General features: G+C 37.5%; 4 protein-coding genes across 13 annotated transcripts in view; 1 reads left to right on the plus strand and 3 right to left on the minus strand.

Moving 5' to 3' along the window:
* The window catches only part of pcnx1 (pecanex 1), an 83185-nt gene extending 73490 nt beyond the window's left edge, over window positions 1–9695 (minus strand). For all 8 annotated transcript variants that reach the window (XM_087279605.1, XM_087279604.1, XM_087279601.1 and 5 more), the window contains exons 1-2: window positions 9456–9695; window positions 4984–5198 (exon numbers count right to left, since the gene is read on the minus strand). In XM_087279605.1, the coding sequence (XP_087135731.1) occupies window positions 4984–5198; window positions 9456–9608 (368 nt within the window). In that variant the 5' untranslated portion in view covers window positions 9609–9695. The remainder of the gene's footprint in view (window positions 1–4983; window positions 5199–9455) is intronic.
* A 441-nt stretch (window positions 9696–10136) lies between these two features.
* Window positions 10137–16773, minus strand: med6 (mediator complex subunit 6). Of its 2 annotated transcripts, none has more exon segments than NM_001002084.1 (8): window positions 10137–10909; window positions 11730–11757; window positions 11858–11973; window positions 13584–13692; window positions 13778–13860; window positions 15030–15121; window positions 16221–16380; window positions 16709–16773. In NM_001002084.1, coding segments are annotated over 8 exon segments (765 nt in total). In that variant the 5' UTR covers window positions 16731–16773; the 3' UTR covers window positions 10137–10754.
* A 4354-nt stretch (window positions 16774–21127) lies between these two features.
* On the plus strand, window positions 21128–29283 carry ttc9 (tetratricopeptide repeat domain 9). Its single transcript, XM_087279658.1, has 3 exons — window positions 21128–21968; window positions 22315–22497; window positions 26391–29283. Exons 1-3 carry the CDS (start codon window positions 21554–21556, stop codon window positions 26471–26473), a joined length of 681 nt encoding a protein of 226 aa, XP_087135784.1. The 5' UTR covers window positions 21128–21553; the 3' UTR covers window positions 26474–29283.
* Window positions 29284–31405: 2122 nt separating this feature from the next.
* Window positions 31406–60668, minus strand: map3k9 (mitogen-activated protein kinase kinase kinase 9). 2 transcript variants are annotated; one of them, XR_015506234.1, is made up of 12 exons: window positions 60010–60668; window positions 55478–55891; window positions 51783–51963; window positions 46543–46691; window positions 44705–44880; window positions 41909–42149; window positions 39927–40049; window positions 39705–39825; window positions 39501–39613; window positions 37183–37911; window positions 33888–35724; window positions 31406–32889 (listed from the first exon to the last, which is right to left on the minus strand). XR_015506234.1 is itself a non-coding variant. In XM_087279638.1 (11 exons), the coding sequence occupies exons 1-11, from the start codon at window positions 60389–60391 to the stop codon at window positions 35324–35326; spliced, it is 3030 nt and encodes a 1009-aa protein (XP_087135764.1). In that variant the 5' UTR covers window positions 60392–60668; the 3' UTR covers window positions 31406–35323. The 2 variants fall into 2 exon arrangements, 1 of the variants encoding a protein (XP_087135764.1); XM_087279638.1 differs by having other exon boundaries at window positions 31406–35724.
* Between the last annotated feature and the right edge of the window lie 280 nt (window positions 60669–60948).

Consider the following 60948-nt stretch of genomic DNA (forward strand, 5'->3'; position numbering starts at 1 on the left):
GTTTAATAGGATAACAGTAGTCTGGCTTGCTACACAAGCCAGCCTAATTAGCATTTTATTAGCATGATTCTAGTATAAATTAGCATGTTATTAGCATGCTTCTAGCATGAATTAGCATGTTACTAGCATGATTCTAGAATAAATTAGCATGTCACTAGCATGATTCTAGTATGAATTAGCATACTGCTAGCATGATTCTAGTATGAATTAGCAGGTTATTAGCATGATTTTAGCATGATTCTAGTATGAATTAGCATGTTACTAGAATGATTCTAGCATGAATTAGCATGTTACTCGCATGATTCTAGCATGAATTAGCATGTTATTAGCATGATTATAGTATGAATTAGCATGTTACTAGCATGATTCTAGCGTGAATTAGCATGTTATTAGCATGATTCTGGCATGCATTAGCATGTTACTAGCATGATTCTAGTATGAATTAGCATGTTATTAGCATGATTCTAGTATGAATTAGCATGTTACTAGCATGATTCTAGTATGAATTAGCATGTCACATAGCATGCTTAGGTGGTTGCTAGGGTATTCTGAGTGGTTGCTAAGTCGTTGCTAGGCAGTTGCTAGGGTGTCCTGAGTGGTTGCTAGGTGGTTGCTAAGATGTTGCTAGGCGGTTGCTAGGCTGTTGCTAGGTGGTTGCTATGGTGTTCTGAGTGGTTGCTAGGTGGTTGCTAAGGCGTTGCTAGGCGGTTGCTAGGGTGTTCTGAGTGGTTGCTAAGATGTTGCTAGGTGGTTGCTAGGGTGTTCTGAGTGGTTGCTAAGGTGTTGCTAGGCGGTTGCTAGGGTGTTCTAAGTGGTTGCTAGGTTGTTGCTAAGGTGTTGCTAGGTGGTTGCTAGGGTGTTCTGAGTGGTTGCTAGGTGGTTGCTAAGGTGTTGCTAGGTGGTTGCTAAGGAGTCCTAAGTGGTTGCTAAGCGGTTGCTAAGGTGTTGCTAGGTGGTTGCTAGGGTATTCTGAGTGGTTGCTAAGGCGTTGCTAGGCGGTTGCTAGGGTGTCCTGAGTGGTTGCTAGGTGGTTGCTAAGGTGTTGCTAGGTGGTTGCTAGGGTGTCCTGAGTGGTTGCTTGGTGGTTGCTAAGGCGTTGCTAGGCGGTTGCTAGGGTGTTCTGACTGGTTGCTAGGTGGTTGCTAAGGTGTTGCTAGGCGGTTGCTAAGGTGTCCCAAGTGGTTGCTTGGTGGTTGCTAAGGTGTTGCTAGGTGGTTGCTAAGGTATTCTGAGTGGTTGCTAAGGCGTTGCTAGGCGGTTGCTAGGGTGTCCTGAGTGGTCACTAGGCCCTTATTAAGGCATTACTAGGCCATTGCTAGGTGGTTGCTAGGCGATTGCTAGGGTAATTTGGATGGTTGCTAGGCAGTTGCTAGGGTACCCTGGTTGGTTACTAGGCAAGCCTCACATACATGCCTGATAAAACATTTATACTTAGTAAGCATTTCTAGCAAGTTACAGTACTTGGCTAGTCAATATTAGCATGTAGCTAATCACTGCTAGCATGTGTAGCATTTAGGAAGTTCCGTTTGCTAGCATGAGTCAAACGAGCCAATCTCCAAGTCTCTACGATGTTCAGATGCTGAGATATAGCTGTTGATGAATGGTTGATAGGGTACTCTGTTTTGTTGCTATGGGCGAGGTTACAGAGTGCACTTGATTGTGGTTTGCTGTCTAAGTCAAATGAACCAACCCCCATGTCTCTATGACACTGCTATGCAAAGATATGCATCTTGGCCTATTTTAATGGAAGTCTATGGAATCAATTTGGGGGCGTGGCTTGTGAGCTTCATTATCATATTGAGATGCTCATTGGTTGTCTGAGTCAGATGAGCCATCCCCCAAGTCAATAGGACACTGCTAAGGAAAGGTATGCATGTAGGCCAGTTATTAACATGAGTTAGTATGAATGAGTTGAATGAATGAGTTAGTATTATTAGTATGAATTAGCATGTTACTAGCATGATTCTTGTACAAATTAGCATGTCATTAGCATGTTTCCAGTATGAGTTAGCATGTCATTAGCATGATTAGCATATGAGTAGCATGTTGCTAGCATGATTGGCATGTCATTAGCATGTTAGAATTATAAGCATTTGAAAGCACAGCTAATTACAGTCTATAGGACAGTTGCTAGGGTGCAGTATGTGGTAGTTAGGGGTGTGGCTAGAAAGTTAAAAGGCCATCAGTGATTGGCTGCTGGCTAGACTGAGTTAAATGAGCTCAGCCATTAGTCTCTATGACAGTCTGATGCAGAGTTATGAGCTCACAAAGTTTGATCCCATGGAAAGTCAATGAGAGTCTTTTGTAATGGAAGTCTACGGGACAGTTGCTAGGGTGCAGTATGTGGTAGTTAGGGGTGTGGCTAGAAAGTTAAAAGCTCATCAGTTATTGGCAGTTTGGTAGTCTGAGTTAAATGAGCTCAGCCATTAGTCTGTATGACAGTCTGATGCAGAGTTATGAGCTCACAAAGTTTGATCCCATGTAAAGTCAATGAGAGTCTTTTGTAATGGAAGTCTACGGGACAGTTGCTAGGGTGCAGTATGTGGTAGTTAGGGGTGTGGCTAGAAAGTTAAAAGCTCACCAGTTATTGGCAGTTTGGTAGTCGTAGTTAAATGAGCTCAGCCATTAGTCTGTAGGACAGTCTGATCCAGAGTTATGAGCTCACAAAGTTTGATCCCATGTTAAGTCAATGAGAGTCTTTTGAATGTAAGTCTATGGGACAGTTTCTAGGGTCCAAAAGTGGTTGCTAGGGCGTGGCTAGAAAGTTTAAAGGTGATCAGTCATTGGCAGTTTGATAGTCTGAGTTATATGAGCCCAGTTAGAGTTCTGTGCGACAGTCTGACGCAGAGTTACGAGGTCACAAAGTTTGGTCCAATGTTAAGTCTATGGGATTTTTCCGACAGTCCCGGGACGTTTTTCGGAAAACCGAAAGTTGGATCAGTCTGAGGAGATATGGCATACCGAGTCAGACCAGTTTGGAGGTCTGGTGTGAGTTTGGTGGTAATAGCTTGAAAGTTCAAGGAGTAGATAGAGTTTGAATTTTAGTCTCAGAAGAAGAATAATAATAAAATTAATAATAATAATAAGTTTAAATAGTAGAACAGTAGTCTGGCTTTGACAAGCCAGCCTAATAATATATAAAAAAAATAATAAGTTTAAATAGGATTTCAGTAGTCTGGCTTGTTTCTCAAGCCAGCCTAAAAATATCTAATATAAAACAAACAGCACCTCAACTTAAAACATCCAGCAGGCAATCCCAAGTTTACATATCTCCCAGTTTGCTATGGCAATGTTGTCGTCATCAACTTTATAATACCTCCAGAGCGCAGACATACTCGCACATTTCTTTTCAAGCTACTTCCGTATTCTACTTTACCGGCATTTAACCAATCGCATCTCTGCAATAAAGTGATGTCATGCCACACGCGTTGCTGTTTCTGTGTGAAGTCATGTAGGGGTGTCAAAATTAATTGTTTCTTCAGTGCACCGCGATGCAGACAATTTTGGTAACGGTTCAGAAACAGATCATAACCGGTTATTACATAGTGACGTAGCTTACTATAGTGAGGAAGGCCAGTGCGAGTAATTAAAACAATGTAACTTCTTAAAAGTTGTGTGTGTGTTTGCTGGACAGACTTTCACTGACACTTATAGCAGAAGCTGGTTCACTGCAATTGGGAAAATGAAAGTAAACTCCATCTCTCTCTCTCTCTCTCTCATGTACTTGATTATTTAAAGGTACAGTTCTGACTTTTTGTATTAAAGGACAAAAGTGTATTACAACTAATAGATAAATATATTAACACATTTTTCTTATGCTGTGAAGTAAAATTTGATTGTGTATGGAAAGTATCGTCAATGTACCGTGATGCACTGAGATATCGAACTGACCCAAATCAATGGCATGTTAATCATAACCAAACCGTGAGTCCAGTGTAGGTTCACACCTCTTGTGCCACCAGATAACTACAGATGTGTTTAAAATAATGAGAATATATATAATATACATATATGTTCGAGTCCTGATCAGGAGGTAACGTCCGATTCCGAGTCTGAAACCGCATGATCGGATCTGGACATCCCTAGCGAGAACTCAATAATAAAAATATATAGTTTTTTAAAAACCTGCTAAACTAACTTGTGAACTTGCCCTGGCATCTATGTATTGATGCTCTCTGATGATTTCATATGCTCTTTCATCCTCATTTGTAAGTCGACTTAAATAAAAAGAGTCTGTTAAATAAAAAACCATAAATGTGACTCAAACTGTGAACTGATTCAAAGCTATCATTTTTGAGACAAATCAAACATTTTTTAAATCAGATCAGTTAATATAAAATCAGCAACTGAGCATATTAGCTTTTAGAAACATTCCTCAGCTGTTCACTATCCTTTAAGAATTATAATGAAATACAATATATCTGTTCAGAATCTAAATCTTTTCAAAGAGAATTACAACCCCAATGATTCAAAAACATTACTAAAACGGATCATTAATTTCCTGAGAAGATGATTCACAACCTTTAAAATGAACATTTACACACCTTTTACTCAGCTTCAAGTGGTTACAAACCTTTATAAGTTTATATCTTCTGTTGAACACTGAAGATGAATGTTGGTAAACGGTAGCCATTGACTTTCATAGTAAAAAAAAATACAACCAAAGACTGGTAACCAATCAGTAACAATCTTCAAAATATCTTTTTTTGCGTTTAAGAGTAGAAAGAAAACAGTTTTGAACATGTGGAGGGTGAGTAGATGATGACAGAATTGTCATTTTTGGCTGAACTCTCTCTATAATGGCCTGATTCAGAATCTGAAATTATTCAATTGTTCTTATATGATCTAAATTTGTTTCTGAGGCAAATCAGAGCCTCAATAAGCTAAATCAAACCCATTCAAACATGCTAACAATCATTAACTCTGCAGCCCTCACTCTCCTTTAGATTAAGACTTGTGAAGTAAACCATTAACTTGTCTTACCCAGGCCCGTTTGAGTCCTCCTGCCGGGTGCTGGTGCCCTCACGCTGGCGCTCCGCCCCCTGGCCCCGGCCCTCGCTGCCTTTGGCCCGCAGCTCCACCACCTCCCCCTCATCCAGCGCGGTGTGCAGGCGATAATTCACTGCCTTCAGCAGCACAAACATACCTGCAATCACCCCGCAGTAGATTCCCACAATCACCATGGTCGGAGGCAAGGCCTACAGCGACAAAGAAAGAAACTTTAAATGAGCTGAAAACAAGAACTTTTGTAGTTCTGAAACACAACCTTGAAGTGAGACAGATTTTTTAAAAGTAATGTATATTTTATTTAGCAAGATTGTATTTATTCAGAGAAGACAGGAAATACAAAATATTTGCTTTACTAAGAAAACCAGATCTATTAAACTTTGCATTCATTGAAGTATCTTTAAAATTGAAAATGCATCACAATTTCCCCAAAACCATTCATGATAATACAGGGTTTCTGCAGGTTTCACCTAGTTAAATTTAAAGACTTTTTAAGAACATCATGAGATTTAACTTTCATCTTAAGATGAAACTTTAGACACGTACAAGTCTAATTCTAAGGATTTGTTTTTCGAATATCCCAGTTAGTAAAGATTTTTACTTGCCCTATCAAAAAACAATTACAATTCAACACATTATGCAATAATAATAATTTAGTTTTTTTCAATAAAATTTTTACTTTTTTTTTGTAATTTCAAATATATCCATTCACAAACCTTATAACCCTTACCAATAGAACAAAACATAGCTGTACATTACTTTAGTCTACAATAATAATAAAATTAAGAAAATTAAAATACAGATTTGAGACCTACAACACAAGACAACAACAAGACTTTTTAAGGCTTAAATTTTAGTTTTAGAGATTTAAGACATTTTAAAACTTTTTAGGCCCCCGCAGATACCCTGTAATAGAAAAAAAAAATCTTAAGCAGCATTTTAAAATATTTTTACTGAAATATGACACTAAAGATTGGAGTAATGACTGTTAAAAAAAATTCCATCTAGCCATTACAGAAATAATCTACATTAAAATAGAACAACACACTATGGAAAGACTTAAAGAGCTCACTTGAAAGTTCTTAATTTCACTGGATTTATTAGGAATGGAGATGTAAAAAAAAGGTCTGTATTTCAACACTGATCGACACCAAAACAGCATGATTTCTAAAAGACTGTATGAAACTAACACTAAGGCAATAAATATTATAATGATTTGTATGTAATCAAATGTTTCCCAGTACTGGGTTGCAGCTAGAAGGGCATCCGCTGTGTAAAACATATGCTGGATAAGTTCCCGGTTCATTCCACTGTGGTGACCCCTGATGAATAAAGGGACTAAGCTAAATGAAATTGAATGAATGAATGAATGTAATCAAATGTCAACTGTAGTCAAAACTAATTCTTTACATTGTTCATGGTTATTTAGAATATTAAAATGTATTGTTTTTTTAACCATTTAGTGTTTTCTCTTAAAAACCATAAATGTTTGTTGTTTTCTATGACATTGCTGCGCATTTTAGTGAATAGTATGTTGAGAAATGTCTCAGAGGAATTTTTTTATGAAATCCAAATCAAACTGTTTATTATGTTTGGATTGGAGTAAAATAATAAAAGAAATCTATTGAGTTCAGATAACATTTCTTCCAAACTACAGATCAAAATATTGTCTTTAACACCATGTCCTAACTACACACGACGCGGTGACAAGAATTTTTGTTCTCACCATCTGTGAGAGTAGCATTTTTTGACAAATAAGAAAAATGTCAACAAATGTCTATTTTAGAAAACTTTTGTATTCCCATGACATTGTGCCAGAACAATTACAATATATTACCATGACAATGATAACCTCGGGTATAGATTTTATGCTATATTCAAGTTAAACAAATTCAATGTCATCATTTAAGGTGACAATTATTGCCATAGTACTGAAAGCTGCAGGAGATCATGAAAATAAAATAACTAGCAGACTGTTTGAAAATGAAAGTCAGACTTACAACTGTGATTCAGTGCACACCAACACCATCAGTCACTCAGTAGCCCATTAATAATTTTAATATGTTTAATATGTATTAATTAGATTAAAGCCTTTACCTTTTTGTTGAGTGTGTATTTAAATTGTATTTAAATGTTTCTGTCATGTCACATAGCTTTTGTTGCAAACGGCCAAATAGCTTGTTGCTGGAATCTTGTCGCGGCGCATGTTGTAAGGGCACAATGTTAGACCATTAAAACAAATTCCCAAATCTCATCAGTATTTTACAGAATAAAACAAAATGCATTAACTATAAATAATAAATGCAGAGAAACCAAGAACTTCAAGTGGTTTCTTTTTTTTTGCATACAGCTGTATATTTAAATGTATAACAACAATAATTTACAATAACAGTGTTTTGTTATATAGAATGCAGCCTTGGTGAGCATAAAAAATACTTCTGAACAGCTGTGTACAACAATCTTTACATCTATTATTGATTCATTGTTTTCCTTCCTATCAATGCATAAAAATCTCACCAGCCACAACTGAACTGAACAGTGGCGTACAATCATTAGATCTATTATTGATTGTTTTTAACCATCTGGGATTCAATAAAATTGCCAAAGCATTTCAAATCCTGACATAAAAGCAAACCGAGGCACAGGGGGGTATGATACGCTTGCAAATCCCAGCCAATTAGCATCCTTCTGTTTTATAAATATCTTATTTAAATATAGTATCGTGTTATACAAAGTTACAGGGATACGAAAATAAAGGCAACAATATTTCAGTTACAACCGGAGGGTAGAAGCTAAAAACAGCCTGGAAATAAGCGGACATCTGTGTCTGTAATACAGCACCCCAAACCCACACTGTCCTGAGCATCACACAAATACATATTAAAAAGCACATAGATTAGGTTCTTATTGATAAACTGTGCTACTGACGGACTTGATATTGTTTATCAGTGGTTAAAAGGCAATAAAGTGTTCAAGCAGAACACTGATGGATGGATCTGTGCAAGTTAAATATGGATTGAGTGGCATCAGGATCTATCGTGGCCACATAACGGCTGCATGGCTTTAAAAATAATACGCATGACGACTATTACAAGTCTCTTTTTATAAATAGATTGCAAACAGGAGTATAATGTTTCACATTGAGGAGGGATTTTGTTGTGCCGGAGCTGGTATGGTAAAGATGCAATGCTTTTGGAATGAAACGATGGTGGGGTTTTGTGAAACTGGTTTAAAGATGTGAAAAACAGCTGAGAGCATTTCACTGGTGGTGGAAAGCATTATATATTAGCTGAGATGTTGAATAAACAAACGCCCAATGTGTGCGTGGGAATGACTGATTTAATTGCATGTTTGGTTTATTCTGATGAGTCTAAAATCACTGATTAGAACTCACAGTTGCTGTTTTGAGAGTTGCTGATTAATTCTGATTAGATCAAAACAATAAAAACACAAAATGCATTGCTAAAAAAATATGGAAGGCTCAAAAATGTATCAGGATTTCAACACTGATCAACACCAAAACAACAACATGATTTCTAAAGCATCATATGACGCTGACAATTCAGCTTAAATTACGTAATCATTTGTATCAAAGGTTATCTGTTGTGAAAATGGATTCTATAGACTGTAAATGAGTGTTTACGTGATTAAAATGTTTGATTTTTATACCATTTTAATATTTTAACCTCTCTTTTGTTTTGTTTTTCAATGACATTGTTGTGCATTTTAGTGTATGGTGAGAACTGTCTCAGTGTATTTATGCAAATTTTTATCTGTGTTCCACAGAAGCAAGTCAGTCATATTAATCTGGTCAGGCATGAGGGTCAGTAAATAATGACATGATTTGCATATCTGGCTGAACTAGAAAGACCAAAGTGAGAACACACAACAAACCTCATGACAGCAGGTTTAAAATACTACAAAAATTATGTCAAACACCAAAACAATGCAGACCCTGATCGATTCCTGGGTAATAAAGTTGTTTCCAAAAACAGACTAAAGAGCTTTTTCACTGTAAGAGCTCTCCCAGATTTACAATTCATCAACACTTTTACATTAGTGTGTAAATAATGTTTGTTTAAAATGAGAAAGTTACAGAAATGACATTAACGTAACGCAATTTATAAGCAGTGAAATGTCATTGTGTTGACCACAAGCAGAACAACAATGCAGAAATTAGCTTGACCTCTTGGGGTCTGGGAATTATAATTCCATGATATTTCTAGAATTTCTGTGATCTTGAAAACCCTTCAGGAGAGATGAATAAATAAATATTATAGGAAATGCAGTCTGTGTGTACTGGAAACGGAGAGATGAGCTAGAGGAGCAGGGATGATAGACACAGAGAGAGAGATGCATGAAGAATGAGGAAAAGATAAAGAGATGTAGGTGTCAGATATGGCAGGATAAAGGCTGAAGGATGGACAGAAGAGGTGAACATCTCTCACCATGTAAAGCGTGAACGGGAGGCAGAGCAGCAGCAGCCACAGGTAAAGGTGAAGAGCGTTCACGAAGGTGTTCTGGTGGGGGTCGTAGTACCATCCGCCCGTCACCGACGCCCACACGCCCTGTCGCAGGATCTGCAGGGTCTGCGACCCCATTTTTACCGCCTATCCCCTCTCTAGCCGTCTCGGAGCAGGAGATACAGCGTTGGCCCGTCGAGCCCCGTCGCAGCCATCTTCTTCTCTGTGGTCCTCCAGCGCTGCGCTTCCCTTCCCATCGTGCTCTGCGCGGCCCCGGCAGCTCGCGTACAGCTCGCGCAGAGAGTGGCGCTGCGCGTGCCAGATATTCAGGTTATTCTGCAGCGCCGCCGAGCGGCCAACACGAGTATCGACGAAAAAAAACATCTGGGGCGATACTAGTAAAAGCGCTGTGATTTTTTTGGCAACCTGTTTACCTAAATACATTATTAAATAAATAGACAAGTCCTCTGGATATTCGTAGTTTGGTATGATAAAAAATACACAACACTGAAATATTCAACGAAAAACATGAATGTGTCGTACCGTTATGTGTTCGTACTGTAAGCGCGGTTACTGTGCGCATTCAGGTGGAATAAATTAGGTCAGGGGTGGCAGTATTTGGGTCGAGCTAATTGTCACTGTTATATGAATAAAACTCAATTCTCATTAGAACATATCTGCTGGCTATGAGTCTGTTTTTAGTGTACTGAATGGAGAACGCAGTTCACGTCCACGCAGAAGCGCAAGAGGTGCGCGTCCACGTCTGTACACAAGAGCGCGCTGCGCACTATATAATCTCCATAGCATAATTACATTATACAGGGCCGAGTTTACGCATATGCTCATAAATTTCCGTTGCCTACGTAACAAAAAAAAAAAAAGATAAATCTGGCCCTGATTATGTAGTCAATTACATAGTTATCAAATCACTTACAAAGGACATACAAATACTCTTTTAATCATCAGAAAAGTCTGTAGACTATATGCATTATGACAAACACTGCAAACAAGATGTGAAAAATGACTTTTCACTCCGATTAATACAATGGCATAATACTACAACCCAGAAACACTGAAATACAGAAAAGGCCATACAGATATGAAACATATTTCAGTTTCCTAACTACAAAAACAATTGAAGTAAAGAAGAAAAGTCTTGAAGAAAGTCCTGTATGTACAATAACCGTAACAGTCCACCCTCAGTGAGCTGCTGCAGAGAACGGTCCACAGGTCTGAACATCAGTCAGTCCCTTAGCATTGATGTTTTGTGGCTGCAGGTGTTTGTTACTGTACACGAGCACGCTTCTCAGGTGGAGGTTTGTTGGGTGTAGTTTGTGGTGGAGGCCGTGGAGGTGCAGGAGGAGCTGGAGGTTTCGTCTCTCGCTCTTCTTGAGGCTTCACCGTCTCAACAGGCACTTCTGGCTCTTTTTTAACCTCCACTATGAACAGATAGAGAAAGAGATATTTCCTTTCTTCAATACAAACAGACATTTTCAAATATACTGCAACACATTGTATGATTAAATTACTTAAAAATGCAAGACAATACAACATCAACTTGCATAAAAAAATTGGTAAGTTATGTACAGTATTCTTCTTTTAATGTTCTATCCGGGAACATTTTTTAACCTTTAAAGCAGAATACAGTTAGCATTAAATATCTTACTGGGGAGGTATATGCAAGTATTTCAACAAATGATTAATTGAAAGATTAGTACACAGCATTTAGAACACTTAAAGGGGCCACATGTAAAAATCTAAACTATATCATCACTTTTTATTGCCAATATGTAAACAGTTTGTGACAAAACTTAATTTTTCTTGAAAACCTGGATTTTTATTTGAAGAGACCAACATCTTTAGTGAGAAAATGTTTTTTCCATTCTATGATCGATGAATCGATGCTTTTAATGTTCAGGATAATGCCACAATTAGGAGCCAACTTGATTTTATTTCTAATCAATGACAGAAAAAACAATAACTTTGATGTGATATATTGTTGCATTAAATCATGTTCATATGGTGAAGTTAACACCAATGGTTGTAGCTAAATTCTACATATGCCCATTTATTATGAGAAATCATCTGCAAATGCAGACTATATAAAAAAACAATAATTAAAAAACACTTCATACATATATATGTAGCAGATGTTACACATTTTTCATTGTTTTCCCCACAAGACTGAGCAATAAATACACATAATCAGAGCATTTACAAAACATCTGTAGTGTGTAATAAGGTGAAGTATTTCCATACCTGGAACAGGCTTCTCTCCTGGCTTGGTCTGAAACAGACATAATATCAGTGAGAATACAATCAGAATTTGATGTTCTAGTTTCATCCAGAAAGCAGTTTAGGATGTGTCATGTAAATATTAGTAATACCTGATAGAAGGTTGGGGGAAATTTATTGCGCAGGTCCAGTAACAGCGTGTCGACTCTCTGCCTCTGGAACAAAGAGCTCGGCTCCTCTTTCCGCTTCGATTTCGGCTTTACTCTTTCTATAAATCACACACACACACACGAAAGTCAGCAGTTTTTAACAGGGACATTGATGATGGATACTTCCTGCTGCATTTGTCTGTGTGCATGTGTGCATGTGCACTCTTTCTATAAATCACACACACACACACGAAAGTCAGCAGTTTTTAACAGGGACATGGATGATGGATACTTCCTGCTGCATTTGTCTGTGTGCATGTGTAAGTCTGTCACAATAATCAATATATCAATTTAACTCACAATACATGGATATAGCATTAATACATTTTAATAATGTAATATACATCGCCTATCACGTTTGCAGTAAAATTAAAGTTACCAACATTTTAGCTCATTATGCAGCCTCTTTTATCTCATCTATACTCTGTTAGAGGTTTCAGCACAATTCTTATTGACACCTGAAGACTGCAATTTTCCTGAAAAAAAAACTGACGGGTTGGAGGAATCTCCATTTTAAAACTGAAATCCACTTCCTCATAAGCAAAATGGCACACATTCACAAATAACACAAAAAAGTGTGAATTTTATATGGACATTTACACACTATATGACTAATGTCAAAGTTTATTGTTTTTTATTTCTTACATTTACAGCGGGGGAAATAAAAATGCAACACATCATGTTTTTTTCTGGTAATAATGTTTTTAAAAGAGCTGTTGACATGGAATTGAACAGATTTTGGTAAAAACCCAAACAATACAAACATAAAAATAAAACAAAACAATAAAATCTGAAAAATTAGTTGTTTAATAATGAAATGACAAGGGGAAAGTACTGAACTATTTAAATGTAATTAATACTTTACATAAAAGGCTTTTTTGGTGATGGCGACTTAAAGATGCCCCTAATATGCACAATGCATTGTTTAGGTGCGAGTTTTTTCACAGACCTCAACAGTGTAAAAATCTTGATGGTTCTGTGGGTCTCGTATATCAAATCTGATCTTTATTTTGTATTTCCTTCAAGTCAGGTGTTTGACTAGGCCATTCTACAGCTTGATTTTCTTTCTCTGAAAGCATTTGAGAGTTTCCTTGGCTGTGTTTTGGATAATTGCCTTGCTGAAATGTCCATCCTGGTTTCATCTTCATCCTCCTGCTAATGTAGATGTTGAACTGAAGCAGCTCATATTCATTTACACTGACGAAGGGCAGAGGGTTGCTAAATAACTACTGAGAGATTTCATCTGCTGTCTGGGCTTTCGCTGTCTTTCTACACCTCCCTTTCTTCATGTGTTCAATACGTTTCCCAACATCATTCAATTTCATTACGCATAACTTAATTTGTAAACTTATTAGATTTCAACAACAAAATTTCAAGTCAACAGCACCTTCAGAAATATATTTTCTGAGAAAAATTATAATGTGTTCAGTACTTACTTTCCCTGCTATAAAAGCTTTAGGAATAACCATTTTTCTACTGAAATTGTTTAAGCTTATTTGTACACTAATTGTTTGTTTATTATTTTGCTGTTGTATAATCATTATACGAGTGGCATAAAATGGTCTCAAAAGACAATAATATCATATATCTTTTCACCATTAGTTCTGTAACAATCAATTGCACCCTAAAAAGGATTGATCATCACAGGCTCAACTGTATGCAATTTCACCTTTCTCTTCCTGGTCTTTAAAATGCCACCAGTACCCTTTGGACGGGTGGTATCTGCAGAAGGACATGGCTTCATCAAACGCAGACTGAATCCCGTGAACCGCTGAAAGCTGACACACACATCAACATAGACATATATTAATGTTCAAACTGATAAAAAAAAAGAGAGAGAAGGTTTTAAGGATATGAACGCACCGCTCTGGAACTGATTACAGATCCCAGGTCAGGAGCCTGATACACCACGCCAGCTATGATATAGTAGTCAGCAAGAGGGATCACTGCAAAAAGGGAACAAAACATAAAAAAATATTTGCATGTGTGAAATGTAAATTCAGTTATACGACTTTTATTATTTTAATCCACCATGAAAAAACAGCAATTCATGACTTGTTTTCTATAGTTTTTAAAAATAAAATACGATAAAATAAAAATGTATTAATTTACAAAGTACATAAGCTCGTACCTGAAATTTAAATTGGATTCAAAGAATTCTTCAAATGATTAATTTAAATATTATTAGCATTACACAGCAGCTCAACACAATTAGAGGGGCTATATGTAGGAAATATATTACATTAATCGTTTTTTATTGCCAATAGGTGAGCAGTTTGTGAGAAAACATTCATGACTTCCTACAATGTACATATTTTATTTGAACATTTTGTTTGAATTAAATTTACTGGTTTAAAAAAACTAAACTATTTTATTCAGCAATAAATAAATTGCTATGTTTTAATGATTTTTTGTAAGATGCAAAAGTATTGCATTTGCAAATAACATTTACATTGATGCATTTATAAAATAATTATGATTGCTAATTCTATGCTTTTAAATGTATTCCAATAAAGGTCCTTTTTAAGCACCAGGTCAAAATCTTCTTGACTTTGTTTGCAAGTCAGTCAACATCACAATTATTATGTACACAACTACAATGCAGGCCCCTTAAATAAAGCATAACTGACGGTGAGCTGTTGAATTATCAGAAAAATGTGGTGATGCAGCCACAAAGTAAAGCGAATTGGCCTTTAAACCACAGGTGTGCAGTATTTTCTAATAATTCAATGGACCAATTAAACAAAGTCAATCATACTGCTTAGACTAGTTACCACACCTAAAACACTGTTTAAGTTTTTTGTCCTCAAACAGCTCCTATGTGTAGAACTAGTTTCTTACGCATCTCATTAAAAGCCTTCTGATAAGATTTTTGCCAGTTGTGGGCTGTGAAATATCTAAAATCATTAAGCAAAGTGACATGGACCTGTAATGTGTTCAAAAACTGCCTGGAACTACTTTAGCTATGCTTGTTCATCTGAAAATTGTTTTAATAACACCTTAGAATGTTCGTCAGCCAATCAAAATAAAGCATTCAACAGCCATGTCGTCTAATAATAATAATTATAAAAGTAAAAATAACCACAAAGATACTGAGGAGCAGTGCAAATCTCACCTTGTGTTGGTGATTGTCTCTGCTGCTTTCGGATGATGTACAGAATAGGCTCCTGAGTGTGAAGCAAAATATATTCCACACCCACCAGCTGACTACAGACACACAAATCAAACAAGCAGACAAATGACACAAGTTTTTGATTTAATCAGTTAGGAAACAAAACAATTGACAGTGACTGTAATATCCACCTTTTGAATCTACTATACGCTTAACTGGGTTTTTAACATAGAGGTTTTATATTTAACATTGAGGTTTTATATTTGCACTTTCGATCATTTTGGAACAGTGACAATTTGTGCTAGGACTACTTTAATATTGGGTCTGGATTGCATGCAAGTATGTCTTCAAAACAACATTAGTTCTACTTAATTGACTGTGAACAATGTTGTACTTTGATTTTCATTGGATGCTAATATGATGTCCTTATTTAGAATTTGAGAGGAAACTTTTCTGAAATTATATGAAAAAGGTAAAAGTCTGAATGCGCAAATACTAAATCAACTCAATATACCTCAATATTTTTAACTGCATAACAGTGGTGTAAAGTAACATTACAAATGCTCAAATTACTGTAACTGAGTGGTTTTTCTCAGGAATTATACTTTACTTTGGTTTGGAAATGTCTACTTTTACTTTAACTTGACTAAATTTTAGTGCTGTATTTGTACTTTTACTCCACTATTTTCCTTAAACCTGCAGTCACTATTTTTTACTGATATTTATTTATATTTTATTGGCGAAGTAAACTAATCAGTCTTGTTATTCCCATCCAATAAAATCATGCGTAAAAAAATTGAATCATACATAACAACCTCAAGACACAGGCACTTTATAAATGCAGCAAACATGTACTATGTGGAGGAATTAAATCGGTCCAAGAAGACACAAAATCTTTACACATAATGACAGAGAGATGACAATGAATATGTCTACTGTATGAGGACTAAAATCACCAAATGGCCTTTAATAACTACTAAAATCTCTACAAAATGTTATGTTTTCATAAATAATCGACAAAATCACTACTTGTAAATATATTTTTGTATGGCTACTTTTTACTCATACTTTGAAGAATATTTACAAGTAATTTTACTCTACCTGCACTACATTTTTGACAAAAGTAATTGTACTTTTACTTAAGCATGCTTTTTCATTTCTCTTTCCATCACTGCTGCATAGTCCGACACTTACGTGAGGTGATCCAGGGTTGATCTCTGCATTTTGACCACCTCGTTGTTGCAGGTGCGATCATAGAAGGGATTGCTCCTCTCGGAGAAATACTCCAAGACATTGCTGGGGTTCAGGATAGGCACCCAGCCGCTGTCCACCCATGAGATGCCCAGCAGATTATCTGACAAACACATATCCAATATTAGAATAAGAATACGTCAGTCAACAAAAAAAAAATAATTATATATATATATATATATATATAATGAAAAAAAACGTTGTACAAAACACATATATAGTATAATAGATATATCCGCTTCCTTCAACAAACAACAGCGGCAAGTCAACAGCGGCAATTGCATTATCAAAGCTAACCTTTTTATATCCTTTTATATATTTATTACATATAAAGCTATGCGATTTGATGCGGAAAGAGATCTGTCAAGAATTGAGCCGTCAAAAAATAAAACACGGTAGTAAAATAGTTTGTGACATTTGTGATGAACTACCTCTTAAATCCACCGTCGCCATCTTGGCAGAAAGGCGCAGAATGATGACGCCTATTCAACGTCGACAGTCTATGACGCGGTATTTTCAGTTATTTAATCTACTACATCGACGGAAACATCCTTAAAATAGTAAATATACTATTCTAATTTTTTTATAGATCAAGTTCGGCTATACAGGATATACAAAACAGGATATACTGATACAGTGTGCGAAATATAACTACTTTGACGATTGCGGGGGTGTAGTTTGCTAATACATGCTTCAGTTAATCAAACTTATGAATGTATTTAAATTACTTCTAACGTTGATTTCATTATAAAATATCATGTTTTCAGTGTTTTGAGAGATATTTAGTGACTAATTTAGAGGTTACTGTCGGTCGAACTATACAAATTATGTCTAATTATAATTTTATAGGCTACACGCAGATATGAACACCTATTTTACAAGAAACGTGTTATGTGAATACCTAAGATACTAGAACTGCCCGTTTCAGACTGTTGAATGATATTTTTCCTACCATTGTTGGCGTGATTTAATGCATCACAGTGGAACCATTATGGGGCGGGGTTGGTCAAATGTATATTTATATTATACATTTCTAATTATTAATATTTCAGAAAGCTAATTTTGAAACTTTTAAAGGGATGACCCCAAACATACATCTTGTTTTGATGTCCTAAAGAGGGATAAAGCGTTAATTTGAGGGGTTGAAAGCAACCCCCCCTGTAATTAGCACCCTGCACTGATACTTTCGCATCATCATATTAATTATATAATCATTACATCTTTTCAGTTATGAAATTATCTATGGAATATATTTCATTTCAGTTTGACTTTAAAGTCACCACCATTGTGAAATTTAGAAACCAATAATATGAATATTGGAGCATTTGTTATTATTACGGCCACTAAGCCATTATGTACAACTATTTGTTTCATTGATCATAATATATATTTGAAAACAAATCCTTAAAACATAATGATTTTCATTGAAATATTTTCATTTAATTAATGCTGTTTTATAAGTGTATTGTGCAGTAGCCACATGCCATAATAGGAAACTTCATTTAATAATGTTTGTATAATTATTCTATTGTTTTTTATTACAGGATTGTATGCTATTTTACATTTTATAACAACAACATTATGTATTTTTATTCGCCAATAATGGTATAGGCTACAATATTAGGGAATGTCTAATAAAGTCATTATGCTTTCATTCATTCATTCATTTTCTTTTTGGCTTAGTTCGTTTATTAATTGGGGGTCGCCACAGCGGAATGAAACACCAACTTATCCAACATATGTTTTACGCATGCAGCGGGTATTCTTCCAGCTGCAACCCATCACTGGGAAACACCCATACACTCCCATTCACACACATACACTACAAACAATTTAGCTTACCCAATTCACCTATAGCGCATGTCTTTGGGCTGTGGGGGAAACCAGAGCATCCAGAAGAAACTCACACCAACTCAAGGAGAACATGCAAACACCACACAAAAAATGCCAACTGACCCAACCGGGGCTCAAACCAGCGACATTCATGCTGTGAGATGATCGTGCTACCCACGGCACCACCGTGACACCTCTAAAACAATGATATCATGTATTTTTAGTTGCCAATAATAATATCGGCTAAATTATTAGGGAAAGTCTAATAAAGTCATCATGCTTTACTAGCAAATATTTTGGCTCTCATTATTGTCAGTTTACAAGTTTTCAGTCAAATACACACACACACACTGCAAACAACATTTGGATTTTAAAGGACTCAGTTTGGACAAAACTAATTACATTCTTAAAAAGACCCAGTAAACAAAAGCATTAAAGCCATTTTTAGAATAGGAAAATATGCCTTTGGATCTAATTAAAACTACATTTGCTGAAACATTATCACGAGAAGAAATCATCAGATGGCACAAATACCCATCAGAGTCCCTGCAGGCAAAAGTCTGCAAAAATATCCAATGAGTGAAGTGCAGTGCAGTGCAGCATGAACGACACAAATAAACGCCTGCAAATAAAAATAGAACTATAAAAATCCAGAAAAAGACTATTAAATTCTAAATCCACTTGCTTCACATTCAAAATCTACAACTTCAATGCAAATCAGGCTCAAATGCCACAAATCTTTCACCAAGAGATGGCAATAACATTCCTTCAGCAAGCTGGATTTAGTCAAATCAAGGGTAATGCTCACTTTACAACATGCAAGAGAATAAATTAAGTCCTCAATGTAAAAACATCATTAATGGCAAATGACCTGATTTTCATTCCCTTTGTTGAATCTCAGAGATTTTTCAGAGCTATATCTCTTCTTAAACATACTGCAACTTTTAAAGAATATGGTACAACTCTGAACCTTTAAAGAAAATTTGTGAAAAAAAAATTAGAAAAAGAAAATTCAGTTATGTCCTGGAGACGACTAGAAAAAAATGGTTGGCTGAGCTGGTGAATGCTTACCATTTTAATAAAGTGGGTAGCACGAATGCCTCACAGCAAGAAAGTCGCTGGCTCGAGTCTGGGCTGGGTCAGTTGGCATTTCTATGTGGAGTTTGCATGTTCTCCCCATGTTTGCGTGGGTTTCCTCCATGTGCTCCCATTTCCCCCACAAAAACAAAGACGTGTGCTATAGGTGAATTGGGTATGTAAATTGTCCATATATGTGTGAATGAGTGTGTGTGGATGCTTCCCAGTGATGGGTTGCAGCTGGAAGGGCATCCACTGCATGTGCTGGATAAGCTGGCGGTTCATTCCGCTGTGGTGACCCCAGATTAATAAAGGGACTAAGCCGAAAAGAAAATTAATAAATTATTAAGTAATTTCAGATTATTTTTATGTATCAATAATCATACTATTAATTTTGTTTATTTTTGTATGTTTTTTTTCTGGTGGAAAGATGTAGCATGTAGCATGCATGTAGCATGTATGTTTGGTGCTGTTACTAATGGGTACTCAAGATGAGCTACATTGAGACTATACAGGCCCATAGCCAGGGGGGTTTGGAAGACCCACCCCTCACTGACAAAGGTCCAGAATATGTCCCATACATGAGCTCATTTGTCCTATTTTGACTGCTATACCATCATAAATATTGAAAATAACCCATCGAAGAAGCCTCTGTCTTCTGGGATTTCATCTAATCCATTTTGGCCAGTGCTAACAAATATTTTCTTTTTACTATCTGACTTTTGCTCCTGTGTTGTTTTTAAATCAAGAAAATATTTTATTTTATTGATTTTTATTAATAATTTTGGAACTAAATCTTAAAACAAAAATGACCATGAAGCACCAAAAGCAGCCCATATTAAAATTTATTTGAATACTGTTTTGGCTATTTTTGTTATGCACAAATTTTCAAATGTACTTTTATTTTTACAAGAGAGGCAAGACATATCGTGAAGATCTACATTAGTTTTATTATGTGTTTATTAATTTTTCATTCAATTTTTCATTCAAATAGCCTAATTGTGACTGAGGTAAGTCGAATGTGCAGGCCATTTTGTTATTTGCCTATAATAAATGACAATGGGCTACAGTTTTTGATTTTAAATTTTTCTCAGATATGATGTAGAACATTTGTATTTTAAAAATAAGTATTTATTCATTTTTTATATTATAAATCTTTAGGATTTTTTTTGATACATAAAAAACTGTTATTATGACCATCCGACAAGCTAATCCAGCTAAAATAGTGTTTAAAATGACACTAAAATGCAGTTTTTAAGTCTCATGATTAAATAGAAAATGAGGCTAATACCTGCAGAAAGGTCCAGTTTTTGAGACAAAAAAGTACCACCCCTTTCACTGACACAAAAAAGTCACTTAACTATTGGATATCATTAATAATAACCATCTAGCAATCTAAAAGCTGAAATTGATAGAATGTGGTTTATATAATTCAATAAACAGAATCTATTCATCAGATGGAACCAGTAAAGAAAGAAAGAAAGAAAGAAAGAAAGAAAGAAAGAAAGAAAGAAAGAAAGAAAGAAAGAAAGAAAGCACAAAACTCCATGTTCATGCATATGTACATGTAAATGATGTAAAATGCACGTGTTTGTGTGTAAGAAAATGACAGACTGACTGAGCAAAGCAGAATTCCCCACCCAGCACGATTTACCGCAATCACGACACACCCAGACACAACAGCTGTACAAGCCGCCACACACACACACACGCACACACCTGTGGGACTGTTCCCAAAAGGATGCATCTAATTACGGAGATGGTCACAATTACTTTTTAGATAAAGCAATGTGTGTTAACAATAACTTTGCTGGAGGTATAATGAAAGAGAGTAGAACAGGCCCTCTGAATTAAGGGAGGATCAAAAGCACGGACAGTGTTTAAACAGCTCTTTCAGTGTCCTCCAGCAGCTGTTTTTCTGTGGCCAGTACAGTTACGTCACATGAAATCGTGGTCTGAGCCAGTGAAACGCGTTTGTTAACGGCTGAGTTGCGCTCAGCTGGATTTCAATGGAAACGGGAGCTCGCGCAGGGGGGCTGACAGACCGGTTACCGCGCTCCATTCGTGATGACCGCATTTCTTCAGGGCACCGCGGGCGCTGGAGCTTATTGATGCGCGCGCTCGTCGCTCGCTCCCTTTTGAGTCATTCTGTGAGAGCAAGACGTGTCTGTCCGTTCCTTCCGTCAGACTGCTGAAAAAAAGAGGAGGAGAGGGAAAGAGGGAAAATTGAGAGTACTGTGTGTGTGAATCATCCGGGAATCCATCTTTAAATAAAGGAACCGTAAAGGCATGTAAACGCGCAAAGAGGAGGAAGCACGCGAGGCTCGTTTTTAGGGAATTATTGAATTCACAATTGATTTGAAGCTATGATACAACGTAAGGGAAGCGGTACTATGAGCGTCATGAGCGGCAACGCGAACTCCACCGTCGTGCATCCTCCCGGTGGCCGGAGTCGCGGAGACGCGCGTTACCCGCAGCACCAGCCCCACCAGAGCGGCTCGATGGTAAAGCCCCAAAACGAGCCCGCGGAGCTGGTCAAACGAGCCCTGGATTTTAAAACGCAGGGCACACAGTGCTACAAGGACAAAAAATACCGCGAGGCCATCGGCAAGTACCACCGCGCGCTGCTGGAAATGAAGGGTCTGTGTCGCGTGCTCGGGGACCCGGACACCAGCAAGTCTCCGTCCACCGTCCTGACTGCCATCAGTAAATCCAGTCTGACGGACGAGCAGAAAGGCGCGGTGGAGAACGCGGAGCTGGAGTGCTACAACAGTCTGGCAGGTGGGAACATCGTGTTTCACCACATGAAAAGCAGTATTTCAATCAAGTCACCGCTTTCTATGTATTCCACGTGCTTAAGGCTGAAGATGAGCACCTCACTGTAATATAATATTCATATTAGCACTTAAACAGAGTCTTGAATGGCAAACACTGCGATTTGGCCCTTTAACTCCTTAATAAAAGTAATTTGTGAGTAAATTCTGCATTTAGAATGACGTCATGGTTTGTCTAGATTACCTGCCATATATAATATTTATATTTCATATAAGCACTGAGAAATGTTTCTTAAAAAGCTGAAATGGTAAGTTTTACATGGGTGCAGTTGATTTTGTCTGTTTGCATGCAGCTTGTTTGTTGCAGATGGAGCTGGTGAATTATGAACGAGTGAAAGAGTACTGTCTGAAGGTTTTGAGAAAGGAGGGCGAGAATTTTAAAGCTCTGTATCGCTCTGGTGTGGCGTATTATCATCTGGGAGACTTCAACAAAGCCCTGCACTACCTGAAGGAGTCACACAAGCAACAGCCCACAGGTCAGTCACATCAAACTCTGAAACGCTACACCAGTATTTGTCGAATTGAGGACTGCAGAAGCCTAAAAATCTGTCAAATCTAACTAAAACAAAACAACAAAAACAGAATATAGTAGAGGGTAACACAAAAGTATCCAGTTGCCTGTGGATTGCATAAAAAAGAATATGAAAAATTGAGATATTTGGAGAATATTTAGCTAAATACACAGTGATAAAAAGTAATTTACTGACAAGTAATTATTTGCTTGTTAAGCAATGTAATTGTTAACAGTGTTTGATGAGCAACACGCATATGCAATAACAATGATGCTAATGTTAAAAGGTCATAGTCAGCTCAGCCAGTCAATATCCATTTTACAATTAAAGTGATCCTGTTGTGCTTATTTACAAGATAAATGCCTCAGGTGCCTCCAGAATGAGTCTGTGCCGTTTTAAAATACACATTTATCATGCAATATACTGTACACCTCTTTAAATGCAAATGAGTTCCGGGTACCCACCACTTTCCAGAAGAGAGTTGTGGCTTTACAGCCTGTGACTTCATTACTCTGGCAACAAAAGAAATACATCTGTATAGCTTTAACTTCTTCTAAAGAAAAAGTAAAGTAGAATTTCATATGAAACAAAAATAAGATAAAAACTTTCTCGTTTTTTATCATGCTTATGTTTTCAGAGTGGAGCTCAAAACCTTCTGTTTTGGGCTTTAATTCAGTTTCAGCATGTATATTATAGCTGTTTATAAGGTAATAAACTCTCAAACTTTGAAATTAAATCTTGATGTTCAATGCCTCTGAATCGACTCTTTTTGGATTTGATTCCTGGCACTACCATTAGGTGCGGTAGGTGATTGTCATTCATTCATTCATTCATTTTCTTGTCGGCTTAGTCCCTTTATTATTCCGGGGTCGCCACAGCGGAATGAACCGCCAACTTATCCAGCAGGTTTTTACGCAGCGAATGCCCTTCCAGCCGCAACCCATCTCTGGGAAACATCCACACACACACACTTATTCACTATGGACAATTTAGCCTACCCAATTCACCTGTACCGCATGTCTTTGGACTGTGGGGGAAACCGGAGCACCCGGAGGAAACCCACGCGAACGCAGGGAGAACATGCAAACTCCTCACAGAAACGCCATCTGAGCCGAGGTTGGAACCAGCGACCCAGCGACCTTCTTGCTGTGAGGCAACAGCACTACCTACTGCGCCACTACGCCGCCAGTAGGTGATTGTCTTCAGACACATGTTTTGATGTGCTGGTTAAAAGCCTTTTCACAGTCCAACAGTAATAATTACAGTAAATGATCTAAATGTGTTTATATGTATTTTTATATTCTGGGTAAGTTATAAAACAAAAAAATGTTCATCCAATTTAATATTGTTGTCAGGCTGACATCTCCCATAATTCAGGTCAGTAGCTCAAACTGGCTGTCAACAAATGCAGATTTGGTCTTTTGCAGATTTGGTCTTTTCACGGATATCTGCCATTAGCATGTGCCCGCCTGCATGAGTGCCATGCGTGTACGCTTAGATGAGCAACTTTTTAATTAATTAGAAACTTTTCTGAATTAATACTGGAGTTACTTTTGGACGCTGAAGGGAGGACGACACCATGGCTGAAGTATTCCTGTTTTAAACACTTTGAGTCACGAAGAGCTGATTCAGATGTTGTTGTTACAAATGGGTTAACGTTACATGCATGACGTGTTGTTCAGCCACTGAAATCCTCCGGCGAACGATTGATGAGACTGTTTTCAATTTCATAAGGGCCTTTTACAGCATCGATAATGTAGATTTATATTTAATTTGACAACAAAACATCAGTAAATAGTGCTATTCCGCCTAGCCTGCTTTACTGAGCTGAAATTGCTTTTTTATTCACATTGGGTAACTTCTAAACAGTGACAGCCTGTGACACGCTCCCGGTATTGTTCACTGCTACTCTGAATATTCACTCTGAAATAGCATGCAAGTATGGCTTAGTAATGAGTGTAATTCCTGCCACCGCCGGGCCAACCACTACATACACTTCTAACTGGCGAATGACATGAACTAGTGGGTTGTCTGCTGTCATGTCGCTGTGCGCGCATTTGCGATTTCAGGAGGCGTGGCTTTAAAACACAGTCTCTCCCCTGCCGCCCAAAGCTAATATGCTAACCGATTAGCATTTTGTCAGATCACCTACTGCACCTTTAACTGTCACCTTTGAGTTCACGCTTCAAAATTATAAATGATATATGTATGTTTTATATAGTCTGTCAAGATAAATTCAGGTTTAGTAAAACATTTAGACAAAAAAGTTAAAAATATATACAAAAACATTTATATTTTGTGTATGACCCCTGGTGACAGTTAAGCGGTTAATCTCCTGATATTTAAAAATACACAAGTTCACATAATGTTAGATAAGTGACTATAAAATAATGCAGAAGAAATCACATGTGTATCAGTATATTAGATCAGGAGTCCAGAAACAGTGCTTACATTAGCGTAACTCTATTTGGATTTGAACTTTGTAGATCTTTTTCATGCTCAAACAACAACATTAAACACTGAGTGAAGTTTAATTCTAAAATAATTTTGAGAGGAGGCGTCACGGTGGCGCAGTGGGTAGAATGGTCACCTTACAGCAAGAAGGTCGCTGGTTTAAGCCTCGGCTGGGTCAGTTGCCATTTCAGATTACGTGCTTATGATTGAACACGGCTGGACCTAAATTAGCTAATACAAGACTCTCCAATCAGACGATTCCTAAATCACTAGAAATAACCATAGTCTTCATACCACAGTCATCTTCTTGAAGCATTCCCCTTTCCTCCCCCATTCCACCCCCTTTTTTGGGCGGCACGACAGCCTCACAGCAAGCACTGTTAGCACTGTTGCCTCACAGCAAGAATGTCGCTCGCAGGGCCGGTTGTCGTTTCAATGTGGGGTTTGCATGTTTTCCTCGTGTTGGCATGTATTTCCCCTGGGTTCCCCGGTTTCCTCCCACTATCCAAATACATCCGTCATAAGTAAATTGACTTAACCAAATTGGCACCATAGCCAAGTTTCTAGCCAACAGTATTTTTCCTTATAAGCAATTCGTCATTAGTTATCCCACACAGAATCTGCGCATGCAGAAATCCGCAAATTTCGCCAGGTATTTAGTCCATCGAGTCTATATATTTACTTGTGTAAATGTGTAAATATTTATTCAGGTTTTAAATTCATTTCAGTTATTTTATTGTGATATAATAGTAATATGAAAATGTTCCTATGGTTTAATTATTGTTTGTTAAGTAACACTTTCTGTCTTTTAGTAGATTTATTATATGACTTGCTTTGTTTACCAAATAAGTGGATCTAATTGGATTTGCATTATAAACATTAAATAAAAGTACAAACAAAAATGTATATATATTTTATATATTAAGTTATTAGTTATGATGATACTGCTAAAATCATTCCACATAAAACTGCAGATTATTTAAAAAATTCTCAGCAGAAATAACAAAAAGTGTCCGCAGATTCTGTCTGGTCTTAATCATTAGCCACAAAAAAGTGGGGGAGTTTTTGAAATCTACCTAAGCTCAAACTCCCGACTCACCCTGCAAACGGGAGGGAGCCCAGGGCTCGAGGATCCTTTGAGTTTAGGGCTCTCTCCCAGGACAGCATGCCAAACAAGCTTATAATCAATCATCAGCTAAGTGTGAACTCTTGAAAGGAAGTTGTTTGTGTAAAAAAAGCATAACAGGACCTCTTTACACCAAGTTGCTTCTGAACCCAAAACAGCATCTCTCTAGAAAAAGTTATTGTGCTGATAAATTAATGTCCAAAATGTCATGACACTTCCTGCTTGCATTTTGTGTGTTCAAACAGCTGTTTCCGCTTTGTCTATGTATTTGTAACAGACACAAACGTCATCCGTTACATCCAGCTCACGGAAATGAAAATCCGACGAAATGCCCAGAGAGAGAAAACAGAAGTTCCATAAAAACAAACAAACATGAAAAAGGCAACTCCCGCTCGACTAGCTTTGCACTGCGGACACCCCACACTTCCCTCATCGCACTCTCAGTGGACGAGGTTTGGCATTTTCACAGAAGACTTTATTCCAGCGCGGGTCAACACACCTGTCTCAGTCCTGTCAGAAACAGACTGAAGAGCTGAATCAGGTGTGCGGTGCCCTGAGTAGATTCTGTGTGGAGACCAGGAATGGAGGATTTCAGCAGCATTTATCATAGCTTTTCAAGTACACTAGTGCTGTCAAAATGTTTGCTTTTAGTACTTGGTTGTATTTTAGTACCGAAAACTGAACAGATGTCACTAGTCTCTCATGATGGTTGCGATCTGACGTTGTGCTCTACTTAACACCCTCAGATCATCTTGTGGCTAATAGTTTACACATTCCTGCAGCTTTTTTTTCTGTGTTTTTTCATATTGCTTTCAGATTCTGGCAATGATGTTTTCATTAGAGGTGATTTCTAAATCAGTTTTGCTGTGAACACATGAAGCTCCAAGTGCAATTAAGTGTCACTACTAGTGTCATATGCCACCAACTCTTCACTAAAAACCCACATTTAAATCGCAGTGGGTAAGATCTTACATGATTACATGAGTGTAATCATGTAATTCAAATACACACACACATTCTTGTATGGTATATGTGGTTTATGAGGACTCTTCACAGGTGTAATGTATTTTAGACTGAAAACATGTATTATATTACCTTACCCTACTCCTACCACTAAACCGATATATCAAATGCAACCCAGGCTCATTATTGATAAGTACCCCTGTATACATTTCTGTAGATCACAAAATACGTCTCAGGAGATACTCTTTTTTGCAGTTTTTCTTTCTGCAAATCCACCAGAGGCAACTGTGTATGCTTTCAAAACTCAAATTTCTCTTGTGTGTCATTTGCGCCTACTATTCTCGCGTAAATTCACCAGAGGCCGCTGTCGAATGACTGACTGACGACCGATAAACCCACCCACCCCTTTTTCCTAATCCAACCGATAGTGTTTTCAAAAGCACTGAATAACCCGCCCACTGCCATCCTTAAACCCAACCAAAGTGTTTCCAAAAGCGCTGATTAACCCGGCCACTGCCTTCCTTAAACCCAACCGATAGTGTTTTCAAAAGCGCTCTGATGAATCAGCTGAGTAGTTATGCAACTAGGAATCACTGGTGACAACAATACCACGTGACCACACAGCTGTAAAAGGTAAACACAGAACTGTCAGTCTTGCAACAACGCAACCACACACACACACACACACAGACCCATAAACCGTGACACCTTCGCGGCTACCTGATTTGACTGCGTTTTCAGATCTTACCATGTTCTCACCCTGTTATTTACTATTTATTTTTTGCCTTTGGTTTTTGTTTTACCTGCTTTCTGGAATCGTTTTTTGCTAGACTCGAACACGGTCAACAACGGTGACGTACATGGCGAGCTTCTGGGCAAACTGGTAACAGTGGAAAAGCCATCCACACTGAGTTTCCAGTGGTCAGTTGGTAGCGCAAAAAGAATCAAAAGCCGTCGGTGACGTCATACCACCCCGTAGGGTTCTCTTTAAAATCAAAATGCAGCCATAAGTAGCTCTGGCTATATAATTTGGGCTTTCCAGAAATGTTTACAGGGTATTTTTTCACAATGAGCCTGTGTTGACCAAACAAACAAAAAAAGTTTATAGTTTCATATTATGCTTTGTCATTTATATTGTAGTTTCGCAAAATACATTGTTTATGGTACAACCTTTTATAATCGATACAGACAGAAACATGAAAAACAGCATCATGCGAAAGTTGCAATCTTGAAATTACGATGTTTATATTTGGCTTTTTTAGTCATTTTTTATTGTTTATTTTCACGTTGGACCTGTAATAATTTAGTTTTAGAAGTAATATATTTGATTTATGTTTATTTAATATTTCTACAGTTTTTAACCAAACATCCGCTCTGAAGATCACATTTGAATGAGTAATTTTCCTAAGCATATACCTTAAAATGTCAAAAAGAATTAGTCTTTTATATGTGGTCAATATATGTACAGTAAACTACTAATTAATTGAATTTGCATAAATGGTACTATACTGTGATATATATCTTCATTAGGATATGATATGACATGAGATTTTTATCACATCTCCCAGTCCTGTTGTTAAATATGATTTTTAAGCACTTTTGAATTACGAGGACACAATGTCCTCATAAACCACCTTAACATTGTCATACCCATAACATTATACAAACGAGTCCTCATAAAAACACACACATGGTGGACATGAGTGTAAGCATGTGAATCAAGCACAGTCTGACACGCATACAAAAGCATGTAGGAGTACAAATAAACTGTGGTCATTGTTTTGTGTAAGAGTGCGTGCTTTTTTATTCACACTCGGATTCTGATTAAATATGTTTGACGTACATTTTTTTCATGCTGACTGAAACGGGACTCTGTTTTTCAACTCTTTATTATGGGTTTTTACTAAAAGTGTAAGGTACACAAAACATTCCAGTTCAGCGCTCTATTCTGGTTGCTATGGTGAGGCTGCATGGAAATCATCCTTGGAGACAGATGGGGATGATGGTGTTTCAGCCATGCTTGCTCGCACAGATCTGTCAAATGTTAAACAAAATATTCACTGTTCATGTTGAAACGTCTATATCAATTAACTGTTGTTTATGTATTTAGTTATTGTCAAATCTGCAGTAATTTAGACCAGAGAGGTTTTTATTACTGAATATAATAATAATGCACACTAAATAAATGATACTTAAAGGGTCGGAAATGTCGTGTATTAATGGCTTTTTACTGTATTTTAAATATGCATTGCTTGCATAACATTGCAGAATAGAAATTTGAACATTTGACAATTTAAAGGTATTTAAGGATGCAAAGATAATGCAATAAAACAAACGTAAATGTGTATTTAGTAAGTTTTTGTTTTACTAGTTTAAAAGAAGTTTTTTAATTAAACCGAGAAAGACGTGATAAACCTGATACATTATTATTATTATGTTAAATGAAATATTTTTTTATTTACATCTTAATTTAAATGTTTTAGTAATTTTTGCTATTTTTTATTTGAAATATACACTCACCGGCCACTTTATTAGGTACACCTGTCCAACTGCTCATTAACACAAATTTCTAATCAGCCAATCACATGGAAGCAACTCAATGCATTTAGGCATGTAGACATGGTTAAGAATGGGGAAGAAAGGTGATTTAAATGACTGAACATGGCATGGTTGTTGGAGCCAGATGGGCTGGTCTGAGTATTTCAGATACTGCTGAACTACTGGGATATTCACGCACAACCATCTCAAGGGTTTACAGAGAATGGTCCAAAAAAGAGAAAATATCCAGTGAGCGGCTGTTCTGTGGGCGCAAATCCCTTGTTGATGCCAGAGGAGAACAGACAGACTGGTTTGAGCCGATAGAAAGGCAACTGTAACTCAAATAACCACTCGTTACAACCGAGGTATGCATAAGAGCATCTCTGAATGCACAACACGTCCAACCTTGAGGCGGATGGGCTACAGCATCAGAAGACCACACCGGGTGCCACTCCTGTCAGCTAAGAACAGGAAACTGAGGCTACGAATCACACACACTTACTAAAATCGAACAATAGAAGATTGAAAAACATTGCCTGGTCTGGTGAGTCTCAATTTCTGCTGCTTCATTCTTATGGTAGGGTCAGAATTTGGGGTCAACAACATGAAAGCATGGATTCATCCTGCCTTGTATCAAAGGTTCAGGCTGGTGGTGGTGGTGGTGGTGGTGTAATGGTGAGGGGGATATTTGCTTTGGGCCCATTAGTAGTAAATTGAGAACTTGAAGGATTAAGGCAGTTCTGAAGGCAAAAAGGGGTCCAATCCGGTACTAGTAAGGTGTACCTAATAAAGTGGCCGGTGAGTGTGTAGATCTAGTTTATATCAAGAAGAAATCTTTTTTTTTTTTTTTGGTTATTTTTGTCCATCATTAAACTACTGTAAATTTGAAATCTTTTTTGGCAACTAACTGAAATCTAAAAAAGTTTTATTTCTTTTAAGGTTTTTGGGTTTTTCAAATATATAAGTAATTTTAATTTAATTTTAAGGTATAATTTTCACCATTAACAAACCATTAACTAAGACTTTTAGCTCAATAAAGTAAAGTAGGGTAAAGATATTAAGAAGGATTATGAATGTATAATAAGATCATACTTTATAAGTAACAATAAATAGGCAATATTGTAATTATAAACAGGTATTAAGCTATTAGTGTGAATAGGTACTTTACAGTTTTACCAAAATGAGCTTTATTTCTAATCAAATTACATTTGTTTGCTGTGCTTTTAATAACAATAATAATATTTGTAAATAGTCCATTAGAGCAGTGGTTCTCAAAGTGGGGTCGGGCCCCCCGAGGGGTCGCGGAACAATGAAGGGGGGTCGCCTGGTGATTTCCAAAAGTCTATTTATTTTTATTAAACCATAAGAATTACCATATTTTATCCATAACCTACTGAAGAGAAAAAATTGTTGTTTATGGATACTATATACTATATAGCTACTATAGTAGCTAATAGTTAAACATTTTTTTGGATTGTGACATTATAATAAAGGCACAGCAATAGCGTGAGATGCAGCAGATATTTCATAACACCTGGTTAAACCTTCTGGCTCATTTACAGCACTCACATACATTAAAAAAATTAAACGAAAAATAGACTTGGGTCTATTGGTGTGTGAGTGTGCGCCATTGCATGCAAGGTTTCTATATTTATAACCACCTTAGAGGATTTTGGGGGTTGCGAGTCACTGGTATTGTCATTTTCAGGGTTACGAGCTGAAAAGTTTGGGAACCCCTGCTTTAGAGTGAGTATTTAATATTAAAGCAGCCAGTCACAAAAACACCACATATCAGCATTTCAGGGCTTTAATTGAGCTCTTACACAAGTCTAATGTGCTCGGGTGCAAGTACAAGTTTCATAGCAGCAGCTTCTGAACCCAAAACACCTGCTCTCCAGGACAACAGTGATTGTGCTGATAAATGACAGCAGATGCGCTCGATGATGGCTACACATTCCTTTCAGCCAGAATTAAAACACACACTTTTCCACATCCACGAGTGGAACCTCAGGCAAATTTAAGGTCTCTTTCATTTAGTCAGATGCATGACCGTTTCTGTTCAAAAAGGTCTCAAGTGACAGAAAGGGGTAATACAGACACAATCTCTTCTGTGTTTTGGCTCTAAATGTTGTTTTGTGTCTGGAGGAATTTCTCGTCGGTATAGAGATGAAAGATTAGATTGAGAGACAAAGGGAAAACACTGCTGTAAACGTGCAAAAGTATGCTCTGCCTGTCTGGACATGTTCAGAAATGTTGTTTTCATCAATTTCATCACAAAATAAGAAAAATATGAAAAATAGAAAAATAATTTAGACAAATAAATATGTGTAAACGTATAACAAATATTGCACAAAATGCTACTAAAAATGCAAAACAAGTTCAATATGCATTCACAATATTCAACACACACACATCTTAAAATCCATCATTTACACACAGACACAACCACACAAATTCCGGAAGACAGCAATGTACCTGACTGTTGTATATAGCTGCAAATTTAGAGCCAATATATTCTTACTGACCTTAAGTTTAATTCTGGTGGTTCTGATAGTGATGAGGTCACTAAATCAAGCTTATCATTTGTGAAAGACTATGTGCTTCATGCTACAGTGAAATCCACAGAACAATCGGTGATTTCAAATGGTGTACAGTAAATATGACAGAACAATACATTCATGAGACCGGATCAAAAGCACTTCTAAAGGTGTACAATCTCATTCATGTATGGCAAATGAAACCTGAAAACTCCAAAAGAGTAGCAGAAATAAACCAGCTGATGTTCCCCACTAAACCAGTGCTATGTTCAGAGCTAAATCTACCATTAACATGCAGACAAGTGTACATACAGAGAGAAAGTCAATACAGCGCAGCGGAACAGCTGAGATAATACACTTAATATGAATTAAAAAAAAAAAAAAAACTTTTTTTTGCAAATCAAAAAGTGTCCTGATAAATGTCTCTCAAGATTACAGCTGCAGACCCAGTACTTTTCCAAAGCACTCAGAAATCAGTCTGGCCATTGATGAAGCTTCTGGATTGTATTTTTATTCAATAGCTTATTACGTCTGGTGAGGAACAGAGAACTACACTTTTAGAGCCCACACTGCAGTTTTCTTTCTCAATATTTTTGTCTTGTTTTCTGATACAAATATTTTCGCTTTCTTAAGTCAAGATACAATCATTTAAACCCAAAGGTCTAGTAGTCTAAAAATTTTTTTTTAATTTTTTAAAATAATTTAAGATAAAAAAAAAACAACAAAACAAAATTTAAACTGTTTGAGATTTTTTAAAATTAATTTTAAAGCACATACTTAAAATGAAAAACAAAAAACATGTACAGATGGAAGCACTGTCTAAAATTCCATTCACACAAGTAGGGTCTGTTAGCAGGGTTCAAGATAGGGACATAACATGAAGGGGCCCTGAGAGTGTAACATGTACGTTCGAGGTGTAACTTAAAGTTATGGAGACACGTCAAAACCAAGTAGTCAGCAAGATGGCGCTGTACAATAGTTATTAATGTCTATACCTACCCCAAACCTAAACCCAACCATCATCGTTATTAACTCCTACACCTTCCTCAAACCTAAACTCAACCATTATAGTTATTAATGTATACACCTACCCCAACCCTTTAACTCATCTGTCATCGTTATTAAAGTCTATATCAACCCCAAACCTAAACCCAACCATCATCGTTATTAACATCTACACCTTACCAAACCTAAACTCAACCAATATTGTTATTAATGTCTACACCTACCCCAACAGGGGCGGACTGGGACAAAAAAATCAGCCCTTGCACTGTAGCCACACCACCCCACATTACCACACCGACACAGCCCCACCCACAGACACGCACATTCACTATTTATTTGGTGTACAGATAGTGAAATAATATGACATTCTTGCCAGATTTTGATTACGTCCAGGTAACCTCGGATTGGGTCGCCTATCTTGAAACCAGGCCCACATTTAAAAACTGGTCTGGCCCTTCTGGCATTTGTCAGAATTGCCAGATGGCCAGTCCGCCCCTGTACCCCAACCTTTAACCCAACCATAATAGTTATTAACGTCTTTGCCTACCCCAAACCTAAACCCAACCATCATAGTTATTAACGTCTTTGCCTACCCCAAACCTAAACCCAACCATCATAGTTATTAACCTCTTTGCCTACCCCAACCCTTAACCCAACCATCATAGTTATTAACGTCTTTGCCTACCCCAAACCTAAACCCAACCATCATAGTTATTAACGTCTTTGCCTACCCCAACCCTTAACCCAACCATCATAGTTATTAACGTCTTTGCCTACCCCAAACCTAAACCCAACCATCATAGTTATTAACGTCTTTGCCTACCCCAACCCTTAACCCAACCATCATAGTTATTAACGTCTTTGCCTACCCCAAACCTAAACCCAACCATCATAGTTTTTAATGTCTACACCTTCACCAACCCTTAACCCAACCGTAGTCATCAGTTGCATGGTAAAGTTGCTAAATTAATAAATATAAAAATATATCAAATGAATTGTTTGCAAATAAATTTGGAGAAAATGCATGAAAGCATGGTGAAGATGTTCTCTGGTAAGTATTTCGGCAATCTTGCCAACAACATCTCGTTGTGACATCTTTCATGGTTTAATGGGCTCTCTATAACTGCAAGTTACACCTCTAACTTACAAGTTATGCCCCTTCATCTTACGCCCCTGCAGACACACTTGGTTCAAACAGATTTATGAAAACAACTGCTGTACAAATGCTGTGCAATGCATGCCAGGCCGGTATATGGCAATGTCACTACATAAAGAAACACAAATGTTTGCATTTTAAGGCCACCAAAATTTTATGTAAATAAGAGGCCAAAAGGCAAACAAGGTTTTCAAATTTGAATAGAAAACGGTGACATGTAATGCCCCTTAGGTTTATTTGTCTTACCCTGTTTTTTTATTAATTTGATTTAGTTTGACTTATTATCTTAATTCTCAATGCAATTTAGCTTCTTACATAAATGTATCTTGATTTAAGAATGTTTAGATGTTCATACTGAAAACAACTAAAAAAAACACAATTAAAAAAGTTGTTTGTTTTTGCAGTGCAGGAATATATACGAGTGTGTTGAAAACTGAACGTTGTTTAGACCAGAACAGCATCTGGATTTTGCAAAAACCAAGCACCTTTGGTTTATATTGGGTAATCATTTCCTTATCACTGACGCATCAGCTCCTTATAAAGATATACCCCAATGAAAAACAAATCTCATACCAGCCTAAAATGGTCTTAGCATGCCTTCTAGTCCAGTAAATCTGGTCTTTTGGCTGGCTTAAGAGAGGATTTGAGCAATTAGGTAACCAAGTCACCACTTAGCCTTCTTGACCAGGATTAAACCAGCTAGGACCAGCTTAAGACCACTTCAAGTAAACCATCTTGGGCTGGTATCAGTAGTTTTTTTTTACTTGAGTGTCCAGTACTTCTGCCATTATCCTGAAGGTCTTAGTCAGGGGTGCCCAATCCTCGAGATCTTCCGACAGAGTTCAGACGCAACCTTGATTCACCCTCATTAAGTGCTCGTGAAGATCTTCTTCACATTTGTTTGATCAGGGTTGAAGGTGAACTTTCCAGGAATAGGACACCAGGCAACCCAGTCTGAAACCAAGTGGGTTTAAATTTGTGAGTGACATTAAGATGTTCAGAGGGGTAAAATCAGGAGCAAAACCCCGGTCGCACTCTGTATGGTGAGTCTCTGGGGTCTGATGAGAGTGGTCGTGTCCCATCCTTGTATTGGCCTTCATCCTGTTGGTCCAAAAGACTGTCATTCACCCAAGGGGAACAGGGGGTTGGCTGCTCCATTGGAGTGGGCAGGACGGCCACACCTCCGCCAAACTCCACAGTGGATGGGGTTTCAGTGCTGGATGTGTGAGCAGGAGATTCGCCCCACTGCGACCCACAACGAGCGCGTGGACATGGTCGAGGCCTAGCCAGAAAGTCCAGAGTCTTGGGACGCTCCGGCTGGAAGCGCCGACGTGGTGTAGGTGGGAAGATGAGGTTTGGATCAGGAAGACGGGGCACCTCTGAAGGGTCCTCACTTAAAGTCCACTGAGTAACTGCACATAGGGCAGAAAAGACTTTACAAAATAGCATATGAAGAATATTTAAGGCAGGTGTCAAAGCCAGTTCCTGAAGGGCCGCAGCCCTCCAGTTTAGTTTCAACCCCGCTTCAACACACTTACCTGTAGGTTTCAAACAATCCTGAAGGACTCAATTAGTTTAATCAGGTTTGTTTTATTAGGGTTGAAACTAAACTGTGCAGAGCTCCGGGCCTCCAGGAACTGGCTTTGACATCTGTGATTTAAGGTTTTTACGCTTGTTTTCATGGATTATACCAGGAGGAGACACTCCTTACCTCAACTCCAAAATTATAAGTAAAGTCCACGACACCAGCATTGTTGGTGCCCTGAACAATTTTTGGATAACAGGTTAGAGTGGAAAAATCTCAAAACTCTGCCTCTCGCATTGCTGTTTGAATTGATATAACACCACTTTGAGAAATAATGATGTCACAGTACCATATGTCCAGAAAAAAAAGAAAACCCCTCACATAACAACCTACGTAAGCCATGTTTGTGCTGCAGGCACTGCTGTATCAGCTAGGCTAGGGATGGGCAACTTTGGTTCTGGAGGGCCACTGTCCTGCAGAGTTTTGCTTCAACACTAATAAAACACACCTGAACAAGCCAATCAGTGTCCTCAGGATCACTAGAAAGCTGTAAGCATGTGTGTTTGACTAGGTTTAAAGCTAAATATACAGGACAGTGGCCCTCTAGGACCAAAGTTGTGCATCCCTGAGCAAGACGACCAGCAGAGATGCATTAACATTTACACACATGAGGTATTTTTCAATCCACCACTGTTATTTTTAATGTCTGTACTCAGTGTGCTGAAGGACTTCATGTACATGCTCACTGCACGCCAACCTGATTTCACCAAGTAGGACATGTTCCCATATTCCAATCAGCCAATCAGAATTAAAGGATACATTTATAGTTTAAGTTTAGGCTTACGGTTAGGTTTATGCACTTCTCCATGATTGCTTTCAAACTAATATTCTCTTCTGATTTTGGGAATAATGTACAGTTATGGTTGGGGTTAGGGGTATTGATTACATTTTCGAACAAAAATGATGTTCCAGGATCAACCAGGTGTTAATCCAGAATTGCATTGTTCTTGGAAAACTCATGATGTGCCTTATTGCATTATTCTGTGATTTTAGTGTATCCTGCTGCTTTGTTTTTGTTTGCTCTAACTTTTCTTGGCCAAAAATATTAACGATCTAACTTTCTAAAAGACTACCTGACCTTGACGTTGAATTTGAAACTGAATTCAGCAAACTATCATATATTTACCGTATCATTCTATGGAATAGAGGTATTCAGGAATAGAGTAGTATGCAGTTTACAATTCATAATTTGTTGTTTGTTATTCTTTTGTCAAGGTAAGTTCAGGGCAGTACTGATCTATTTTATAATAAATGAACAATGCAGAGGTTTGGAAGAATTTCTCACCTGTATTTTTGGAGGGGGTAGTTGGGGTGGGGTTGTGGTTGTTATGTGCAGGCGAGCACTTCATCTTTATTGCACCATCTGAAGGCGTGCGATGAAGCCTGCAGGCAGCACTGGGCGCTGAGGGCACGTGTGTGGGCGTCAGAGACTGTCGAGGGTGCCGCTTAAAGCTCTCCAGGTGGGTGTTGACCAGTGGGTTCAGAGGAGGTGGGGTTTGTCCAGGGGGCAGGGCTGGGGGAGTCGGGGGCCGCAGCACGAGCAGCTCTTCGCTGTCGGAGCGCAGGAGAGAACGAGTTGAGTTACAATCAGACACCGATGAGAGAGACAGAAGTGTGAGGGAGGTGGGCAGTGGCGGTGGCCGACGAGGGCTTTCCCTTTTAAAGAGTTTGCGTGTGGGTGGGCTGGCACCACGACTTTGACCCCCAGTACGGTGAAACAGCCCTTCCCATCGTGGACGCACACACTCTTCTACACGCATCAGGTCCAGCAGGTTATGACCCAAACCGACAGCAGCCAGAACTGCCCCGCAGCCCAGCAACACCAGCTCTGATCGACGATTTCCACTGGGACTTCTCCGCGTATAACTGGGGGAAACGTCAGAAGCTGTTCCAGTCGTGCCGCTCTCCACGCCATAACTGTCTGAAGCAGATCCATCCCTGTGGAATGGGATACAGAGGTATGATTGGCCAGGGGAGTCAGCTGACTCTGATGGGAAGCAGCAGTCCTCATTTTCTACAGAGAGAGAGCAAGAGAGGGGCGGGGGAGAAAGATTTCACAATGTTGCACCATATTCAGCCGTCACAGCTTGTCAGTTAAAGGGTGACGTTTTTTTGATTTCTAGTTGTAAAACCTCCCTTGTTGCTGATATTATGATGTAAATAAAAACACTGACATTTATATGGCATTTTACCCAAGTTAGATGAATCTATTTTCAGTCAGATGACAGAAATGTCAAAGTTATCCAAATATTACATCAGCATGATGCAACGATGCCAACATAATGTCAGTGTGACACATTAGTTTGAATTTGGCTCTGTTCCACAGGATGAATCATTTGAATATGAAATACAGGTTGAGATATGCAACAGAAGAAACTCATTTGTCCAACCTAATAATTAGTAATTATTATTCTCTATTGGATAGAATTTATTTTGTAAATGAATGTGTCTTAGTTCAGTACCATCATCACAAACAGGTTTAACCATATTGTAATAAAAATGTTGACCACTATAAGACTATTAAAAATCTGATTAATTAAATACATGGCAGGGAGGGGACCGGAAATAGGTTGGTTGTTGGAGTTTGCATGTTCTCGCAGTGCTTGTGTGGGTTTCCTTAGGGTGCTCCGGTTTCACCAAAAAGTTCAAAGATAAGCACTATGAACTGAATAAATTATATTGGCCATCGTGTATGTGTGTGGATGTGTGCATGGGTGTTTCCCAGTACTGGGTTGCAGCTGGAGCAGCATCTGCTTTGTAAAACATATGCTGGAAAAGTTGGCAGTTCATTCCACTGCGGCGACCCCTCATGAATAAAGAGACTAAGCCGAAGGAAAATGAATGAATAAATACACAAATCAAAGAGAAACCATGGGGTATTCATTTTCTTTTGCCTTTATACGTTTTTTGGACTCTTAAAGTGCCGGCAGCTTGCATTCTAGATATCGCCAAGAGGCATGCTTTGAAACCTTTTATAATGTTCTACTGAAGAAAAAACATCCTGTGGATAAATAAATGAGCATAAAATTTACCAGCATGGACCACGCCACACTTTGAGCTAGACTTTATTCTAGGGATGTAGGGATGATATGAGAACAGTGTGATGAAGGGGAAGGGAAGTAAGAGGATAAACAGTGAACAGGTAGGTAGGTTGATCGGGCGTCCTACGAGGATGCCCAGAGTCTCAGAGTGGGGGTACCGTCTCTGTAATATTTTGGTAGAGTGGTTGGACACCCCCTATCCAACCTAGGAGTGAAGAGAGGGTTATAGGATTGTTAATGGGAAGCAAGGAAATAGAGGGAGAGAGGGTGTGTTCAAGAAAACGAGAAGAACAGTGCTAGAAGGCTGGTCTGCCTTAAATAAGTTTTAAGGAGTGGGTGATTGGTTAAGAAGACAAAGTGAAGCGTTGTTCCGTCACCGCAGAACCTTTGTTAACAAGTTAACTCCATTTTTCATTTTTGAATGAACTGTTGCTTTAAGTTCAGTCTACCACTCTTTTACCATTCCTTGGCATCATAATATGGTGAATGCAACAAGGATATAGCTAAATATTCAGGACTGGATAATAGAGATGGCAAACATCAGGTGTAATGTGAGGGTTACCAGTCTCTGCCAGGCTGCACACTCCGGGAACAGCAGGACTGTGTCTGGGGGAACGGCGCAGGTTTGGAGCACTGCAGGAGCGCTGTCGGCTGCCCTCTTTAGGAGTCCTCAAACTGAGTCATAAACACATGCACATGCAGATTCATGACTGTTTAAACAATTGCTGAAGCTTTATGGTTTGTCTAGAAACACACATACACACACCTCTCATCTGCGCTGTGTTCTCTTTGCGTTCTCCCTTTTTTGCGTGTTTTCCTATCCTCCTCTTCATCAAACTGGAATGCAGCATTACGACCCCATGCCTGACCTCCGACCCCTGGGGTCACTGTCAGCGTAATGGATATTGCGTATTAAAAACAAAACCTTATATAGAAGCATGGAAAAACATACAGAAAAAAAATCAATCAGATACATAAATACACTTACACTGGATCGCTCGAAGACGTGGTAAAACAGGGGGGCTGTTTGGAGGGGTGGAGTTGCTTCCTAATAGGCTCCGCCTCCTGTCCAAAGAAGGAGATGCTTGGACTGTGATTTTATGCTGGAAATCTGAAACACAAACATACTGTTAGAAACACAAACATTTACAAGTCATTGCATATACTTCCGCACAAGTGATCCCACAATGCATTGCAGACAAAAATATATAATCCTTAACTTAAAAATGATTGGGGAGAAATGATTTACAGAAATATATTAAATTCTATAAATTAAAATTTCTATATATTTAAATAAATGCTCTTATATATATATATATATATATATATATATATATATATATATATATATATATATATATATGTATATATATATATATATATATATATATATATATATATATATATATATATATGTATATATATATATATATGTATATATATATATATATATATATATATATATATATATATATATAAGAGCATTTATGAGCATATATGCATATATGTATATATATATATATATATATATATATATATATATATATATGTATATATATATATATATATATATATATATATATATATATATATATATATGTATATATATATATATGTATATATATATGTATATATATATATATATATATACATATATATATATATATATATATATATATATATATATATATACATATATATATACATATATATATATATATATATGTACATATATATATATATATATGTATATATATATATATATATATATATATATATATATATATATATATATATATATATGTATATATATATATATATATATATGTATATATGTATATATATATGTATATATGTATATATATATATATATATATATATATATATATATATATATATATATATATATATATATGTATATATATATATATATATATATATATATATATATATGTATATATATATATATATATATATATATATATATATATATATATATATATATATATATATATATATATATATATATATATATACTTAATCTTTTTCATCAAATTAATTTTCCCTTCCAATGACATCTCTTTTCTGATGACTTGTTTACTGATGCAAGGGCAGGACAAACTGTCAGTCATATGACATTGACCAATAGAAAACCACAACAACGTCCAGTCAATACTTAACAGATAAAAGTAAGTCCTGCCGTACACTTGGATATACACTCACATTATTTGGTACACCTGTCCAACTGCTCGTTAATGCAAGGTTCTAATCAGCCAATCACATGGCAGCAACTCAATGAATTTAGGCATATAGACATGGTCAAGACGATCTGCTGCAGTTTAAACCGAGCATCAGAATGGGGAAGAAAGGTGATTTAGGTGTCTTGGGCATGGTTGTCGGTGCCAGATGGGCAGGTCAAAGCATTTTAGAAACTGCTGATCTACTGAGATGTTCATGCACAACCATCTCTAGGGTTTACAGAGAATGGTCCGAAAAAAAAAAAAATCTAGTGAGCGGCAGCTCTGTGGGTGCAAATGCCTTGTTGATGCCAGAGGTCAGAGGAGAATGGCCAGACTGGTCATAAAGCACGGATCATCTCAGACTGGTTTTTTAAACATGACAATGATTTCACTGTACTCAAATGGCCTCCTAAGTTACCGGTCTCAATCCAATAGAGCCCCTTTGGGATGTAGTGGAACGAGAGATTCACATCATGGATGTGCAGCCGACAAATCTGCAGCAACCCCTTGATGCTATCATGTCAATATGGACCAAAATCTCTGAGGAATATTTCCAGTAGCTTCTTGAATCTATGCCACGGAAGGGTTAAGGCAGTACTGAAGGCAAAAGGGGGTCCAACCCGGTACTAGTATTGTGTACGTAATAAAGTGGCCGTTAAATGTACACCACAATGGAGAAAAAAATACACTCACAACTTCCATTTCCTGCTAACTTTAACAAAATACTAACCAGAAGGCAGGCTGATGCGGTTCCCATCCCGCAGTTTAAGTCGACTGCGCCGGAACTTTCCGTGTCGGTGCTGCACTCGTGGTTTCTCCTGGTACAGCTGGTGAATGATGACGTTGAGCTCTCGCTCCAGGATGTGAATTTCTCTCTCTGCCAGCTCTTGCTCTCGTCGCCGTAAAGCCTCCTCCTGGTACTTCTGCTGTAGAGCTGCACGACTCAGTTCCTCCTCCCAGGATCTCAACTCCTACAGCAAGAAAGACAACTTGAGAGATCTAGCTTACTCATCATTCTGCTCTGTGTCATGTGGATAATCTGGTAAATTCATCTGGGACACGTTCATTAAGGAGCATTACTGTGGAGCATCCATGAAAGAGCATATTGAGTTTAACTCCACCACAACAAAGAGAAAAGTTTAGATTTATTAAATAACAATTTTATTGTAGCCCGGTGGCTTAGTGGTTAGCACTGTCACCTCACAGCAAGAAGGTCACTGGTTCGAGTCCTGGCTGGGTCAATTGGCATTTCTGTGTGGAGTTTGCATGTTTTCCCTGGGTTGGTGTGGGTTTCCTCCGGGTGCTCCGGTTTTCCCCAGAGTCCAAAGACAAGCGCTATAGGTGAATTGAATAAGCTAAATTGTCTGTAGTGTATGTGTGTAAATGAGAGTGTATGGATGTTTCCCAGTACTGGTTTGTAGCTGGAAAGGCATCTGCTGTGTAAAATATAAGCTGAAATGTTATTTCAAGAAAATTTTGGGTTATGTAGTATTATCAGGGTTCCCAATCTTAGCCAAAGGTCAAAGACTTATAACGCACAGAGACTATAGACAAAGACTATAATGAACAGAATAATTGGATGCAGTTGTGTTTTGCATATTATTACAATTGTTTGGACTTAAATATAATTTTTCATTAATTTAACAGCCATTAAGGGAGCAGCAATGGATAATTTACCTTAGATTTTAACAAATAAACTGCAACACGCGAGTTTTATACGTAGCATTTGAAATGGTCATTTTATTGACAAAGCTCTTGAAATTTCCTGGCATGTTCACTTTAGGTACCAGGTACAGTCTGGGGATTGCATTTGACTTAAAACGACTGCCCGTTGACAAGTGGGAAAGAAATAAAATAGTATGGACAAATAACCTAATCATAACAATATAGGCAAAACTACAATAGAATGAACTGCCAAATACCTGTTTTTTTTGCATATTGTGAAACACAAAAAACTTATAATCAATATAAACTAATCCTAAATTTAACCCTTGTGCACTATTTAAATTTACTATCCCTTTGTTATGTTCAGGATGAAAAGATCCACTGAGTTAAACTGCTGTAAAAATGCATCAGATAAATGTTTTTTTACATTTCTTTACATAAATCTGTAAGTCAAGTCAAGATCAAAACTACCAAACTGCTTAGAAAATTACAGGATTTTAACTCTTTAATTGTTAAGTTCATAAATGATGTCACTGATTTGGTGAATAAAACACACAAAATGACATTTTCAATATAAAAAGTAGTTGTGGACTGGATCTTTTTTTTTAACCTTTTATCACAGTCTTGGACATTTGAATGATTAGTAACAACATTAGCTTTGATGCATTGTTAGATTTTCTTCTTTTTTTCTTCCTAATTTACTATTGGTGGCTGTTTTTGCCCCATTGACTTACATTAGAACCAAATTTGATGGTGCATAAATACACAGTCTTTGTTTTTGTTTACTCCAAGTAGTTCTGAAAGCTGAGATGCATATTTTTATTATCTCAGACACATCTCAGAGACTCAGACACATCAAGGTATGTGCGCAAAGGTCATTCTCACACTCTCAGACATATAAACACACTTTAATTTGTTGTTACACTCCATATAAAATCCAGAAACTAAGCATTTTTTGCACATGCCTATCTAAAGAGTTAATTGTGTCAACTGAGGATCAACAGTAAAAATTACAAATTTTGCCTCTTCCCAAAACGGAAAACCACCACCAATCAAAAATGCATGATTATATGGAGACATGCGTTTTGCTAAAAACAAACTAAAAAAAAGTGGTTATAATGGAAGTCAATGGGGCAAAAACCACCACCAACAGTAAATTAGGGAGAAAATAAATAAAAATTCATCAAAAACATTGCATCAAAGACTTTGATAAAATGCAACAAAAATAAACAGTCCATAATTACGTTTTATATTGAAAATACACCTCTTTTCCCACCAAATCTGTAATATCATTTATGAACTTAGCAAATTAAAAGTTAAAATCCTGTAATTTTCTAAGCAATTTAGTAGTTTTGATCAGTACTGAGGTTGATTAACAGATTTATGCAAAAAATATTTATCTGATGCATTTTTACAGCAGTTTAATTCAGTGGATGTTTTCATCCCCAACATAAAAAAAGGATAGTAAATTTGTCCAGAGTGTATCGTTGAGGTTTTTTTTTTTTTTTAATCAAAGCATTTTCTCAAAATAAGATTTGTTACCAAAAATGATTCTGCTAGCTGAAATACAGAAAAAGTTATGGCCAAATTAAGACACAAAATCACCCCAGAGTGGATAAAAACATCCCCAACAGCACATAAGGGTTAAATAACTAAAACAAAAGTGACTAACAAAGGTTCCTGTTATTGTATGACATGAAAAAAAAAGTCCTTGAGTCCTTGACTGGAATGCAAGTTAAAAAAATTCCAAGATATTGCAGAAATTTCATGACCTGTTAGAACTCTGCAGTATTAATAGATTTCTATACCTCACAATGCCTATAATATGTTCTGATGAGAGTGTTTTTGAGAGCATGTAAACCTTCTCTTTGGCTCTGAGCTGGTCGAACATCTCCTGAACCTCCAGCTTCCAGTCATCCTGCAGCGACTGGAATGATTCTGCAGGCATTTCAAAGAAGCCGGACTCCTCGATGGCTGTAAGCTGGTCAAGGATACTAGTGAAGGGGGGTCGTGAGTGAGGGTCCACATTCCAGCAGTCTACAGCAGGTGGCACAAAAAAACACCACACACACACAGCTGAAATGAGTGACTGAAGCCTGCTGTATAATACACTGTCATCATGTAACAAAAACACAGTCAGAGTATCATACTATGAATTTATGCAAGCACAGCTGGGAGTTTGTTTTTTTACATTGTTTTGTTATGATGATATGACTTGTTATGTTATGATTTGTCATGTTTGGAGGCAGAGTAAATCATCATTGAAATTTTATTTAGTTCTGCAGGAAAATAATTCCTAAAGTGCCTCAATTATGCTGTTTTTAAGGTTCTGAGTTTTATTTTGTAAGTCTCCTGCAATTTAAATTTATATGGACATTTTGAAAGCAACTCATCTATGAACCCCCCCCTCCCAGTCTAGATCAACAGGCAATGTAGAAAACAAATTGAACATTGTAAACAGTATTTTAGTAAGGCAACCACTTACTCGGCTATGTTTAAACATGCTTTTTTATGCAAAAATACATGCAAACATGACATGACAAAATTGTATGAAATACTTCCCAATTAAAAGAACAGTTCACCCAAAAATTTAAATGTTCTCACTATTTACACAACACAAATAGTTCCACGCATCTGTGAGCTTCCTTTTTCTGAAGATATTTTGATATTAGTAAAAAAAATTTGACATCCACAGAAGGAAAAAACAATGGTTTTTAAAATATAATTTTTTTGTTCAACAGAAAAAAAAGAAACTCAAACAGGTCTGTGACAAGTTAAAGGTGAGTAAATAATGACAGAATTTTGAGTTTTGGGTGAAATATCCCGTTAATGTTATTATGTTCTTTCGGATATTGATATAGCTCTGTTGTTGTCAAATATTCGTTTACACTGAGTGAGTAGAACGGGTATACATTTTTTATTATCGCCCTTCATAGCCAGTACTGTCAATCCTACAATCAAATCATAATTATTGTAAGCCAGTTTGAAACAACCTACACAAAACTCCAGTCAAAATACACCATCACCTTCTCATTTTTCAAGCAAAAATGTTTGTGTGACCAGGAGAAAATGAGGTAAGAGTTAGGGTTATCTCTTTTCTAAACCCACCCTATCCTAGAGCCTACTCTGCTCTGATTGGTCAGATGGTTCTGTCTATTGTGATTGGTCTATTGCTTATGTGTGTGTCAGAAACCAATGCACTTTAGTGCCCTCAATGATTGCTACTAAACTCAATTTTAAATAAGTTTGAATTTAAGATTTTTAAAAACCTTTTGCATTCACACAAACAAGTAACAATAGACAAAGCATGGATGGTTACCATTTAAAGAAAGCATAAAAGAAGCACTGAGTTAAAGAAATAGTTCAATCGAAAAAATAAACAAATAAATAAATCTGCCATCATTTACTCACTCTTTACTTGTTTCAAACCTGTTTGACTTTCTTTCTTTGTTGAACACAAAAAAGATATTTTGAAGAAATCTAGAAACCTGTATCCATTGACTTGCGTAGTATTAGCTTTTTATACAATGAAAGTCAATGGTTACAGGTTTTCAGCTTTCTTCAAAATATCTTCTTTTGTGTTTAACAGTATAGAGAAACTCATTAAGGTTTATAACACCTTGAGTGAGTAAAAAAATTGTCATTTTTCATACTGGCGTGAACTATTTCTTCAACAAAGAGTGCAGCAGTATTTCTTGCCTTCCATCAGCCGGGCGAACGGCTCAGGACAGGTGGAGGGAATGGGCAGGGACAGTTTATTCATGGCCACACCATAAGCCACTGCCAGACCGTCAATACCACGAAACGGCACCTCTCCTGTCAGCAGCTCCCACAACAAAACCCCGTAACTGAGAGAAAAAGACAGACAGACAGACAGAGACTCTGCAGTTAAAACAAGACTACCCACAACGACAAGCTGTCACCAACAGTATCTGTGCAGGAACAAGCAGAATCCTACACAGAAACACCACAAATGGATGACAGCTATTGTGAAAACAGAAAATCTCTCTATTATCATTTCAAAGTGAGCCTTTGCAGTGTCATGTACTTTAAAACATAAAATAAGCGCTTCAGTGGATAAATGGGCAAGAGATGTTGACAATATTGACAGAAATACATTGGCCACGGTTTGGGAAGATTGAAATCTGCTGCATGTGATAAATATGCAGATTTCCAGATCTAATTAGGGCTGTGCAATATGATGATATACGGTATATTGTAGGGAAAAAATAAAAAGTCTGTCACTTTGTATTATGCTCTATCGTTTATTTTAATAACTTGGTTTATTAATACTTAAATACATATTATACATCTTTTTTATAATTATATGAGCTCAATAATACACACCATTATTGGGATTCAAACAGAAACATGAATAACAGAATCATGAAAAAGTTGTAATCTTGAAACAACAATGCTTACATTTTGCATTTTATTTAGTTATTATTACCTGTTTTTGAGTTGGACTTGTAATCAGTATTTTTTTTAAAGTGTATAATATTTAAAAAATAACTATTTTTTCTAATTTTTTTAATCAAATATTTTCCCTAAAATTCTAAATAAAGTGAGCAAAATGATCACATACAAATGAGTACATTTCACAGTATATACTTTAAATGCAAACTAATAACTGATTGAATTTACAGAGATGGTGATATATAGTTATACAGTGGGGAAAACAAGTAATGAAAACCTCACCATTTTTCTCAGAAAACATATTTATAAAGATCCTGTTAACTTGAATTTTTTCCTGGATGGTGGAAACAACCAAAGAAATCCATATATGCAAAGAAAACTAAACTAATTAGTTTACAGATTAAGTTATGCGTAATAAAATAAAATGACATCAGAAAAAAGTATTGAACACATGAAGAAAGGGAGGTGCATAAAGACAGTGAAAGCCCAGACAGCAGCTGAAATCTCTCAGTAGTTATTCAGCAACCCTCTGCCTTCATCAGTGTAAATGAATATGAGCTGCTTCAGTCCAACATCTACATTAGCAGGAGGATAAAGAGGACACCAGGGTGGACATTTCAGCAAGACAATGATCCAAAACACAGCCAAGAAATCTCCAAATGCTTATAGAGAAAGAAAATCAAGCTGTAGAATGGCCCAGCCAATCACCTCACTTGAATCCAATAAAAAGTACAAAATAAAGCTCAGATTTGATAGACGAGACCCACAGAACCATCACGATTTTTACACTCTGTTGAAGCCTGTGAAAAACCACACCTGAGCAATGCATGACTTCCTTCAACATATGAGAGGCGTCTTTAAACTGCCATCACCAAAAAAGCCTATAAATATAAATATTAAATACGTTTCAGTAGATCAGTACTTTCTCTTTGTGTCATTTCATTGTTATTACACAAAACTCATTATTTCAGATTTGTTTGTTTTATTTTTTAATGTTTGTTTTGTTGGAGTTTTTACTAAAATCTGGTTCAATTTCATGTCAACAGCTCATTTAGAAGTATTATTCCCAGGAAAAATCATGACTTGTTCAATAGTTATTTTCCCGGCTGTATATATCGTTATCAGGATATGAAACGACTTATATTGTGATATGAGATTTTTGTCATATAGCCCAACCCTGTAATGTTTAAATAACAAACCACAAACACAATGCAGACACATCACATTTTGTAAATGTAGGAAGGGAACAAAGTATTCAAAAGACCACAGCTCTGACACAAATTGAACAGTAAGCTATTTTTATCTCTTTACTATCCATCCCTCCCCTTCTGCAGTCTGTAATCAGGACTTGTGGTGGAAAGCAAAATTCAGACATTAATAACAGCACCAAACAACACGTCAACCAGGCTCAGAAACTGGGCTAATGACACCACTGGTTTGTTACCATGACAACCAATACCTTCACTGGATGCTGCCATCTGTGACCTATAGTATGGCCAACTGATTTTGAGCAAAATTTGGCTCTGCAATTTGTGCTAAAACTCTCTGATTATGTTTGTGTAAAAATTAAAAGACTGTATATGGGTCAAGTTTGGGTCAAAAAGAACATTGCCTTTTTTCCTCTGAACCAAAAAAAAAAGCAGTTCTACAATGTTACTGTGATAAGTAAACCCAGTAAATTGTTTGTTCAATGTAACACTAGTTCATATACAAAAAAGCGTATTTCATTCAATAATCATTTGATGGCACATAAAAAGATTGTATTTAAGGATCACAGTACAGCCCCGAGATACTAATTATTTGTAATTTTCACTTCTTAAAACTTCAAACTACTAGATTTTACAAGCTTTTAGAGCAGTAATTTTTTTTCATTTAAAATTTATAAAAATAGAGTATGATCATTTAATGTTTTATATAGTTACAGCTTAAAATTTTTCATTCATTCATTCATTTTCCTTTAGTGTCCCTTAATTAGTTAAGGATCACCACAGCGGAATGAACCGCCAACTTATCCAGCATATGTTTTACGCAGCAGATGCCGTTCCAGCCACAACCCAGCACTGGCAAACACCCATGCATTCTAGCATTCACACATATACAATGAAGGACAATTTAGCTTACCCAATTCACCTACAGCGCATGTCTTTGTACTTGTGAGGGCAACCGGAGCATACGGAGGAAACCCATGCGAACGCAGGGAGAACGTGCAAACTTCAGAAATGCCAACTGACCCAGCCGGAACTTGAACCAGCCACCTTCTTGTTGTGAAGGGACAGTGCAACCAACGAGGCACCATGTCGCCCCTTAGAATTTTTAGAAACTAAAAATTTTAATAGAAATTTTAGCGTTTTTTTTATTTCAATACAGCTTTTTTATGATCAGCATTTGAAAATCTGGAATCTGAGGCTGTACTTGATCACTAACTTAATGTTCAGAGTAAGCAAATGTTTCAAAAAGATACAATTTACAACAAGAGTCTTTTTTTGTATTAGCATGTTCGCCAATTTTCGTATATGTGCGTAAAACGTAGCTCGTGGGGCACTTCGTTGGATGTTTATAGGTGGCGCTGTCGAGCCATTTTTCCACACCCACTTCCGAAACCCATATCACACTTAAATATTTTGCCAGTTCTGGTGCGGGTGTTTTCAAGCATGTTTACACCCTCAAAAGAAAAAAAATAATTAAATACGGCAAATTAATCCAATACGGCACAGGTGGGCAAACTCGGTCCTGGAGGGCTGGTGTCCTGCACAGTTTAGCTCCAACTCTAATAACACACACCTGCTCATAGATTTCCAGTGATCTTGAAGACACTGATTAGCACATTCAGGTGTGTTTAATTAGTGTTGTAACTAAACTATGCAGGACACCAGCCCTCCAGGACCGAGTTTGCCCACCCCTGCAATAGGGCCTATGCACCGTTTCGGCGCTCAGTCCCTAATAAAGACTTCTTAGTAAACATCAACAGTGTCAAATAGCTACATATGTTACAGTAGTTCTTAATTTACTGTTAGTTTAAAAATAAAACTGTTTTTATCTCCATTAAATAAAACAGTTATAACTTTTGATTTGGTTATTAAAAATTAACATCACGCAAGATTAATAAATGCTTTACCATCCATTCATTCATTCCTTTTCCTTCAGCTTAGTCTCTATTTCAGAGGTTTCCACAGTGGAATGAACTGCCAAATATTCCAGCATATGTTTTGCCCTTCCAGCCGCAACCCAGTACTAGGAAGCATCCATACACACTCATTCACACACACTATGGCCAATTTAGTTTCTTCAGTTCACTTATACTGCATGTTTTTAGACCAACCCAAGCTCATTCTGAAAACAAAGGCCCGTGGACGTTTCTGGAGACCGTGATTAATGTAGCCAGAGGTACGCATGGCTGCATTTAATTTTTTAAGCGAACGATATGGGGCGGTATGACGCCGTTCCTTTTCGCACTTACTGACTGACCGCTTACCTCCATGTGGAGGGCTTTCCCGCCACAACAAGTTTGTCCAGTTAGCTCGTTGTGTATGTCGGCGGAATTGAGATGCAGAGAGGAGCTGACAACGCTGACGAAGATGACGACGATGACCAGGTTCGAGTCCGGAGAAGAGCGGTTCCAGAAATCAGGTAAGACAAAAACATATTCCAAAAAAATAAAGTGAATAAGTTGTGGTGAAATCTGAAAACGTGTTCAAAATCAGACGAGGGCTTTTCTTTTTCTGGACAGCTTTTGTAAATTGTTGCTTGGGTTGAGGGAAGCAAGCGGGCGGGCGGGTCAATCTGTAAAACTGGTTGGGTTTAGGGAAGGAGGAGGAGGGTGGTTCGGCCGATTGGCCAGTCGCCCAGTCAATCAGACAAACGGTCACTCAACAGCGGCCTTCGGTGGGTTTATGCGAGAACAGCGTGGGCGCGAATTGCGCTTGCGAGAGTTGTTTGAGAGAGATGTTTGAGATGCGAAAAAGTACACACAGCGTCCTCTTCGCGTATTCGCAAAAACAAAAACTGAACAAATACGTTGCCTACCTGCCGGGACGTTGTTCGCAGCCTCCAGAAATGTCCACGGGACTACGTTTTCAGAATGAGCCTGGGTTGTATTAGACTGTGGGGATGCCAACACGGGGAGAACATGCAAACAAATAAATCCACAAGAAATGCCAACTGGCCCAGCTGGGACTCGAACCAGCGACCTTCTTGCTGTGCTGTGACAGTGATAACCACTGAGCCACCGTGCCACCCGTTAAACGCTTTACCAGTAGTTTTCATTCAAATCTGGAATCTGAGGGTGCAGAAAAATCTAAATACATGGAACAATTGTGAGTACAGTTGTCTAAAAATTTGGTTTGGATCAATTTAATTTAAGACATTTACAAAATATCCTCACGCAATCTGATTTTTGCTTAATTTTCAAAAGATTTTTGGCATCAAAGAAAAAACCCTGGTTTTCTGGTCCAGGGTCACATTTGGTAGGAAACACCAGGTATACACACACACACTAACACACAAACCATCTTCCTGATGCCCACCTCCACACATCACTGCCTTTGGAGAAGGTGGATGATCGGATGACCTCAGGTGCCATCCAGGCGTACGTGCCCGCCGCACTCATCTTCGTGGTCCGATGCCACTCTCGAGCCAAACCAAAATCTGTCACCTTCAGAGTCTTGTTGCTCAAATCATCGTTCTCCACACGCTCCAGGATCAGAACTGTGAAGAAAAGTAGAGGTAAAATCAGGAATGAGGATCGAAGATTTGATTGCCCTGTAGAATAGCTGAACTGACATAAGTGTAAAAAAAAACGTTAAGTAAAATAACAAAGAAATAATTTTTTGGTCACTGCTTTATAGTGTTTTATTACACGGTTGTCTGGAATACTCAATTCTAATTTATCAGTCATGAAGTTTTTAAGGTATGTTATTCCCAGATAACAACTGCTGAATAAAACATCCTTTTAAGGGAACTTCGAATCACCTTGACTCTCAGTAAAGACGTCTACATCCATATACATACATCCACATTCATATTCATCTGCTTTTCTGACACGCTGTCTCTGTTTTTGACTGTTTGGTGCCATCTTGTGGTTGCATTATGCACGCTCTATCAGCTGTTTTCGTTTCTGTAGGCGTTGCTTTAAATCAAAGAACGAATAGACTACAATGGTTCAGAGCAATGTTTTGTGTCTCAGTTTTGCGGCAGGTAGTCGTATAATAAGCAGGAAAAAGCTTGGGCTGCCAATAAGCCTGTCGGGATTTTTTCTGTGCTAACAAGCTCCTGGATGAACTTTATCGCTAACTTAATGTTCGTAGTAAACAAATGTTTCAAAAAGATTTGAAACAATTTACAGTAATGACTCCTTAGTCATCAACGTTGACAAATAGCTACATTTGTTACAGAAGTTCTTATTCTAATATTAGTTTAAAAATAAAACTGACCTTTATTATTTTTTAGCTATATTAATAAATAAGGAAGTTATGACTTTTGATTTGAATAAGTTATTAAAAATTAACATCACCCAAGATTAATAAATGCTTTACCAGTAGCTTTTATTGCTAACTAACTTGTGTTACGTTAACAAATGGAGCCTGTAGAACACTGTAAAAAATTTTGACAAAAAGTTGACAACAAAATATTTTTATGTTGCTTACAATTATTACAAAGTTCATCATGTTTCAAGAAATTTTTACTTAATATTTTTAGTCAGATGGATTGATGTAAGTTGAGATGACTAGAAAAGTTAATTTGATTCAACTAAAAAATTAAGGAGGCAAACATTTTTACAGTGTATAGTATAGTGTTAAAAAACAAAAGGTTTTTCTCGGCCATGTTACATGTTAGATAATAAACAGACTATTATGTTTTTTCAGTATTTTGTGTTGTGATCAGTTTTTTATCTACAATCTGATGATTCTTAAAAGGCAGTCTAAAGGTTTAAATAATAAATAATTATTTACTGAATTTTTAAGTGTCCACAATAACAATCTCATGCATATTTGTTATGTTCTTGTATTGAGTCACTGAATCACAAGGGATACAATATTCATAATCACAATAGTACTCTTGAATCATATCCAGTCATGCTTGGTGGTGCAGTCCAATATCAGAGTTTGTTTTTTGATTTGCATCACAGTTTGCGTTGATAAAATTAGCTGACTTTGTTTTTCAACACAGCACAGCCAATGAAAAGCTTAGAGACTTATCTTTGAACTACAGCGTCCAATGGTCTGCAAGGTCCTATGCTAATCATCTCTGAGTGGCCAATGAGAGGCAAGGAGATGTTTTGATCAGCCAATCAAGCGGCGGAAAGTGAAGGCGAGTGCAAATCCCCTGTAATAAGCTTTGGGTTTAAAGGATCCAATCAGACAAGTGAACTGCCAAACACAGGATTACAAACCACTTACACACTCGGAGAGCCAAAACATGAGTCTACACAACACAAACCAACGCACTCTTACCATGAACAATACCGTACACAACCACATGAGAAAAGCACCATACTGTACACAACCACTGCAAAGGGGTGTTAGGAAAAGTTTAAGGGGAAAAAACATTATGTTGCTAAAGTGAATACTGAAAATCAATATTCAGTTGACATGTTCATTTCAGACATAAAAAATATTATTAAATATACTGATGATATTAGTTCTTATAATATATAATAATCATTAAATCAATATACAGTCAAGCTCAACATTATTCACACCCTTGGCAAATTCAAACTTAAAGTTTGTGTTCAAATGTAAACATAAGTGGAGAAATATTATTTTCCACAATGATGCCTCTTGAACATCATCTTCTTATCTTTTGCGAGAAGCCTTTGTCATTTCCAGTCAAAAAATAAATAAAATATATAGTTGAAGTCAGAATTATTAGCCCTCCTGAATTATTAGCCCCGCTGTATATTTTTTAATACATTTCTAAACATAATACAACCCCAAATCAGAAATTGGGACAGTTTGAAAAATGCAAATAAAAAGAAAGTGATTTTTAAATTTACTTTAACTTGTATTTCATTGCAGACAATACAACAAACATTATATAATGTGTTCCTTATGATTTTTATAGTTTTTTTTTTTTCAAGATAAACATGTATTCCAATTTTGGTTATTGCAACACATTTCAAAACAATTTGCAACAGTAAAGCATTTACTACTTTGTAATGTTGCCATTCCTTTTCACACCACTTAAAATATGTTTAGGGACTGAAGACACCAAGTGAGGAAATGTTTCAGGTGTAATTTTGTCCCATTCGTCCTGCAAATAAGTTTTAAGGTGGGTAACAACGCAGATTCTTCGTTGTTTCATTTAGCGCTTCAAAAAACACCACAGATTCTCTGTTGGAGACAAGTTGGGACTACAGGCAGGCCAGTCAAGGACCTGTGTCCTCTTTCTCTGTAGCCAGGACTATGTAATGTATGCAGAATGTGGTTTATCATTGTCTTGTTGAAATATGCATGGGCATCCATGGAAAAGAAAGAACCATATTGTTCTCCAAAATCTTTATATACTTTTCAGCAATAATGGTGTCAGCACAAATGTGCAAGTTACCTTTGCTAAGGGCACTGACACAACCACATATCATGAGAGACCCTATATGAATGAGGATTTTTGATGCTGTGCTGTCTGAGGGATCAGAGAAGCTTAGGCTTGTGCCCTTGTCCTTTATGAACTGATTTTTTTTTTTTTAAACATTTCAATAATTTTCTCACGTATTTGTAGACAAACTGGTGATCCTCTGCTCATCTTAGCTCCTCAAGGACTAGACCATTCTAGGATGCTGCTTTTGTACCAAATCATAATTACAATCACCTGCTGAAATCACCTGTTTCAAATCGCATCATTATTTAACCAATTTACCTGATTACAAACTCTAAATTGCTCCTGTCCCAGCTTTTTTGTAATGTGCTGCAGGTCTGAATGATAGGAAAAGACGTATATTTACAAATGAAATGAAGTTTACCAGACAAAACATGAATTATTTTGGGCTCATATTGTCTGCAATAAAATACATGTCAGAGTAAATTTGGAAATCACTGCTTTCTTTTTTTATTATTGCATTTTCCATACTGTCCCAACTTTTTTCTGATTTAGGGTTGTATATATATATATATATATATATATATATATATATATATATATATATATATATATATATATATATATATATATATATATATATATAAGTAAAAAGTAATATAAGAGAATGTTAGTAATGAGGTCTTACTGTTGCTGGACTTGAGGTCTCTGTGGATAACAGGTACGATGGCCTGGCAGTGCAGGTACAGCATGGCGCGTGCGATCTGCACAGCCCAGTCCACCAGCGTGTGTGGAGGGATGCGTTTCCCTGCGAGGGCCCGGTTGAGCGGCCCGCCGCGGGCGTACTCCATAACCAGACACAGGTTGGGCTCCTGCAGACACACACCCAGAAGAGCCATGATGTTGGGGTGTGTGAGCATGGCAAAGAGCTTGGCCTCCTGACGAACACTCTCCAACGTCTGAGACACGTCCTCATCCGGGTCCCGGCGGGCCGCCTTTACCGCCACCTCCTGCCCATTCCAAATGGCACGGTACACTTTCCCAAAACCACCAACCCCGATCATCTCCTCCAGAGCCAGCTCACTGAAATCTATCTGCAGCACTGATGATAGACACACAATACAGGGAGATATTCATTTTAAACAAAACAGACCTGTTATCTTTTTCTCTAACGTGCTTATGAAATGATCACCCAACTATTACTAAACTATTAACCATATATAGTAGATATTTTTCATCAAATTTTCCTAGTGGAAGTGTGATTAGCCTAATACACTGTGACAGAAGTCTTGTCGCCTATCCAAATTTAGGAACAACAAATAATAACTTGACTTCTAGTTGAGCATTTGGTATTAGGAGTGACTAATATGAAAGGCAAAGGCCTCTAGATTAAGCTTATTTTACCTAATAAAATATGATCATGCCTTGATTTTTAATTATTTAATTAGAACAGTAAGGTCTGACTTTGCTTAGACAAAAGTCTTGTCACTTAACAGAAACAATGTATAGTATAGAATATAAAGTCATGGTGCAGTGGATAAATAATTAAAACTTGTGTATGGAGGACTGCATCCATACATCTCTGCAATGACTCAAATATCTTATTAATAAAGTCATCTTATTACTTAAAGAAAGCTCTTGCAGGACTCCTAGAGTTCATCAAGATTCTTTGGATTCATCTTCAATGCCTCCTCCTTCATCTTACCCCAGACATGCTCAATAATGTTCATGTCTAGTGACTGGGCTGGCCCATCCTGGAGCGCCTTGATCTTCTTTGCTTTCAGGAATTTTGATCTGGAGGTTGAAGTATAAGAAGGAGCGCTATCCTGCTGAAGAGTTCGCCCTCTCCTGTGGTTTATAATGTAATGGGAAGCACAAATGTCTTGATTCCTCAGGCTGTTGATGTTGCCATCCACTCTGCACATCTCTCTTACACCCCCCCCCCCCTCCCATAAACACACAGTGAATGAAACCCCAAACCGTGATTTTTCCTATTAGTTGTTGCCTTTTAAATGGGATCGATGACAAGCCTTTGTATGGTTACAATAATCAGTCACAAAAGCACTTTAACTGTTGCTCATTATTTAGTATTTTACATTACGTTGTTTTAAAACTGCTTATGGTGGTCTGTCTTTTAAATATTCTGGGGTATTGCTACTGAATAAACTGCCTGTGGATATTAAAAGCATTACAAATGTGGTTAGTTTTAGTTTCAAATCTAAAGCTGGCTCTTAAGCAGAACAGTATATTGATGGATTTTACAGGATTTTTAATGATTTTTTCTGATTGTTTTTGTATTTATTTTATAATGTAGTATCACCATGTGTCTGTTACTGAGAGTAGTATAATCTGTACTTCACATCAAGGACCACAATGGAAACAAGTTTAGTTTTTTAAACTTCATTGTGTATATTCTGGGCAGCGCTGTGGCAAAGTGGTTAGCACTGTCACCTCATAGCAAGAAGGTCGCAGGTTCAAGCTTTTAGTTAGCATTTCTGTGTGGAGTTAGCATGTTCTCCCCATGTTTGCGTGGGTTTCTCCAGGTGCTGGAAGGGCTTCTGCTGCCTAAAACATATGCTGGATAAGTTGGCGGTTCATTCCGCTGTGGCGACCTCAGATTAATAAAGAGACTAAGCCGAAAAGAAAATGAATGACTGAATGAATGAATGTGTATATCCTTGACGAATTAAGCATATTCACGACTTTTTGGTCAAATCAAGAGAAAGTATAATAGAAAACAATAGGCCAACTGTTTTTAAATGTGTTTAACTGCAGTTCAAGCTGTGAGATGATCCTGTTGGTTTTTGTAAAATTGCAAGATTTTATTTGTCTTTAAATAGACCTCCGAGGCTATATCTGTTGTGGTTTTATGTATTTGTTGGTAAGTAAAAATGAAGTAAAGAACTCAACCTATTAACATAAGCCAGTGGGTGCTTAATGTATTTATAATACATTTATCAAAATTATAAAACTGTTTTATTTGGCTGATGTTCAGTTATAAATATATGAACTATTTCATGTTTCATGATTTTACCCATGAGTCACAAGCTGCCAATTTTCCAAGTCTATCATTTCTTTTCTGAATCTGCATTTTCAAATGTGGATTTCCCATTTTGGATACACCTTGCAATACATCAAAGGATCTGAAACTCAAAAATCGTCCCACTTTGGGGTAATTCACTCACACTGCTGCAGATAATATTTCTCCACCTGTGAATCGTGTTTATTTGAGAGACCGAACTACTACTGTTACATGAAAATAAACCCTTATTCGGATTTGTGTGTCCTTCATACAGTATATGAGTAACAGCTGATAGACTGAGGCAGAAAGAGAGCCGCATTAATCGGCAGAAAGCAAATTTGGATGGCAGGATGCATGATTTAAAATGACGGATGACGTGGGAGAAAATGGAAAGCAGTAAAACAAAGATGTGCGTGAGATTGTCTCCTCTTCTCCTGTCTGTGGTGATGACGGTGTGTCTGGGCCACTGTGTCTCTTATTAATATTGCAGTTGGCAGGAACCACATGATAAAAAGTAGGCCAGCAGCCATTCAGGAAAAGCGAGACGACCACCGACATGCGACTGGCAACACGAGGACACACACACATGATAACCAATAATGTTTTAAAGGCTATTAAATATGGTAATGTTTTGTAAAAACATTTACAAATGTGGGGGCTCAACATTTTTGGTTATTTTGTGTAATACATACTTCAGCTATTTATGTATTTAAATATAGTTACGTGTAGTTTATTAATAAAACGTAACCTGTTTAAGTTTGTAATCTGGCATACATTATTCTCTGATTAGCCATTGCAGATGTTAGATTGTAGACTTTCAGACTAAATGTAGATACAAACACTTACTTTACGAGAAAACGATGTCTTTGTAAACACAATATCCATTGGTGCTCTAGATCGGACAATTTCAGACTTTTTTCTCGAATAGACTGATTGGCGCGATTATGCATTCACAATGGTTTGAACTGTTATAAGGGTGATTAAATGCATATTTATATTATCGATTATTTTAGTTATTAACATTATTATTTAAAATAGAGATCAGAGTGAAATATTTCTCAGTAAAGGATTGACCCACACACATCTTGTTCTAATGTCCTTTAGGTGGGATCAAGCATTAATTAGGGAGGTCAATCCCCCCCAACCCTGCCTGTATTTTGCACCCTGATCTGATGTTCAGTAAAAGTCCTGTTGTTTTGACCCCAGTAACTTTTTAAAGGCTGGAGTAAGATTTAGAGTAAATAAAGGTAAAAAAATGGTCTTTTGGAATTAGATAGTTCTTATAAGTTGGTCCAAACAGCTAGTACTTCTAGTTCTGCTTGACAAGCTACAGACCATTTTGGAAGAATCTGAAGCCAGATTTTAGATTTTAGTGTTGGTCTCCCAGCCCAGTCAAGGGTTGTTTATTTATTTCTTTATTTTTTTTTGAACTTCTGGGCTGGTAAGGCTGGGAAACCTGCCTAAAATCCAGATGAGCATCAGTTTGTACATATTGGATAAAGGGATAGTTCACCCAAAAATTTAAATTCTGTCATGAATTGGTGGTCCATAAGGAGATTCCACCCAAAAATGTGTAAAGCTCTTTGAGTGTCCAGAAAAGCTCTACATAAATGTAAGGAATTATTATTATTATTATTATTATTATTATTATTATTATTATTACCCTTGTTTCAAACCTTAATGAGTTTCCTTCTTCTGTTGAAAACAAATGAAAATATTTCCAAGAAAGCAGGAAACCTGTAACAATATTTGTACCTATGGAAGATTTCAGCTTTCTTCAAAATATCTTATTTTGAGTTCAACAGGAGAAAGAAGCTCATAAAGATCTAGAACAGGAGTGGGCAAACTCTGTCCTGGAGGGCCGATGCCCTGCACATTTTAGCTCCAACTCTAATTATACACACCTGCTTATAGATTTCTAGTGATCTTGAAGACACTGATTAGTTTGTTCAGGTGTGTTTGACTAGTGTTGGAACAAAACTCTGCAGGGACACCGGCCCTCGAGGATCAAGTTTGCCCATCCCTGGTCTAGAACCACTTAAATCACACTAAATAGTAAATTTTCATTTTTGGGTGAACTACCCTTTAACCAGAACAATCAAGGTGTGTTGAAGTGATTATAGATCAGTGTGGGCCAAATCAACTCAACCCTCTGCAGACACCTTTATGTTTTCTGTAGATGCGGTCAGCGTACTCACAGTGTAACGGTGGCACCGAATAGTCGCAATAGTCCTCCGGCGTGTCCCGGATCTTCTCCGAGATTCCGTTACTGCTCACGTAGTTACTAGGGAAAATACCGACCCGGTCCTCGATCATACCTGTCCACCAGCCCTCATCCCCGGACACCAGCGAGTCCTTGGACAGCACCTCTACCCGATCCCCCTTCCGCAGGCTGAGCTCGTCCTCGGCGGTCGCCTCGTAGTCGAACACGGCGGTCCAGTAACCGGCACCGGATGGGGTCGCCGCCGCCGCAGGGCCAAACCCGAGGAGACGAGCCCCCGGCTGAGGCTCTGCGGCGGCTCCATCTCCGTCTGCGCTGTCCGGGCCACTGCTGTTAAAGGGGAAACTGAAAGCATCCATGCTGCCGATCCATAGGGGCGACCGGCCCGGTTCTGCTGCTCCTCACCTGCCGCAGAGCTCAAGACCGGGCGCAAAGCCGCAGCATAAGTAGCGGTTAATCCGAGCAGCCTCTCGCCTCAACGAGCTCCAGACCTGCCGCCCTCCTCATACGGGACTGCTCAGGGTTCATGAAACGATCTTTCGGTCCCGAACATAAGGCACTTCTTGCGTTAATTGGCTACAACATTGTCCCGCACCCTCATCCGCTCCTGAGCCTGCACTCGCCCCCTCCCAGCACATGATTCCAGTGGTTTACCGTCTTGACGAATCCCCGGCTCTTGTGAGTTGAGTGGCAGAAATGCGCATCAATCCCATCTCGCCTCTTTATAAGACCCGCCCACTAAATCTCTGTCACAGCAAATGCGGGGAATGTTTCAGCACCGCGGGACCGGACAGCGCGCGCACCGCAGGAGGAAACAGTGGAGCTGAGAAGAATCGATCCATTTCTATTTAACACAGCAAACATGGTCAGAATCGCTTTCGTGAGTGGTTTCTTTTATCGCATTTATCTTTTAAAA

Source organism: Danio rerio, chromosome 13 (assembly GCF_052040795.2).
Source record: "Danio rerio strain M-AB ecotype USA chromosome 13, GRCz13ab, whole genome shotgun sequence".
Taxonomy (NCBI): domain Eukaryota; kingdom Metazoa; phylum Chordata; class Actinopteri; order Cypriniformes; family Danionidae; genus Danio; species Danio rerio.

Excerpts from the sequence above, each read along its gene's own strand:
- med6 (XM_087277783.1), bottom strand. The coding sequence starts at position 16,249 with ATGCAGAGATCAACCCTGGATCACCTCAC. Across the intron at positions 15,122-16,220 it reads TCAACCCTGGATCACCTCAC|TCAGCTGGTGGGTGTGGAAT; the intron begins GTAAGTGTCGGA and ends GTGTGTCTGTAG. Across the intron at positions 11,974-13,583 it reads TAAAGACCAGGAAGAGAAAG|AAAGAGTAAAGCCGAAATCG; the intron begins GTGAAATTGCAT and ends TGTGATTTATAG.
- ttc9 (XM_087279658.1), top strand. The coding sequence starts at position 21,554 with ATGATACAACGTAAGGGAAGCGGTACTATGAGCGTCATGAGCGGCAAC. Across the intron at positions 21,969-22,314 it reads GTGCTACAACAGTCTGGCAG|CTTGTTTGTTGCAGATGGAG; the intron begins GTGGGAACATCG and ends GTTTGCATGCAG. Across the intron at positions 22,498-26,390 it reads ACACAAGCAACAGCCCACAG|ACACAAACGTCATCCGTTAC; the intron begins GTCAGTCACATC and ends TATTTGTAACAG.
- map3k9 (XM_087279638.1), bottom strand. The coding sequence starts at position 60,391 with ATGGATGCTTTCAGTTTCCCCTTTAACAGCAGTGGCCCGGACAGCGCA. Across the intron at positions 55,892-60,009 it reads TTCGGTGCCACCGTTACACT|TGCTGCAGATAGATTTCAGT; the intron begins GTGAGTACGCTG and ends GTCTATCATCAG. Across the intron at positions 46,692-51,782 it reads AAAGGCAGTGATGTGTGGAG|TTACGGGGTTTTGTTGTGGG; the intron begins GTGGGCATCAGG and ends TTTTTCTCTCAG.